Here is a 72,089-nt window from a genome sequence, read left to right as displayed (position 1 = left end):
TAATATACAAAATATTATTAATACTAATTTCTAGTTATTACAAAGCAGCCTCTTTACATGTATATCATTGCCTTTTGCATCCCATACATGACTTTAATTAAGATCTAACTTATTCATGACTATAATTCAAATCTAAGTGCTAGTCAAGTGAAATCAGTGTAATTAGTCCCAGGGGGAATTTATATGAGAACACGAGTTTCTTTTCATGTTTATGTTTAGGCAAACAGAAAAAGACTTTGGGACTTTAAAAACCTTTGTGAAGCTGCCAGAATAAAAACTTTGTAATGTCGTAAAAGTCCATTTAGTTCCACTTCTTTATTGTGGCATACGACATAAAGCAAAACTGAAAAATGACAAATCACCATAACAGTTTTTTGTAGTTTGTTTTTCGATGAAAAGGAAATTAGAATTTATAAGTTTAACTAGCATTTTATTGGATTTAACATTTTAATTTTTAGAAGACTTCGAAAGATGATAGTCTAAAATCATATTTCATTATTTCCAAACTCTATATGAGGATAGTCATTGCTGTTATCTATATTTAATAAGAAACAACAACAGAAAAGAACACAGTTACCAAGAGGTGCAATAAGATATCAAATTTATATGGAACTCTCCCAATTGTCCTAGTAAAGTGCTTTCTGGTCAGTGTCAGACCTGGAAGCCATCTTTTACATCGGGCCTTCAAGCTTGCCACATTTTCTACTGTGGGAAAATGGGAGAGGGGATTATATGGAATATGGGTAATATATAGTCAAAATAACATTCTTTTCTCAGAGTGTCAAGGACACTTTGCCCTGCAGCTGCGATGGTGTCACTGGGAGGCACCTCCAGTTTTGGATGGTACCTGACTGGATCATGTAATGAACATGTGGGTGCTGGGCAGGGACTTTAACTTTCATTTGGATGGAGAAAACCTGGAAACTTTCAGATTCGTGTTTTCCCAGATGTGCCAATATGATATCTCTAATAAAATGGAACTTTGAGAAAACTGAAGTCTGAACTCGGAGTCTTCTTTCATTGGAGGGTGTTACTTGGAACCCGGATAGTCAGCAAATCATGGATGGAACAGATTATGAAAAGGCCATTATCTGAGAGATTTTGAGGAATGGATTGTACATTTGTACAGAACTAGAAGTAACTCAAAACGATACAATAAATTTATCTTTTGTGCCTACTTCCTATATAGAAATATTGAAAGATTTTGAAGACTGCTGACCTACCTAGCTCAGTATTGTCAAATGTTTCTAACACTTCAAAGTTTTCAACCAAGAATCTTTTATTATCTTTCCTGGCTATATCAGAGATTGTCTATGCATTTGAATTCAAAAATTAGATTTAGTATATCTTTAAAAGGAAGTTTTCAATGGCTGTAGTATCAAGAAGAAATGAGAATATAATAAAAGTTCGTACAAGCTTTCATTCATGATATTTTAGCTGATTAAATATAAAAACAAGAAGCCAATAAATGTGGACTGTATGTTTTTTATGGGGGATTGTTTACCATTTCTTCAATAGTGACTTGTAGTGTCTTCAGTGAAGTGAATTATAGAATTATAGAATCATGGGCCTGGGTGGCACCTTAGACATATTTTAGTCCAACTCCCTGCCTATGGCAGGAGTCTTCATAGAATCTAAGACAAATGGTTGTCCAATTTTTCTTGAAAACCTCCAGCAATGGAGCATGCACCATTCTTCAAAGCAAGTTATTCCATAGTTTCATAATTCTCATTGCTATAAGGCCTATACTAATTTTATTTGGGGAAAGAGTACAACAATTAAAGCAACAAACAATATATCCATTGATCTATTCTAAAGCAAATAAAAATAAAATTGATTTAATTTAAAATAAAACTTTGTCAATTTAAAAAAAAGTTCACTGTATTAAATTGTCCTTACCTTGACACATAACTGTTCTAAATTTCATAAATAAGAAAGTATTTAAAAATAGAAAAGTATCTTCATTTTCTGTGAACTTAACATAAAAGTTGCCAGGTAACAGTATATCTATTAAAAAGAATATTGCCTTATATTTTCATGTTGATTTCTTTCACTTAACTGTATATTTAACTTATCTATTATTTATTTCTATATATTAAATTGTATAGTTTGAGCCATTGATGTGATCTTAACTGTATTTTATAACTGAGTCATGAATATTATTTCTATCAAAAATCTGAAATGTATTGCTTTAGAATCTTACACTTGATGTCTTCTACTTGCTTTTGACAGGAGATCCCAGCATCTTGGTCAAGCAATCTTGGTCAAGCAATCTAGAACATTTGAATCATATTAGGAAGGGGAGAGCTGTTTACATACATTATTTTTTATCAGTTGGTTTTATTTATTATTAAATTTCTGTGCCGCCCATCTCCCCTACAAGGTGATTTGGGACTTAATTCAGTTGTTCAACCCATCTTCCTCTGCCATTACAGTCTTTAATATCCAGCTAAATGTACAGCATATGCTTACTTCTAGTTGTTCATTGGATTTTAATTCAAAATCAAGCATAAAAACTGGAAGTCTATTCCAAAGGCCATTCATGTTTAGCTATTGTTACAAGCATCCATAATAACAGAAATAATAATAATAATAATAATAATAATAATAATAATAATAATAATAATAATAATAATATTTAATGCTTCTAGACCGCCCCCTCTCCCGCAAGGGACTTGGGGCGGTGTACAGTTCATACAAAATATAACAGTATACAATAAAATTAAATTAAATATGTACAGTTGACAATTGACATGGAGGAGGTTAAAATGTAGTTAAAAGAACTGTACAAAGCAGATATAAAATAAATTCAAACCCCTAAAAACAAATACAGTAAATTAAAAAGCCCCTAAAATAACCAGATATAATACATTTGCCAGGAGGGACAGTTGAATTATGCCAAGTGGTCATGATTTTTCTTCTCTAAAGAAAAGATCGAAGCAAATGGGAATTCTTGCTTCTATGTTGCAAGAGTCATAGAAGTAAGGCCACACTTGGAATACTGCATTCAGTTTTGGTCGCCACGATGTAGAAAAGATGTGGAGACTCTAGAAAGAGTGCAAAGAAGAGTAACAAAGATGATTAGGGGACTGGAGGCTAAAACATATGAGGAACGGTTGCAGGAACTGGGTATGTCTAGTTTAATGAAAAAAAGGACTAGGGGAGACACGATAGCAGTGTTCCAATATCTCAGGGGTTGCCACAAAGAAGAGGGAGTCAAACTATTCTCCAAGGCACCTGAGGGTAGAACAAGAAGCAATGGGTGGAAACTAATCAAGGAGAGAAGCAACTTAGAACTGAGGAGAAACTTCCTGACAGTTAGAACAATTAATCAGTGGAACAGCTTGCCTCCAGAAGTTGTGAATGCCCCAACACTGGAAGTCTTTAAGAAGATGTTGGATTTGTTAGATACTTGTATTAGCTGCAGTGGTTTCCACCAAGGTCAGAGGTTTAATCCTATTGGTCGAAGGGTCTGACAGCTCCCTATAAAAGGGCTGCTGTCAGACTCAACCTTCACTGGATTTTTCTCACTTGTTGTACTTAATAAAGAGCTGCTGTTACCGTTAGCCTGTGTGTGCCTCTCCATTACCCAATCTAACAATATTGATGAATAATTTGAAAAAAAATTGAAGCAAAACACAGGCATAACCAAGTGCTAAACATATAACAAAAAAACCTAAGAAATAGTCATATTTACTTAGATCTGGAAGCATAAAAAAGAGAAAGCGAAAATCAGAATTTTATTAAATCTGTTAGAAGGTAATAAACAAGACAGATTATTGTCTTAATAACTGAGACTAGGAGAAAAGAGCTATTAATTTAATCTGGATAGCAAGAGATATATCTCAGCTGCAGATGAGAAATAAACTTGTTAAATAAGACTCTGAAGGAAATATTCATAATTCCAATTAATTCAGGTAAAATAGTGTCATACATTAACTTCATCATGGCAAGCAACTTTTATATCTGATTTATAAAGAAGGGAGTGATCCAAGTGTCTAGAATTATAGAGACCTATTTATTTACTGGAAGACTGAATAGGATTAAATAGTACTCTACTAGGAATAATAAACTCTGAACCAAATGATATTTGTCCAAGAGAGATCTATGAAGGATAATGTATGATACATCTTGAATGCTTTTGATGGTACCACTCAAAAAATCAGACAAAGCAGAGACTATTTCCTTAATGGAGTAAAAGAGCCTTTGGACTGGCTCTTTTATTCTGTCATCATTAAAGAAGATGAACTCTTATCCAACTCTTTTATCATTGATTGGAAATAATTTGACCTTTTCATCCGTTCAAATCTGCTGTATCACAAAATGAATAAAATAAGGGCGCCCTCTTTTTTTTCTCCTTGTTCCTGGCTCTAGAGCTATTTGCAAGAAAGTTTCAGCAGAATAGTAAATTTCCAGAATTAAATGGCAAATAAGAATAAAAGTTAACATTTATACTAATGATATTGTACTTAACAGTTCTCTAAAGGATTATCTACATTTGCTAATGGAATATAAATAGCAACATATTATGGACATTCACATTATCAACAGCACATTCAGTAAGAATAAAACACTTACTTATTTAGAAAATTTATATGGTTGCCCACTCACTCTAATGACTCTGAGAGGCTTACAAAAATATGATTAAATGAAATTTATCCAAAGATGAACAATATTTCACATAAATAACAGGGTTTAACATTAGAATTAAACCAATTATATCCTTGGGAATTAATTAACTAGAAATAATAAGCATTTATTTGAAAAAAAATATTTGCAGACTTGGAAGAGCCAGGCAGGCATATTCAAATGGAAAATAATAAGCTTACTTTAGCTAGAAAGAATAACAATAAAAAAGATGGGGGTGGGGCCCAAGTCGCGACGGCACGATGTGCAATCTCAATGCTCTGAGATTGCAGTCTACACTTTTGCCACTGGGAGGGTCCAAATGGATCTAAACTGTCCCAAAGAGACAGTGAACAGGAAGAATACATCTTGCTGATTTCGGGGATATCGCAAAATCCCCGAAAGAAGCAAAAGAAATTTCTTCAAGCAAAAAATCCAGCCAAGGCTGATGAAATTGGGGCATCCCCAAAACGGAAGGAATGGAAAATGAAAGTGTTTCCAGCTGGTGAAGAATCCTTATTGTTTTAAAAGAGAGACTGCCTATAAATACTTAAAAATTGATTTAAATTGACAAATAGAAGAATCAAGTGGCGAAATTAAACCTGCAATGGTTCTGGACAGTGGCTATCCAATTTCTTTATATGCTATCTTCATGGATGGAATCTTTACAAGCTTTTTAAAATGGATGGATCAAGTCTTCTTTTTCTACCCTTTTTTTCTGTGACTCTCTGTTATTTATAGACTAAAGCTTTCCTCTTTCATCGCTGTGAGTATTTTTTTTTAATTCATTTAAAGACTGGAGCTTTTTTTCTAATTTAAAATACAAAATAGATTTAAAAAAATTAGCTTAAAAGCGCTACATGCTGGGAGGTTTTGTTGATTGGATCTTTGTGTATTCAAGCGGAACTTTTCCCTTTCTTCACAGTTTGTTTTGATGGCTCATTACAGAGCGATAGGGGTAAGCCAAAGTGTGTTTTCAACCAGAGAAGAGGGGGGGGAATGGCTTTTGTGAATCCATGTTTTAACTTTAAAAAATCTTCCAAGCAAGAGCACTTTTGTTTAAGATGGCAGAATGTCAAGAAAATATAGAGATTGTAAGCTTGCAGACAATATTTTCAGAATTACTAAAACTAATAAATACAAATGAGAGAATTGAACAAAAACTGGAATATTTGGAATAGCTAACAGAAAAATATGATAAAAATGTTGATGATGTTCACCAATGCAAAATGAAGGGATTAAAATTGAAAGAATTGAAGTGGGAAATGAATATAAAGCGATTAAACTTGCTGATATTTATGGCAATTGGTTTGTTTTTGAAAATGCAAAGAATGGAATATTGAAAGAGGAAATAAATGGAGAGGAAATCTATTTCAAAGGGCAAGACATAGAAGAAGAAGAAAAAAGTGAAGAATTTATGGACTATGAAACTTTATCAGCAAAAATATGGATAACACTGCTGACAATTAAAGACAAGTGGAATAAAGAAACAGAAAGAGGGCATCAGAATAATATAAGAGATCTTACAAGCAAGGAGTTGCTAGGAGCAGTCCATACAAAGCTGACCAAGAAGAAGCTCAGAAGATTGATACCACAAATGGCAGAGGACATAAGATTGTTTTGTTATTGGAAAGATACAGGTTGATAGATGGAAGAGTATAATTTAAAATTACTAGCTAAACCTAGTGAAATTTATTGATAATAGATATAGTTAAATTAAAAAATTGATAATGATAATACTGTATGCAATGTGTATGATAAGCAATAATTGGATATGAATATTGAATGATACCCGTGAAGGGAAGGCTAGAAATCCTTTTGGATTATATATAAAAGTCAATAATAATAATAATAATAATAATAATAATAATAATAATAATAACAACAACAACAACAACAACAACAACAACAATAAAAAAGAACTAAATTAGATACAGTTAAGTTTTGATCATTGGGGGGAAAATGTTACGATATATGACATAGCCAAATAAAGAAAGGATAATGACTATATATATATATATATATATATATATATATATATATATATATATATATATATATATATATATATATATATATATATATATATATATATATATATATATATATATATATATGTATATATATATGTTGTAATTGTACTGATAAATAAATAAAGGGAGACTAGGATAGATCTATTTCGAGCTAATTAGCTCTCATCAGCTAGCCATACCCTTACTGGGATTAGAACCTGGGCTGTATATATCTTAGGCAGCAGTCTTAACCACTAAGCCATGGGTTCTCTTCCTTATCAGTTGAGCCAGGGAAATAGGTATGTATTTGTGTTACAACCCCTGGTATGACTAAATATGGGAGGAAGGTCACTACTCCCTCTTTCTGTCCTTCGGCTTATCACAAAGACCATGCAGGCAGAAAACCATATTTTTATTTTTACTGTTGCCTTTTTATATTTGTGTTGTAATTGTACTGATAAATAAATAAAGGGAGACTAGGATAGATCTATTTCGAGCTAATTAGCTCTCATCAGCTAGCAATACCCTTACTGATAAATAACACAAATATATATATATATATATATATATATATATATATATATATATATATATATATATATATATATATATATATATATATATATATATATATATATATATATATATATATATATATATATATATATATATATATATATATATATATATATAATTTACATTCAGTTTCCTTATATTATACAAATACATGTATGTATGTATGTATGTATGTGTATAATATAAGGAAACTGGATGTAAATTGTAAACAGTGATTTGGAAAGGAGGATTAGAAAACTTTGTTATTAAATATTATGGATGTTTAGCTGGAATAGGATATAAGAATTTAATGTGAATGGAAGATTTTATAAATAAGTAAATGAAATGCCAGTATGTGGTTATGTACTAAATTTTGCTATATTTTATGATGAAGGATGTTTAAGCAATTATAGTCAAATAAAAGTGGAGGTATGACGATGGTAATATGTATAAACATTTGAGTTAAGATACTAGAGTTAATATGAATTATACTTGATGACGGTAGAAGAGATGCACAAAAACCTTTTGTAACCAACTGATACACTTTCTACAGTATGTAAAGAAGGAGGATTTTTATGTTTGTTTTGAAAATTAAAAATAAAAAAAAAATTTTGGAAAATAAAAATGATTATTTAATGTTAATTTCCTATTACAAATAATCTGATAAAAATTACTGAAAAGTTTAGTAATGAACAGTAAAAACAAGCAATTAAATCTAATTAAATAAACAACCAGGAATTAAATATAAGATTTTACAATAAGGTAAGATAAACTATACTAAATCTGAAGTTATACTATGAAGCTGGTTATTTGAACTGGATTAACAGCTGGATTATACCACAACATGATTGTGTCATTCAGAGAAGAAGGATTTAGAGAAGGCCTACATAAATATCTAGGAAAAGAATAAATAAGTAGGAAAATAATAACTACCATTATTTTTTTAAAAAAACCTCCACAGTATTAAAAGTGGTTTATTAAATGCACACAAACATACGTGTGCAAATACACAAATATAAATCCAGATAGGTTTATTTCTTTTCTATAAGAATTTATATGCAAATTGGTACTAATATGCAATTCAGAAGCTGAACAAGTTTGATGGATATAGCTTAAATAAGACAGTTCATTTGTTTGAGAATAAATGGAAATAAATATCAAATTCATGACGAATTTTAGTGAATTTTCATAAACAGAAATCTGAATAAAATGATCTTCTTCTAGTATATTATCCCTATGATAGATAATATTCTTCTTCTTCTTGTGCCATATCCGTCATTGGATGTTGGCGATCATGTTGGTAATCCTATTTTTGTCAACAGAAAGAGTACTACTGAGTTTTGTCCAAACCAGTCCCTTAGGTTTTGAAGTCATAATGTTCTTCTTCTTCCTGGACCTTGTTTGCCTTCAATCTTTCACTGGATTAAGTGAAGGATGCCAAGAGTTAAAATACATTCAGAAAATTATTTAAAATGTAAAAATATTTGTTTTACTATACATACGTTCACAAGAGGCTATCTTTAGAATCAATAATTTTAAATTTCCATTTTAAGAAAAGTTGTTGAGAAGGTCACTGGACTGCAGCTGCAGGGAGCCCTGGAGGAAATTATCCAAATCCATTTTAGTCAGGTTTTGGGTCACAATTTAGTATGGAAATAAGCTTGGTCATAAACAAAATGACATGGAAGAGCTGGGGTAAAGGTGTCTATCCAACCTTGGCCCCTTGACCGTATTATCTTCTGAACTTGGTACACTGGTTGGGAAATGGGGAGAGACAGTTTTATAGTAGTTTTTCCTTTTGGGGGGCTGGTTTCAGATAAAATGGTTGGGCATTGGTTAGAAGAAACAAGTATCAATATTTTTTTTAAAAAAAGATCAATTTTTCCAGTGCAACAAAGCATCTAAATAGCAAATAGATAGCTTGCAGAGCAGATGTATGGAAAAGGGCCAATTGGTGCGTACAGTATAATTCTATACTTTGTTTAGTAATTCAATGGCTTATTTTTGTTAATTAATTGTAAAAAGGATACAATTTCATGAGGCATAGGCTACCTCAAGTGATGAAGAAAAATAAGTACTTCACTAGAACTGCACTTGCAGTAATATTTAAGGTTGCAAGCTAAAATCTTTTGCTAACATCTAGGGAAAAAAATCTCTGAAATATTCCTTTCTGTTTGATTAAAGCAGGCTGCTGTCTAAAATATGTTAACAAGCAAATTACAGTCATGTTAATAGAATTTATTTGTTGTTATCTTTCCTTTATTTTCCCTTAAAACAGAGAAAAAGAGAGAGTGGGGGCTTCTATTTTTCTCAGATAATGCTGTTTTGAAGAAGAAACCATTATGATATACTTTATCGGGCAATTATGAGAAATAGGTCAGAAAAGCTGAGACTATTCAAATATCATTCTCAAGTTCCAAAAATCAATCACCAGCATCGCTCAAAAAATAAAAAGAAACTTTCCAGACCCAGGGGACAGGAGAATGAAGAGGAGCTCTTTCTAGAAAACTTCAATGGCTTTTCATGAAAGCAATATTGACTCTCAATTACCCAGTGATAAGACTATTGTTAAAAGGAACAAAGAACTATCACCTGGAGAATATCTTTCTCTAAATAGCACTTTTTATTTCCTTACATGCTATCTGATATTGTGATCTAGGTGGTTGATTTAATCTAAACTTCAAAAACATACACATCAATAATTCCAGGGATGGGGGGAAAGCTGCTAGAAAAGAAGCGTTTTGCGATTTTTAGTATACAAAATCTATGATGTAATCATGCAGATCTATGTTCATTCGCCAACAATTGATATAAGCCAAGCATACTTATAAAACTTTAAAAATTGGCCTAGCTTCATTATTGAATTATGTACAGCACCATAGAAAGAACTACATAGTTGTAAAAGCTAACACCCAAAATGCTCCATTATGAATGGAGAAAGGATAGGAACAGAATTGTGGAATACATGCAAATAATTGAAATCTAGGAGAGCAACTAAAAAAAAAAAGAAATAGTTTAGTGTCAATATATTTATTTTTTCTGAGCAATATGTAGTTATGACTCTAAAACATAAGTAAAACATGAGCAAAATGCACTTTGTAGTGTTTGTGTTCGATTCTTTCACATTCTGTCTTGGCTTTGGTAGCTGTTTTTGGTTTTTGGTTTTTGTTTTTTTGTAGTTAGCCAGCCTTGCTTCATTATTTTATGGCTCCTTCCCAAAAGTCATGTTCAATCCTGGCAAGATGCCAGGCAGTTGGCTGCTTTCCTTTCTGTTTCATCCATCAAAAACAATGTGTTCCTGCAGCTCTTTAAGCACAAATTAGATTTCTGAGTAGGATGTTGAAAATTAGGATTGCTATGAGCAGTTTTCCCCAAAATACTATTCCATTTTTGCTAAATGGGACAGTTAAACAAGTTAAGCTGAACAGAGATTAAACAAACTGTGTTATAATATCCTGCCTTGCATCTGTTTTTTTAATAAACATCGATCATTTCCATTTCTAGAACAGATGCTGTTTTTAGAGAAAGGTTGTTATTTCACATTTGAATTTTGTAACAAGCTTTAAATGGATACTCACTGTCTAGTCCTAGCAATGAGTTTATTTTTTAGTTTCTCAAATTAAAAAAAAAACAGCTTTGTTCATATTTATTTATCTCAATTCTTCCGATTCTTTAATTCATTGAGTTTCTCTGCAGATCTCTTATCTTTTGGCTTATTTTTAATGTCTATTGATTAATAAACTAATCACTGTCCCAAAGGTGCTTTTAAAAAGGCAACTGGACTTTATTTGTTTTTCCTTGAAGATGTTTTACTTTTCATCCAAGAAGCTTCTTTAGTTCTTCAAACTTCTCAGAGGAGAGGCAAAATGCCTTCAAAGAAAACCAAAGAAATTCCAGTTGCCTTTTAAAAAGCACCTTTGGGACAACTATGACCTGGATGACTGAGAATCTCCATAGACATCAAACCAATTCTTGCCTTGGTCAATGTTGGCTTTGACTTTAGACAGATTTAGATATACATTTAGATATGGTGGCAATGTGGCTGAGACATTGTCATCTCATTGATCGCCAGGGTTGATATGGTTGATCTGGCTGGTTAGATGCATGTCCCCTTCTTCCCTTACCATTCCATGTGTATCTCTCCCAAAGCTGCATGTTTGGTGGAAGAAGACAACCATCCCACCTAGAAGTGTACTGATCTTCAGTCAACTGTGTACGATAGCTGTGCTCCACTGCTAGAACCTCTAAAGAAAGTCCATTTATTTTTCTAATTATTTTCTGCAGCAAAATCTATTTAATACTTCTTTTACTATCTGCTTATTTATATACATACTCCATGCCTGTATTGCTTGGTTATCCTCATCTTGACAAGACTTCCCTTTCTTGAAGTGAACCTTTGAATCTATTATACCTTCTCTATTATTTCTCTATCACTACACACTATTCATATCAGCCTCTTGAATTTAATGGAACTTTTCTTGATCAGAATTAAATGTCACAGCTATATTTTTACTTTATTTTTATGGTTTTCAATAATTTCTCAGTTAAACTTGCCTTTTACCTTCCTTTTTTTCAATTCTTTCATGTTAAAAAAGTGTACTCTTTTAAAAGACATCTTGACTTCCACTTCCTTGGAAATGTTCCACTTAACAATATGTTAAAGTTAATGGCACTTGGTCAGTGTATAAAGTCTACAGCTGTAGAAGCAGGAATCAATGATTCATGTTCTGTCCACTTCCTTTCACTATTAGTTGCACATCAAATAATTATTGCCTCTATTACTTCATCTTTGGTCACCATTCTGGATATAAAAATTATTTTTTATCTATGTCTGATTTTTCACCATTTTTCTATAATTCCATTTTCCTAAAAACCCTAAAAATCTAATTTAGTCTTTAATGCATTAATTTAAAGATCTTTGCTCATTAATGCATCATATAATCTATTTAACATTCCCTTCAAATGATTTAGGATCTTTGCCAACAAGCCAATATTTTCTAAGTATTAGAATGCATAATAATTTATGTTCCCAATCAGCAAAACACTGATTTCACAAAAAACATTTTATAGAGTTTCCATAATTGTAGTAAAAACAAACAGTCATTCTTTCCAAGTATACCATGTCAAGAAAAAGATATCATGAACCTCTCTGTAAGCCAACATTGAAGCATACAGCACAAAGCAGCACAGAGGACAGGCACTAAGCTCTAGATCCATAGAATTAGGGGTCTACTAGATAGAACCCAAGGGGCAGACCATGCAAAGGTGCCCCAGAAACTATCCAATACATAGTGGCAGGGTGTAAGATTGCACGCAGGAACAACATACACTGAGCAGCACAACCAAATAGCTGGCCTTGGGTATAGCAGCATCTGCACTGTGGATGGACGATAGGTGTTCCCAAGTTCAAATGGGAGATTCCACAGAGGTTCCTGGTGAATAACAGGGTATGATTTCTAGATCCATTCAGGTACTGGTCAATCAACTAGATATCATAGTAGTAGATAAGGACCAGAAGATAGCAGTGGTGATAGATCAGGGGTGAATTCCTGCCAGTTCTAACCTCTTCTATAGAAGAGGTTCCACAAATCTACAGTGCTGTTTAGAACTGGTTCCAGCTCCCTCCCCCTGCCCGTTCGCACATCATCAAGATGAAGAACGAGAGGAGGAATTCTGGCAGTTGAAGTCCATAAGTCTTAAAACTGTCAGGTTTGAAAACCCTGGTTTTTTTTTTCTAAAGGGTTAGGGGTGCAAGGGTCTTGTAACTTGACAGCTTTAAGACTTGCACACTTCAATGCCAGAGTTCTGAGCCAACATGACTGGAGAAGGAATTCTGGGAGTTGAAGTCCACAAGTCTTAAAGTTGTCAAGTTTGAACACCCCTGGGTTTTTTTTTCTAAAGGGTTAGGGGAGCGAGGGTCTTGTAACTTGACAGCTTTAAGACTTGCATGCTTCAAATGCCAGAGTTTCTGAACCAACCTTTTAGTTGCTAAGCAAGAGCGTTGTTAAGTGAGTTTCACCACATTTTACAAGTTGGCCACGCCACCCAGTCACATGGCTGCCAAGCCACTCCCAAGCCATTTTTGAAACCCACCACTGTGATAGATATAGTGGTATCAAGTGACAACAATATCAGGAAGAACAAGTATGAGAAACTGTAGAAGGGCCCAAAGAATGAATTAGAAAGCTTGCATAAAGTAAAAGCCAAAATGGTCCCAGTGAAATAGGAGCATTCAGAAGTGTGACGTCTAAGCTAGGAGAGTAGTTGCAACACATCGCTGGAACATGATGCTTTCTGTTCATTAAAAAAAATATTACAGTGCAGGATTTTCAAATTCCCAGGCCTTTGATAGTGGACCTGAGATAGGACCTATTGGGGTGAGAAGAGATTACACACATAAACGCACATGTATGTGTATGTACAATGTATATACAAGGTATATCGCTTATAATAATTTAAAGAAAGATACAAAAGATATGATACTCTTTCCTACTGTATGAATTTACAGCACTACTTTTCTTAATAATCTGCTGCTACTCTTATTTATTTGCTTATACATTTTAATTAAAGTTAAATTATAGCGAATTTTAATTATTTTTATTCAGATGTTTTATCTGTGATTTTAATGCTTAATTGTAAGCCATCTGAGAAAACTTGCTTTTGAAGAATGGTTCTCCCATTTTAAAAATGCATGCATATAAATGAATAAAACATGATGTGTATACTGATAATGAGCCTTAATGAAGATCACTCTAAACGTAAAAATGCTAAGTTCACACTGTCTATCTTGCATTATTTATTTGTTTGTATAATATTATCTTCTATCAAAGGCCTCAAAACAGAACACCCAATTCTCCCCTCTCCTATTCTCAGTAATCTATGAAGCATACAAGAAATGGCAACTGGTCCAGATCTATTCAGGAAATTTAATAACTGGATATTCAGTCTTGATCTCTCCAGTTCTAAGTCAACCTGTTATTTTCACTCTTATGAAATTCTCTTTGAAATACACATGCTTTGGCTTACAAGTTTAGAATGAGTAATAAGGCTTATATAATTCATCTTCCTATTAAAATGCAATTAATCATCCCAGGACTTAATTCTCTGCATGTCCTGAATGTTGTATCCCCAGAGAGTTCCAAAATTATTATCAATTTGCCATTTTTAATATGACAGAAGAAGAAAAATTAAATACATTAACTGTATTGTATTAAAATGAAAATAAGTATTTGTGTTGGCCACTATTTTTTGAAGAATACAATTTCTAACATAGGTGGTCCTCAACTTGCAACCATTTGTTTAACAATTATTTGAAGTTACATTAGTGCTGAAAAGATGACTTAGCGACTAGTTCTCACACTTACAACTGTCGCAGCCTCCCCGTGATTGTGTAATCCTGAGTTAGGCATTTGGTAACCAGCATGTATTTAGAAGGGTCATAGTATCCCATGATCATGTGATCAAAATTTATGACCTTCCCAGCTGGCTTCTGAAAAGTATGGCCAATTGGGAAAGCAAGTTTTGCTTAATGACCATATGATTCACATATCAACAATAACTTAACAGCCATAACTAAAGGTCATAAGTATTGATCATGATCACTTAACTGATGAAAATTCTGGTCCCAATTGTGGTCATAAGTTGAGGACTAGCATGCATTTCAAAGGCCAGATGAAAGACTTGACTAAGAAGTTATGGACTTTTCTTCAGTTTTATTATTTTATTATTTTATTTTATGGATTATGTTCTTCAAAGTTCCATTTGTTCATGGATTTAAGTTTTTAGTTGATTTTGTTTTTGTTTGAATTTTTTTAAATATAAAATACAGTATTAAAGAGAACGGAAGTAATTATGGTAATAAGAGGAAGACAAAAAGGTAGAGGAAGGAACAATGATTTTAGAAATGTTATGCAGTCTATAATTTTCAGGTTAAAAATAGATATATAGATAGAATAGAGATAGAGACAAAGATAGAGGTAGAGGTAGAGGTAGATGTAGAGGTAGAGATACAGATAGAGATACAGGTAGAGGTAGAGGTAGTAACAAGGTTAAGTGAATTTGGCTTCCCCGTTGATTTTGCCTGTCAGAAGGTCACAAAAGATTATCATACGACTCTGGGTCACTACAACCATCATAAAATATGAGTCAGTTGCCAAGCATCTAAAAATTGATCAGGTGACCCACATAAGTGTGAAAAACTGTCATAAGTCAACTTTGTGTAACTTTGAACAGTCACTAAATGAACTGCTGTAAGTTGAGAACAAACTGTATAAAAGTTCCTGGCACTTGTTTTGTATTTTTAATGCTGGTTTCTAAAGTTGTTATGGTTCTTTCCTAAAGCTGAATGTTAAGCGTGACAACTGCCAAAAGTAATATTGTGTCAAGCACAAGTGTAATCAGAGCTGTCATAAACAGTTCAATACAATACAAATTAGTTATGCTAATTTGAAGCAGCTTATGAACATACTTCCACGCTGCTGATATGGTGACATTCAATATTCTAACTTTAACGATTCCTGTAATATGGCGGCTTGGTAAATTTACTACCTTTATGCTTACAGTAGTGTCGACAAAGCATTCCTGCATGTAGATTTATAATGATTTGAAAACGTGCTGCTACAAGAACAAAATGGTACTGTTATTAAGAAACCAAGAGCAGCTTTATATAAATTACAAAGATTTATTTCTTTAATGATATTATATATTACTTTCTCTGTTTGCCACTTAACAATATAAATCTGTTATTACTTCTCCTAATCTGTCAGAATCATCTGTCCATCTGGAAGGACCAAGAAACAGCACTGCTGCACTTGGGAAATATAACAATTCCTATTATAAGACATTAACTTAAAAAAAAAAATCTCCTTACATACTTTTTTTTAAATGTCCATTAATTGCATGTTAGAGAACACTGGTGCAACAGCAGAATGAATGAAAGCAAATTATGATACTAAGGAAGGAAGTTTGAAAATGTATCTTGTCATATTTTCTCAGTCACTCAAACTGTATACAATGCAGAGAAATAACTTAGATATTAAACAGATTTCTTGATTTTAAGAAGTCAAATTTTAATCCAGAAACAGCATCATGATCCAAAAATTGCTTGGTTTCAGTTACAGGTAGACCTTGCCTTATGACTACAATCGAGCCCAGCATTTCTGTTGCTAAATGAGACATTTGCTAAGTGACTTTTGCCCCCATTTTATGACTTTTCTTGCCACAATTATTAAGCAAATCACTGCAGTTCTTAAGTTATAAAGAAGGTTGTTAAATGAATGTGGATTCCCCATTGTCTTTGCTTGTCAAAAGATTGCAAAAGTGATCACATGACCCTGGGACACTGCAACCATCATAAATATGAGCCAGTTACATATACATCATTTTTTTCTTCTGGATGTTTATTGGAAAGGCCTGAATGTCCACGAATGTTTGATCCTTTTGCCTGGCAAGAAACATACACTCAAAATAATACACAATTAAACTAATTACAAGTACTAGCATTAATATTTAATTGTGTGGGTGGGTGGGTGGAAGCTTTTAAAACTCAGAGGAATTCCTATGCTGACAAAGAAACAGGGTGCACCATTTCCTCAAACTGCTCCTGATACATGGCTGGAATCTTAAAGAACCTGCGGGAAGCTCCATGTAAATTGAAAAGCAAAAGGGATTATCTTTTTAAAGAATCTTTTATATCTGTAAAGATATATAAAGGTCTAGTTCTTTGGGTCAATACTTATTCTTTTTGTTATGTAAGTCTAATACTCTTTATTTTTCTGTTCAAGATCAGTAATTGTGTATCCTTTGGAATTTTATGATTGTCTACAAAAATATACTTTCTTAATTTCAAATTTTTTGTGTTGTACAATATTAAAAACCCAACTCACTGTCCCATGTTTGTTATGATGACTTTGGACTTGTAAACAAGTGAATTGTACACTAAACAGCATATGGAAAATTCATTTGAATTAATCTGAGTGGTGATGAAAATGCATAATGACCAGCTAGAGTCTAGACATTTGAAGAGGAGTGTGACTCTCAGGAAATTATAATTTTAATAAGACAAAAAAAAGGATGAACTGATGGAGTGTAACTATATTTATTTTATGGTTTATTTTCATTTTTAAAAATCCACATCAAACTCATCTCTTTTGACCTAATGATAAATCCACATAGTTTTCTCGGCAAAAATGTGGAAGTGGTTTCCATTGCTGCTTTCAAAGTGAGATGAATTCCTGATGATTCGTCCCATACAGTATTCTTTGCTATCTCATAGAAAAAGTTTGCCTGTCTGAAATAGCCTTTGAGGTTTCCTTGAGTAATCAACAGCCTATAATTTCAGGGTAATTTCCCCATTCAAATACTAATCAGGGCCAACCCTGCTCAATTTCTTCCACAAAGATGCTGCCAGATATTTAGGAGAATATATATATATAAAGATGTCATTGACTTCTGCTTAACTCTGGTGACTTCATGCAGTTTTAGAGCACAGTTGGGAAGCAATGTACCACTCCATACTTCCAAGGTATTCATTCATTTACTTACTTACTTACTTACTTACTTACTTACTTACTTACTTACTGTCAAGTCTACAGTTCTGAAATCACCCGTTGGTCTTATCTAAATATTAAAAGAGCCTGTCCCTATTTAGTATACAAGCACAGATATCTGAAATTCAATTCATTTTAAATTAGATTAAATCATTTTAGTTTTTGGTTCAGCATCAGTCCTTTTTGTGTGTATTCTTTTGTACCCTTCTTTAATTACCTTCAAAGTTTAAGTTCTCAGGCAAAAATGTTATTTACTCTTGACTTAAAGACAAATCATATTACTTGACTCCTATTCAAAATGCAAGAGTTGTATCATATGATAAGTCTAGACCCAAATCTTCCAAGATTGAAAAAGGAGAATTGTTATTTAAAGATCACAGAATTTTCAAATTTAGTATCCTGTGCCTCATAATTCATATATTCCACATATTAAATTATCACAAGACTTATGGTGTATAAATTACAATTGTGGACTAAATATACAAAACAGACAAGAAAACAAACACATAACTCCACTGAATAAACCAACCCAGTATTCTCACTCAAGGCACAAATGACCAGGTTCAAAAGTTCCTACTTAGGAGAAAGTTATTGGGTTCTGAAATTCTGTTGCTAAACAATGATGTTGTAATATATGGTGTCACATGACCACACCAACTTACAACAGCAGTTCCAGAAGTCCAAGTTCACATTGTTAAATAAATCCCATGCCATTGAAATGTCCCACAGTAGCATGATTGCCATTTCTACCTTCTGCCAGGTCATATTGACTTTGCTTGTTGGAAGCCACAATGAACTTCACAAATGGCAATTATATGATTGAAAGTACCACTGTGACATCATAATTGATCAGCTGCCAAGTGCATGAATTGCAAACACATGACTACAGAGACACTGTGACCCCCTCAGGTATCCATCATAAGTGGTTTTTTAGTGCATTGTAACTTTGAACAGTTACATTATGAGTGGACATTAAATGAGAATATATATATATATATATATATATATATATATATATATATATATATATATATATATATATATATATATATATATATGTGTGTGTGTGTGTGTGTGTGTGTGTGTGTGTGTGTGTGTGTGTGTGTGTGTGTGTGTGTGAAGACCTAGCTCTTTGGAAAAGATTTAATTCTGGGGAAAGTATAAAGAAAGAGAAGAAAAGAATAACCAACAGCAAAATGGCTGTGCCATTGGAAGGCCTGAAGGCCTGGGTTAGCAATAGGCCATCAGACAGAAAATCTGTCTTTATGATTGCTAAGAATCAACGCCAACTTGATGGTACACAGTCAATCAATCAATATACAAAAATCCTCATTTATACTCTTCAAATCTTATGATAATAGTTACAGTCTCTGTATATTGCTAGAGTGTCATGTGATCACCAAACTGGAAGATATTTGCCTATGGCTTTTGAAGAAAAACAAAACACCAGCATTTTCTGATATTATTTTCCAAATGACTTTATTAATCATATTTTACATGTGATCGGACCTATACCCTGAATTGCAAGTACATGTTTCTGAGGTATTAAGATTGGAGAAAACCATGCACAAGTTTCATGTAAAAAAAAAATACAGTTTAGCAGGTAGGTATTGGATGGGTATTTGGAACTCAGAATTAAGGGACATGACAGGTTTTTTTTAATATCATGATATTCAAATAACCCTGACATTTTCTGTACATTCACACACCCACACACAACGTTGTTTAGAGCAGTATGTACAGTACAGTTATATAGTTTGCCCATTGTTATGTTGAGCACAGCTCCAAGTTGTTAGCATAAAATTGACATTCAAATTACATCCTATATGCTATGATGCATTCTGAATTATGTAGCCTATGACTGGAAAAGACTGTCGCATATTTTGGTTTACAGTACAAACTATCTCTAAATTTCCATTCTTTGATGCCTGATATTAAAAACTAAACCATTGGCTAATAAAGCATCAAAACTCTAGAGGTTTTGAGACTCTAACTTTAATTGGTTGAGAATTCTTGAAGTTGTAGTCCTAAGACATTTGAAAACTACCAGGTTCAGAAAGACATGCCTAAAGTGTATCAGAGTAGTTTATAGGTGTAAAGTAAAAATAGTAATGATATTTGGCTTTGGCCTATTGTTTTCAAATTCTTTTTCTTCAATTAGTGCTTTGCTCATAGTAAAAAGCATATTTTTACATGAAAGAATAGAATGTGAAAGAATTTATTCATGAGACACAATCCACTTCAGATACTTTAGAACAGTGTTTTCCAAACTTAGCAACTTAAAAGATATGTGGACTTCTACTTCTAGAATTTTTCAGACAGCATGCTGAGTTGAAATTGACACACCTTTAAGTTGCCAACTTTGAAAAACACTGCTTTAGAACAAAAAGAGTCCTATAGGTTGGGCAATTAAAATCACATATTTCAGATCATAATTCAGAAATAACCTCTAGACTTCAATTTCTAGGAATGGTGTTAGAAACAGAAACTGATAATAGGTAGCATGTCAGAGTCCAACAGCCCTGAGACCTACAGTGTGCTACTACTGCTACACTACAAGCCACTATGCAAAAATATTCACAATACAGCAAATTGCAGTAATGTTTTGCTAGATTTTCAACAGCATTGTGGGGATTTTAAATGGGCGATAGTTTGCTGTTGCTAGCATCAGTTGCCCACGAATGGGAAAAGATACCAATTCCACTGAAATTTACCACTGATCCAGGAAATAGAAACAGAACACCTTCCAATTCTGTTTTGATTGATATAACCTACATTTACAACTGATTTTTTAAATCAAAGATGCAAAGTAGAGCTGGATGATAACATACCAGTACCTCAATTTTGTTTCAGCTATAACGTTAAAGGTAAATAAGCTTCTGTCGGTCAATTTAATGATGATATTAGGATTATAAATTAATAGTTCTATAACAAGTATTTCTGTGAAAGTTCACTAAACTTCAATTTTTCTATAATCTTAGTATATTAATGTAGGGAGCTAAATTAAAGCCAGCCACTCCATTAATGCAGTGTGCAGGCGACTTTCTTTAAGCTTAATTTGCTGAACATGTGGAGGCTTATCCAAACGTTTCCTTTATAAATATATGCAGGCCATTCCTTCACAATTTGCAAGCAAAAGAATTTTGAAAACATATTAAAGGTTTTGTAGAGCAATAAGCTGTGCTATAAACCAATTTGACGAGCTGTAACCCAAAGCCTCATATCTAACCAAGAATACATCCTGTGTACAAAAGTTTAAATTACCTTACTGTAAATCAAAATGAGAATCATAAATCTTGCAGGCCCTTTGCTTTCCTTCCTTAAGTAGTAGTAGCAAGTTTGGACAGACTTTGGTATAGATTGTTCCATTAATAATCAGGAAAATATTGAGCCTAAGTGAAAATCTATTTTCACCATCCTAGAGATAGGATGTAGAAGAGAGCAAGAGAACATGAAACTAAGTAATGTTCATTAAATAAGAAGTGAAATACCACTTTCTTGTCCAAAAGCATTCTCTTAGCTATTTTATGTTTCACATTACCCTGCACTTGGAACATCTCCAGGAAAGTCCCTCAAGGATTAATTAATTTTGAGTGGAATAAATGATATAAGCAATTTCCATGAATGGAAAAATAAAGAACCTCCATGCTTCATTAGCCTACTGTATGACAGGTTCCATTAACAGGAAAGAAGAGGATGGGAAGAGGGAGAGGGGATGGAGAGGGATGGCAATACACTATTTCTACTGGTTTCCTGCAGTTGACTATTTAGTTTAATTGTATGTAGCTGATTACAGTAAAACAGAAAAGAAGAAACCAGTTTTAAAAATAGGGAAACAATTTTCAAAGAATTCTAAAGGGAAAAAAAAGAATAAGAGAGGGATGTTGATGCCCTGTCCTGCCTGCACATATTCAAAACAATGAAGAGTTTCAATCCATATTATTGAGTTTTGAACTTGCAATATAAAGTATTTAGTTTAGGCAAAGTACAGTCAAAATATTCATTGTTCTATAATAAACGCTATGCTGAAACAAAGCAAAATATCTCATTACAACATTCAGTCTTATTTCCCAAGCTATTATAAACATAATCACTTTTTATTTTGGGTGTTCTGAAGTGTTTTGTGTTGCCTGATATGAATTCAAAATTGTATGTCTATAAATATATAAAAACCAAAAATATACGCCTCTAGAGATATGCATAAGAAGTTTTAACCATGTAGAAAGTAAGTACAAAAATTATCTTTTCAGAAAAGGATGATTTAACTATCCTTATCCTTTAAGGATAATTTACCTATCCTTTAAGTTTCATAGCATGCTGGTTTATATAGATGTATAGATTTAGACAAGGATTTGCTTTATTTAACCTTTATGATTCCGTTTTTATTATCAATTATCCCACTGGCAAAACTATTCTTTCACATACACGGTACATCAATGACAGAAAACAACTTCAGTGCTAATTCTATTACTTATTATCTATATAATAGCATAACACTACTAGAAATAACTGGAATCTGTTAACAATGAAGTGATACCTTGGTGACACTTTAAGGCAAATATATTTTATGGCAATTGGAGAATGTTCAAATTATTTGTTCCTTCTAATTGAAAACTGGATTTCTTACACCACTCAAAATAAGGCTACTGCTGTGCCCCTTTCTGTAGAAAAGGAGAAGGGATAATACACAAGAAATGGTGCTGATAATTCCTAGAATTACTATTCCTGAAATCAATGCACTGGTGACTGAATTCAGCTGGAAAGAGAATCCATTTGGACTTCCTACAAAGGAAAGGAATAGAGCAGAAAGAGTTAAAAATATTTTGCAAGGCCTGAGAACAATCCAGATACATATATTTGACTTTTCAGTATTCATAATTAACCCTAGGCAGGAACGGTTATAGAGATTTCAGAAGAAAAGAGTCCGAATCAAAATAAAATGCATGTTGTTTTGTTGATCACAAAACAAACCTATCCCAAAACCAAAGGTGCCTGTTTGAACAGCACAATACCATGAATTCTAGGCCCAAAGGAACTGTGACCTCAAAGTATGTTCCCAAAGAAGTCATAAATCTCATTGCCTCTCTAGAATTGACAGACTTTATTCCCTTCCATGGTTTTCAGTGTAATAGAGTTTTTAAAAGATTCTGGAGGTAAGTCAGTGAAAAAGTGGCTCTGCTTTATTGATTTCATCTTGGCGTCGTCTTTCTTAATATTTGGGCATATCCACATTTCCACATCATTTTTTTTCTCACCATTTCCCATGGAATGAAATCAGAGATATCTGATCATGATATATTATGTCTGATCACTGTAATATCAACAGAACTATGATTGTCTTTTTAAATGTCACATGCTTTTTTAAAAGATGGGATCTAATAAGCTTTTAAAAGCTATCCCAAAAAATTTAATTTGGATGTTTAACATTTTCTGTCATTTAAATTAGGAGAAAATGTTGCACTATATCAGCCTACAGTAAATACCAAGTATTTGACTAGTAATTAGGATAAAATTCAAATATTTCTTTTAAAATTACGGGAAATGTATTGCTTACCGAGCTGTGAATTGTTGGTTGGGATTTCCTCTGTATGAAATACAAAAGTAGATTCATTTTAATTTGAAGGTATTCATTTTCTTTGTGTTTGGACACAATCATTGACACTTTAAACAGGAATAACTATCCGTCACCTCAAATCTAAATTTATATTTACAAAGATATTCATCAAAACAAAAATTTCTACCAGGTTTTCAACCAGAAAACTTTTTATCTATAAGGTAAAAGATATAGCCATTGTGCTAGTGTAGTATTCAAAGGACAGCACGCTATAAAATGCACTGGGATGAATTAGGAAAATAAAAATATGGGCTTTTTAGTTGCTTTATTGCACCCACATAAATCTTAAGTTAATGACTTTAGAGATGTTGAATAACTGCAATGAAGATCCAGTTATATTTATGTGGATTCTCTGCAGGATTCTGATCTCTGCATAATCTGTTTTTTTTAATCTATGAGAACTATGCAGGCAGTTCCACGTTGAGAACATCCAATTTACAGACAACTCATACTTTGAATTGGCTGCCTATTATTTAAAATGTTGGACAGTGTTCCATTCCTCTTTTCTCAAACCAACGAATCTGTGAACCTGCACAATTTAAATCTATTCGTCAAAGCAAAATGAAGTCCTTGCTTCTAGAAGCAAAGAACCCACATTGCTTTACATCTCTTCATTCCTCTAGTGGTTTTAGAGGCTTCTACTCAAGTTATGCGTGAGTCTCGCAAAACCTTCTTATAATTATGACAATTGTCAAACAAGGCTAAATAAAGAAATTTGTTCCCAAGAAAAAAACCATCAGTCTTCTCCTTCATGAGGAGCATGTGAGTCAAAACTGCCTTACGTATGACTTAATCATATGAGAATTAAACAATCAAATACAAGTGTTGAGTCTATTCTTGAACAAAAAAATATATATTCTTGAACAGGAAACTTTCCACTTTATATTTTAGAAATCATGTAGGATGATTGTCCTTACCAGTTCTTGTAATTATCGGGCCAGCAGAGATTACGGCACTTCCAGAAATGCTCTGAGGTGTCCAAGTGGTTCGCTTCACCACATCTCTTTTTTTTCTATTACTGCAGGCCTAGAAGTTTCAATCAAAGTAATTATGATTCAGAACAGATAGAAATAATATTTCTCTTTGGTGTTCTATTTTAATTTTGTATATAAACTGGATCTTTAAAAAAAAAAACTAAAAGCAAAACCCTTCTGCTTAGAAGAAGCTTGCTTGCACTGAAACATTGGAAACCACTGAATATACCGTCATTCATTCTTGGTTGTTTTTCTTAACATATCCAGAACTTATTTTATTGTATAATAGTTATATATTGCATTGTCTTCCCCTATTATGCTTGAGGAATCTCATCAGGGGTGGGTTCTGGATCCCATTGCAACCATAAACTGAAATACTGAATTCAAATTGACACACTATTTTATCAACAGCAGGTTTGTTATTTGATTCACTATGGAGACATTCTACCCACATTTAAATAGAACAGTTTAATTTAAACAGAACAGTTTCAATCTGGGGAAAAGTAGAAATAATAATACTAGGAGGGATGTTGCCTACCTTTCTAAATGAACATATATTTCCTAGAGCACAAGAGGAAAGAGGAGTAATTTTTCCCATCCAACTTTGGGCAACTCAAACACTCCTTGTATTCTGAACACTGCTCAGTATCATTGATTATACCTAATTTTTCAGCAATTCAGGAATTTATATAAAGTATCTCCCTACATTAAGTTGATTTTATTTTGGATTCAGTTTTTCTTACCATAAGCTTATTGGAAGATGAATCTAGATTTTTTAGGTAATCATATTACATATTGACTTTCACATCACTCTTTCATAGTTTATAATTAATAATTTTCCAAGCCCTACCTTTCTGTTAAATAAATAATGTGTCTCAGAGTGGAAGGAATCAGCCAGGAACAACAAGATTCACCAAAGCTAACAGAACTCAGTTTGATTATTTCATCTTAGTGTAACTTCCACATTGGAGATTCATCTATCATTGAGAGTATGGATTTTATTACACACTAGTCAACTACTTTTTAAAAAGATCATCTATTATCACCCACTAATGTTAAGCCCTTCAAGTTGCACCATTACACAAATACTCTAAAACGTACTGGAACAAGAAAGGGGCAGTCATCAGCTCTGCACAACTTTGTGATACAATGTAGAAAAACCGCAGACATTTTCTGATTCTTATGTTTCACAAAGCGGAACACCTCAAAAGAAAATCGGCCCATTTGACTTTTCCCATTTTCAATTATAGTTGTCTGAGGGTCTTTGTCACAACTGAAAAAAGAAATAAATGAAATGAGTAACTTTCATTGCTTGACAAATAAAGTAACAATACTACATTTTAGAAATTCTTGGCATTTCTTTTCACACATCTTCTGCCTCTAAAAAAAAGCCTGAATTGGATATTACCTAGAGTTTTCACATAAGGAACACTGATTTCCATGACAAAGTATATATTATACATTTAAATAAATGAATAAACTTCATTTTGAACATACCCTATTTGTATTACCCTATTGACTATTTCAACATCAAACATCTTTCAGATATAAATTGCTTGTACCATATGGGACAACTTGTATTTCTACAGCAACTCATCCTTAGGCCAAATATAAATTCAGAATATGAACAAAATTAATTAGCTTCATAATTTAAATATGAATTGACATAATTCATAGTTATAGGACTTATATATATATACAGTAAATAAGAATACTCACCATTTTTCACATTTCCCTACATCTTACCATCAAAATTTCCACTTAAAATGTGTACATATATTAAAGAAATGTTTGTCCCAAAATGCCTACATTCCTTCTAATCAAGAAAATGATGGCAAAATCACACATACATTTTCAATACAGTCCTCCAATATCTAAATAATATTTTTTAACATCTTCATGTTGAGTATTTTTAAAAAAAAAAAAAGTTGGGAAAACTTTTCAGAAAGCAAGAAAGGTAGATTAAGCAATTCATGAAAGACACTTGTTCAGTTTCTCACAGCTGTTTGGTAATTCTTGTGGATAACAAGAAACATTTCCATGATACATATCAATTCTTGTTGAACATAACAACTGTTTCATCTGTAGTAATGCATGTCAAAAATTATGGCCAGATTTACTGACAAATCAGAACAGACCAGGAGATAGAATGTTTGTAAGGAAATTGTGTGCAAGGAATGCTTATCACAGAATGCTATTCAAATATCCACTTAACTCTGAAGCAAAAATAACACTATTTATTTTCATTTATAAATTTTATCTGCATGGCCATAGGTATGTGGGTTTTTGATTGAACATGTTCATTCAATAATGTGTAAGAATTATTCTGAATGTTTTTAACCACATCAATCTGTGAGAACTGTTGTAAAGAATAGTGGTAAATCATGCATACATCAATATGAGATATAAATACTATTTTAAAATACAAAATGAAACAAATTATGTTCCAAGAATTGTTACTGCAGAAAGTCTTTCTTCAAATATTTCTTTTTTCTTCACTGTGTGGTATTATGCATTAAGAGAGGTCTGATTGTGGACAGAGTTGATTATAGTATTTGATGCTAAGCATTTAACATATGTGTAAATAGTCCTAAAGTATAGTAAGACCATCTTAAAACAGACCAAAGTATTCTCTTTGTACAAATAATGGCCTAACAGCTGCAAGGGGATTGTAAACAGATATAAGTACATTCTTGCTTATGTTCTATCATGGAATTGAAATATACACTTCCTCCAGTACTGGAAGAAATATATACTCAGTGTGACTTGTATCCACTTATCATACTATTCCCCATATTTTTTTCCTTTCAATGCAATGCAAATTGGAAGCCATCAATTGAGAATATTTGCTTAGAATATATGTATTGATGAAGGCAAATAGAATAGGTTAGACTTAGCAGATAGCCATTATTTATATGCATATTTCTGCACTGATTCCAAAGATTCAACTCTTCTATATGCATTACTTATTATATTAGCTGACATTTTAACAGTGTAAATAATTATTAAACTAATGTTGTATCTAAGCAATTAAAACTTTTGAGTTGACTTTTAAAACAATATATTTTATGTAATCCACCACAATCTTGTAAAATCTAAACATGATAGTTAAAAATGTCTACCTAAAAAAGAGATCATATCGCAAATTGTCATTTGGATTTCCAGATGGAGTAGTGTAGCAGTAATCCATCAAAACATTCCATCTGCCAAAGAAAAAGAATTAACAATTAAAGAAACTATTTCTCATTCATTACAATCTTTCGTGTTATTTACTGTCTTTTTAGTACCTTACAACATGCGTAACTTTTTGGGGTAAAACCTTACAAATGGATTTCCAAAACATGTTAACTTAGGTAGGTTTTTTTCGTTTTTATTTATTGTTTATTTACTGTCTGTGACTTAGCAAGTTCCAGACCAATTGGTTAGGTTATGGTTCAATGTGTTGTATGAGCCCACAAAATGAGTAATCATGTTAAATAATCATGTTCCAATATCTAAGGAGATGCCACAAAGCAGAAGAAGCTAGCCTGTTCTCCAAACCAATTGAAGGACAAGAAGCAAGGGAGGGAAACTAATCAAGGAGAGAATTAACCAATAACATTTCCTGACAGTGGGAACAATTAATCATGGACAGTGCCTACAGAAGTTGTGGGTGCTTGATCACTGGGGGTTGTTAAAGGAGATTGGACAGCCATTTGCCTGAAATAGTATAGGGCTGCCTGCTTGAGTAGGGGGTTGGATTAGAACACCTTCAGTGTCCCTTCCAACTCTATTATTCTGTTATGTGTTTTAAGTGAATGTGCCCACTAAAATCCTCTGCCTTCTGAACAAGATTTTTTTTAAAAAAACTTCAGACTAGAAATGGCAGGTATCAAATAGAAGTATTCTGCTAAAAATCCTATCTACTACTCAGAAAGGAATCTATCTGCCTAAAGATTAATAGATATGTGCATCATACAATTCTACAATTTAGCTATACAGTTTGTATTTTTATTCCCTATCATCTACTGAGGTAGATTCTGCTTTTGAACATACAAGAAAATAACTGGAAAAACATCTGTAGATTGTTTGGTTCATAAATCCTACTGTCATAATATGGGTCTGGATTTGATACAATGTGAATTAACTAGCCATTCTATAGACAAATCATTGTTTAGGATCCATACGGATTGCATTGGCAACCGGACGCTGGAGGGAATCATGAGGCGACTGGGGTGTTTGGGAGATGATTTGAAGGGTACATGTGACTAACCCACCTCAGACTCCCTCACCCATTCTGTTACCTCAAGAGCCTAATAACATTGGATTTCCACTGGTTCTGAACACACTCAAGGGGCCAGGAGACTAGCAGGTCCTCTTCGTGTTGTTGTGATTGTCTTGACAGCAGGGCTGACCTGGATCCTTGTCAGCATCTTGTTGGGGACCCAAAGCAGTTTCTCTTGCCTGCAGCAGTTCCTCCTCAACAGTCCAGAGAACACTCCCGCTACAGAACCAAGGCCAAAGAAATACAAGTGTGGCCTCCCTCAGCCCTGTCCAGAGCATGACAAGCGGTGCAGCCAATGTTATTGGGCCCAAGATCTGCCTTGAAGATAAAATGCTAATGAGCAGCATGAAGGATAATGTAGGGAGATGTCTGAACGTTGCCCTGGTGAATGGTGTGAATGGTAGACTTGATTGATGCTAAGTCTTTTGACATGTGGGCAGGAGATGTGAACGAGCTGCTAAAATTCATCCGGTCATTGCATGAAGGGACATTGGTATTTGTTGCGTCTTACGATGATCCTGCCACAAAAATGAATGAGGAGGCCCGTAAAATCTTCACAGAATTGGGCAGCAAATTTGCTCGGGAACTGGCCTTTTGAGACAGCTGGGTGTTTGTTGGAGCCAAAGGAGTGCAAGACAAGAGTCCCTTTGAGCAGCATATGAAAAACAGCAGAAGCTCCAACAAGTATGAGGGCTAGCCCGAAGCCCTTGAGATGGAGGGATGCATTCCGCAACGAACCACCGAAGTCCTGTGAGGCTCCATTTTCTTCAAACCTTCAAGTGAATTTTCTCATGGGGATAGGAGAAGAAGTCTCCAGTCTTCCACTTACTGTTGTCTGCCCTTATAGTGGCAGCTGCCTTTTTTTCCTTTTTTCCAGTGGCCTGTTTGGTGGTGCCTTAATAAGGCCAACCAGTTGTCCTTTTCAGAAAAGTTTTCTCTGGACTTTGGGAAGAGAGAACGTGTAAACAACTCCTTATTGCTGGATTAGTTCTCACTTCCCTTCTCTAGTGCCTTACATTTTTCCCAGGTGAAGGGGCTAATCCTCCTTTGCCCTCTTACTCACTATCAATTTGCAGAGCCAATTGATTTCCTCTACTGACAAAAGAAATCATTGTTTATAGATTAGGTTAATATGTAAGCCCAGACAATGATCAATATCCAAAACTTTAAAACAATGTAAACTATGAACCAATTCATAGTGACTGAGTACAGATTTTTGACAAGCCCAAAGAAAAGCTCCATTCTGAATGTCATATGCCTAAACTATGTGCTCAAGTTCTTTATACATTTGCAGTAGTTAAAGCTGTCAATTCTTATTTAAAGAATTGAAGAGCATATAATGGAAAATAAATTTTGCCTGATACCCTGATAAGTTAGAGTTAATTATACTGGGTGAACTAAGCCAGTGATCAGCTTTTATTCAGTGATTATGCTTTTATTCAAACAGCATTCAACTAAAGACCAACCAGATGCTTTGAACTTCCTAATGATCTTGAATATTCTTAACCTTGCTTAGATTTCTTCGTTGCTTGTTTTGGAGAGTTCTTGGGAGTTAGTTTGTTTGTTTAATGGTTGATTGGTTGGTTGGTTTGTGTTTTGTAGCTTAGCAGTTTGATGAACCTAGACCATCTAGGTTCTCTTTACATAACTCAATCCAGGACCAATCATAATAGCAAAGTACAACAAATATGGTAAATAAAATAAAAAACATTGGCTCATTAGCAGCAATGCTGGATCAACTTAGAAAACAAGTTAATCAATAATCAGGCTGTTTAGACATAATTTGTGAATTCAACCCATGTGAACAACTTCATAAGTTCACAACTCATTATATTCCAATGAGCTTGGACAGAGATGTGTCTAGGAGTATATTAAATGCAAAGCCAACTTATTATTATAATTGGCAGTACCTTCCATCCAGGTTTGTTGCTCTCACAGCTGCAAAAACCTTTGTTTTTAAAGGTAGTCCTGTGTTAGGTATAATCAGCTGTTGGCTGTAGGTAGAGTCCTACGGAGAAGATAATAAATGCAAATATTGTAGCAATGTCATAACATAGAAGTCACAGTGAAATTACAGAAATCTAAAATGTAATATTTTCTAATAGAAAATAAATGATATCACTGGAAGCCCGAGGAATTTCTCTCCTCCTAGGAAGGGGAAATAGTGTTGAACCAAGTGTAATTTATAATTTGTTTATACAGTTTTCTTCAAAATTGCTCCCCCAATACCTTTTTATCCACTTAAAAGCAAACATAATCACTAACAAAATGACTGTAAAGGGACTATTGAGAACAATACTAAAAGAAGTCTAGACTGATCTTATATTTCTTTCTTTTAACAGTTGTTCTGCATGCATTTTTCAAGGGAAAAGTTGTAGCCCAGATTGGTAGGTCCATGTTTGTAATAAAAAAAAATTAATCTGACCCACCATGTAAGACACAGATCCATGATGTTTTTCTCATTTGTTACAATCATTTTAAAATAAATTGAACTTGTGCAAACAAATAGCTTTTAGCTTCAACTGACTTACATTGTGTGTTGGGCACCACATAAAACTGAAACAGTGCACTGACATAATTCAATATGACCAAATGCACTTGCATGAATGCACTTAATATTGTAGTTTATAGGGACCATATGTCAGGATTTTTAAAGATAAGTTCTTCAGAAAATTTTGTGGCAAGTACAAATGGTATCAGACAGTATGTAAAGGAACTAAATCAAATATTAATCATGCTATGTGAATGGTTAAAAAGTGTCACATTGAATCTATATATCAGGCTGTAAAATGCATTAACATACAAATAATCTGTCTCTTCAGTTTAGCAGTTGTTGTTTTTTAATTATCTAGAGTTTTCCTTAATATCAAAAAGATATAGAGACAGTAAAAACAGCTTTACTTTTATAATCCCTACTTTTTGCTAATATACAACCATATATTCTGTTGAAACTATTGTATTGAAACTCATTGGCATTCAAGACAAAGCAAATTTATATTTTTACATCTTATCAACTACATATTTAATACTTGGTTTTTATAATTTGAAATGTAATACTAGAAGGTAAATTGAATACTAGATGTTGAATTAAAATAAGTTTGGGTAGTATCTCATTTTTAAAAAAAGTAAATAAGCAATCATACATATAATGCAGTTTGACCTTATACAAAACAAAGGCATATTAAATTTAATAGGTTCTTACCAGATAAGCGTGCATAAAATTGCAACGATATATATTCCCAAATACATAGTTCTGTTATATTGATCTAAAACATCTCTATGACCTTTATTTTGATGTAATCATTTCTAAAAATCCTTAACTAGTAGATACAAAGTTACCCCATTCTGATTCAAATCAAAGATGGCTTAGTTAGATAGTCTTCTAGGATTCCTTTAAATATATAAACGTGGTACAAATACTTAAATCAATTGCTTTGATTTACAGTTTGAGAGGTCTTCTCATATTCATTCTATCACAGAATTTTAAATAAATGTAGAACTGTGAATTAATTTCTTCTGCAGGGATATCTTGCTTTGATTACATGCATTACAATTCTTTCATAAAAGTTATGCTTATCCTTCTAGATACTGTCTTTAGTTACTAACTGGAATAATACATTTCAGAATTATTCTGCCTCAATTTAAGAGTTATATCTGACTCCATTTAAACTTTGTATTAGATAGTATTTTAGTGGGATTACCGAATATGTCAAGACATACTATAGATGAAAAATACTGGAACACAGATATAATTTTGATACATTGCCCATGAAATGCTTATATTATAGCAACATCACAGATAAGAATAACATCAAAATCTGTATTTGGGAGTAAACTGAGGTTATCATACAGATACATTATTAAGGACAAGCTCAGTTCTGAAGTAATTTTTAAAAAAATATTTGCAGTATTAACCAATTAATTTGATATAGATATTATCTCTTAGTTGTCCCGCTTAAAAAACTGTTATTCTGTATATTTGAATCGGATGCTTTTTTTTTTTTTTTGCTTTTGAAGTTCTATAGTCATTAAAAATTCTGCAGTAAAAAACTGTAACTAAATTTAGTAATATGTTCTTTACAATTTACAAAGTTCTAAAAAGTTTTGCCGTCATAAAACAATGTACTTTGGTAAATGCTTTAAGTAATGTGAAACTAATTAATTAAAATATGGTTTGATTATATAGTTGCTTTATATCATTTTTAATAGGAATTGATTATAACTTGTTCTGTTATCACATTGTGGTAAAATCAGTAAGATTATTAATATATGGTTGGAACAACCATTGCTTGTTACAGAGACATTTTTGACAATATTCTGAATATCAGGCCTTTAATCTATCAAAATTAAAAACAGTGGATTTTAGGGTTAGGCTTTGGGTTTTCTCCTGTGAAACAGGAAGGAAAGATGTCTGCCTGCTTGCCATAATGCAGTAATGGTGAACCTTTTCGGCACTGAGTTCCTGAAAGGGAGAGAGCACATGCGTGCGTGCTCGTTGGGCCCGCAACCCAGAACAGGACCTGCCCAGGGGGCATGCGCGAGCCAAAAAGTGAACTTCCTGTTTCCAGCATGTGCATATGTGCCAGCCAGCTAGTCTTCCGGTTTCTGGTGCACATGCACGTGCTGGCTGACATGCATGCTCACGCTGGAAAACGAAGACCAGTTCTTCCAGTTTCCAGCATTGCTGCACGCATTAAGGCCAACTGATCATCACGCGTGCATGCATGCCAGAAACCCGGAAGAGGAGCAAGCAATGCCCCTCATGCCACGTGACATGGCTCCGCGTGCCACTTCAGGCATGTGTGCCATAGGTTGGCCATCACGCCGATAATGGATTGCTGAAAGCCAATAGTTGCTACAGAGTTTTCTCCCAGCAAAGGAATAAAAGAAGAGGAATATGATTTTTAAAAATATATATGGTTATAGCATAATTTGCTAGTGGGTCATCCGTTTTTCTTTTCTTCCTTGTTAAGTATTATTGTAATGATAAACATTGTAGTTTTATTATTCCATGAACTCTATTGCATGAGGGTATATTTTAGTTTAATTAGTTTAAAATTCCTAAAAATAAAAATGCCTTTAGATAGTACAAGGCTAACAAAATCAGTAGATGCCAAGTTTTAATATCCAATTAAATGGTGAAAACATATGTTACAAATCTGGAGTTCCTGCTTTGAATGAAATCCCTTCTCGCTTAGTCGGGCATCAAAACCAGGTATCTTTATTTTACAACTGGAAAAATGTCAAGGTTATATATGAGTGCTGTGCTGATAAAAAAAATATATGAATGTACACGAGGAAGAGCAGCAGCCTGTAGAGCACTTGGACTGAATTACCTATAAATTTACTAAGCCATATTTTTATGACATTGATATAAAAGATATGGATCAAATTATATTTAAGTCATGTGCTTTCCCAAAGCAGATTGTTCTTCTGAATTCTGACATGAATTCAAATTGCCGACTTTTTAGCCCCATTACTAGCATTACTATGATCTCCTTGTAATAATGTCTCTTCCAGTGCTTCCAACTGTTTCATTTCCTATGTCCCCTTTTATATATTTTTTGTTGTTAAATTGTCATGTTTGAAAATGTCTAAGTACGTGTAAAGGAGTATTTGCATTTATTACATGATACCATAGTAAAAAAACAAAAAACAAAGTAGGGATAATGAAGTGAATATTCCAATAGCTTTTAGTTTTATTAATCTGAGAATGAACGCTACCTTAGCAGTATTTAAGTCACTCAGAGGCAATAGTGGATAATTGCACCTTAATTCATTAAGCAAACATAGCACAGCACTAGAGTATATTACATTTTAATATATGGAAATTAGTATCCTTTGTATTCATGCTTAATTAATTATGCTCCTCATAGAGTAATATCTTGACCCCCAACACAATCATTTCTCAAAAGCATCCCTTGTTCACCAAGTAATCCTAATAAATCCAATAGTAGATTTATACATATGTATGAATTCATTAGGAGCGCCAACACCACAAAAGGAATTAATCCAACGTTGCCGCCTTCTACTTAAGCAGAATGTGAATTTTGTTTTGCAAATATAATCCACAAATTGAATGTCAAGTATCAGCTTTGACAAATTTCAGGTACTTTTAACATGCTATCAGCATTTATTTCCTTTAGGAAAAGAAAGAGAAGTTGTCCTCCCAAATCTGGCTCTTCATTCCTAACCTTTCAATATGAAACAAGGCAGATCTGCAAGAAACTGTAACCACGTTTTTGCAGTGGGGTGCACTCCATAATGCAATGTAATGATCTTTACTTTCCTTACAGACGTTTCATTCTAGTACGTGAAAGTTGAGGATAAAAGAGTGTCCCGAAGTGCTACACATTCTTTTTCAGAGTGCTTCAGATAGATTATTGCTTATGGAGCTACATTATAGTTACTATATCTCTGATCATCAGCGAGCTTGGGATAATGAATAAACGAACACGCCCACCAGGGCGAATTGGTCTGAATCTACTCTGCTCCAGTTTGTGTCCTTCCAAAGATCATATCACTGTCATGGTCTATTTATTAGGGATGTCCCAAAGATGACAATACAAAGAAGTGTGCTCAAAATGGAATGACACTTTGCTGAAGAAAGCAAATGAGTAGAGAATGGATATTGTATTCAGTGAACAATGCATCTGTACTGAGCCTTGCAATAAGACAGCTACTGGTAACCCTCCTTCCCCCATTCACTACAACTTGGAGAGTGGAAAAATATGACAAGTGAAGAAAGACCTTTATACTACTGTTTCCTTAACAAGTTTCCTGTCACCTTGATTTCTAGCAGTAAATGGTTCCAAAATGGATTTATCTGGGCTAGCATTTCTACTGCAGTCCTATAACAATTATTTCCAAAACATTCATGAATACACAGACTAATTTCTTATCAACATCCTTTCATTTTATTTAAAATCTCTCAACTATCTATTTAAAATTTGGCACAACTCATTCCTACCACAGACTTTTAAATCAACTGCATGAATTATACTCTAGGTCCGTGATGAGATGAATAATAATCTTGAAAATGTAATTGTAATTTAGTAAAATGCCAGCTGAGCAATGGAAATATGATTTTTTAAAAATTATATATTTGAATGGATAAAGAAAAAATCTAATCATCGCAAAATAAGATTTGGAAGATTATGTTGGCCTTATAAATAATCAGTTAAATTCTTCACATTTTCTATTCCATGACCCTATTTATTCAATACAAAAATTTTCAATTACATATATTCAAATTTAATTATCATGCTAATAAATAGAAAGCATTATCCGTCATCGAGAACAATGTAAAATATTAACTATCTTAATGCCCTGCCACAAAAACAAGTAAAGAGAATAAAATTAACATTGATTTATATTAGGGGTAAAAATCCAAGGCACCTGAGGGTCGAACAAGAAGGAATGGGTGGAAACTAATCAAGGAGAGAAGCAACTTAGAACTGAGTAGAAACTTCCTGACAGTTAGAACAATTAATCAGTGGAACAGCTTGCCTCCAGAAGTTGTGAATGCCCCAACCCTGGAAGTCTTTAAGAAGATGTTGGATAGCCATTTGTCTGAAATGGTATAGGGTTTCCTGCCTAGGCAGGGGGTTGGACTAGAAGAGCTCCAAGGTCCCTTCCAACTCTGCTATTGTATTGTATTGTATTGTTTTTTTTGAAATTCCTGATGATGAAGAAATACAAATCCCAGAATCCCTCACTACTAATAAGAGTTAAAGTTCTGAAATGACACAAGTTTCTTTCCCAAGTTTAAAAAAACTGTAATTATATTTGCTGTATCAGTACTTATGACTATTTTTTTTAAAAAACAGGCCATTAGTCTAAGCATGGTTAGGATATCAGATAAATGCCTTCTTTTACAATGGATGTATGATTTCTGAAGCAGCTAGTAGAACCCTTGTGGAATCTACATCCAGGCTGAATAACTGAATCAGTTGAACTACTGTTGCCCGGTGCCAGATGTGCCAATCCTACTGCTGATTAATCAGAACACTTCCATTGTAAACTGAAAACAAAATTGGAATGATGATGATGATGATTGTTGTTGTCGTTCAACAACATTATCCAGATTATAATCCTCACCTATGTTTTCAATATGTTTCTTTCTATCCATGTGACTGTTTTGTCATCTTGGGCTTTTTTAAGTTAAAATTTGAACAGAACATAGACACAATACTATGATTCCATATTGTAATTATAATTAATGAATAAAGTATATCATCATTATCATCATTTTGTTTATTCACTGACAAAAAAAATTGGGTCAAGAATTCATAGCCCAAAGTTTCCTTCCTACATCTATCTTTCTATCTTTTTTTGCAAGCATTAATGGAAAGCGGGTAGGAAAATTTCACAGCATACATGATGATGTTATTATGTAGGTTTCATCAATTTGGTGTCATTCCTATTTTTTTGTAGAAACAGTAGTCATGCCACTTTTTATTTTAAAAATCTATCCAGAAATTGTTTTAGAAATAATTAGGATTAATGAAAAATATTAAAAACACAAATTCAAGCCTAGTATAAAGCTTCTAACGTCTACTTACAGGTATCTACTCGCAAGCAACTCCTATAAGAGCAATCCATTTAAAACCAATTTATCCTGTTGATTTCAGTGGAATCTGGTCTGGAATTGAAATTAAGAAAGAATCCACTTCTTTCCAAGATGGAAAGAAAGCCAGATCATTTTTAAAAAGTGTAAACACGAAGCCCATAATTGTAGAAAACATGTTAAGCAAGTTAGAGCTTAGAATAAGCTGATGATAGCAGATGCTAAGGTCTGAATAAGGGCTTCCTTATACTGTATATGTTTAGAATAAAAGGAAATAACAAGAAAATAGAGGCTGAATGAAGAATTGCAAAGTGCTAAGGGGCAATGAGAGATCAGGAGAACAAACAATTCATCTCTTGTTCTTTATAATCTTCTTCATCAAGAATATATGTGTTAAATGGTGAACTCGTGAAGAGCAAAGGGCATGCCTTGAAGACTGAGCCTGATAGACATGGACATAGAATTTCTGTATACCTTGAATGAATTTCATCTGAGGACACTCCAATTGCATTCCAGGACACAGAAGAAACTAGAATTTTCAAATGTATTTTAAAGAAATTGCAGAGAATGCAGAAGTAGATCATAAAGTGGTAAATCGGTAAGCATTTCAAAAAGAAGGTGGCAATCATTGATGTGCTAACAATGTGCAATTGTCTAACTTTTATTGCCAGACTGACTTTCTTTCCATTTTTTTCATATAACAGATTTCCTTAATAAAGTGTAGTAATAAAATATTTTTACTTTACGAGCATTTGACAAAGTGTGCTATGACATCCTGATTAAGAAACTAATTAAATGTGGATTGGATGGCATGATTTTGGATACATACTTGGCTTGAAAATCACAAAGAGTTTTTATATTAAATTGGATTGAGTTCAATGCCAGAAAGTACAAACTTAGGCTCTGTACTGGTCCAAAAGTTTATTAATGACTTGGTTAAATTTATAAAGAAAATTTCAGATCTATCAAATTTTGACAGCATAACTAATTTACAAAATGACAGAAATAAAACTCAAAATAATCTTGCTTGAGATATGTTTGAGATATTTTTCTACTTCGAATGAAATTTATCAGAGACAGATCCAAAACTGGCCCCTTATCAGATAAAACTCAGATTTTCCAGTGTAGGATAACACTTTGGTTGGTAGCAGTACTTGTGCAAAAGAACATGGGGTATTCATTGGTTATAAACAGTATAATACTCAGTGTGACACAAGAGGCAGAAGCAATTTTATCGTTTCATTTTCAAATTATGATGATGAGTGAGTTTCATTTTATTATAATTTGATCAAAGTGAAATTCTAGCAGCTATACTAATTTAAATAATTAGTTTCGTTTAAAAATGTCCAAAAGCAATGATTAACTGCTAGGAAATAATTGTATGAAAAAAGCTTAAAAGGTGGTTTGGCCAGTTTTACTTTGGAAAAAGAAGAAGAATATGACAGCACTTTTTAATTCTGAAAAGAGATAATGAAAACCTATTCTCTAAATTTGGACTTCCAGGGAAGCAACAGTGTACCGAAGATGGCTCGGCAGAATCCAGAGCCAAGAATCACAACAGAAATACAAGTCATTGAACAGATCAGCTCTTAGGGATTCTTTTCTAGAGCAAGAAAGAACCCAGGATTGTCCCAAAGAGCCCCACCTAGATGTTTCCCATGAGGACATCAAAAGACACTGGTCTCTTGCAGGCTTCAGAGCTTGGCAAACTGAGGGAAAGTCATCTTGTCTAAGTCAAGGTCTGGCATCTTCAAATGTACACTCGGTTTTGATACTTCCTCTCTTAACCACCTTAGAAAATAGTTTGTAAATGGCTTTCGGATGTTAAGGACATTCAGGTTTCATTAAACAAGATATGTTTCCTTTTATCCCTGATGAAAGAAGTTTCACGCAAGTTTAAAGACTTTTTAAAATAAACAAATAAATAGCAAAAAGATGTCTAGAACATTTGTATAACAGAACAAATATATTTAGGCCATTTATTTCTACTTACATTGTAAAGGAGCAAATTCAAAGTGCTTATAAATGTACCATTGTTCTCTCTTACAGAAATTGCAGCTGATGACCTATGAATAGATTAGAAAGCAAAACTGTTTAATAGATCACATATTTAATGCTCTTTCTTATTAAAAAAAAGACATATACACTAATTTTTATTTTATTTATCAAATTTTGTAACTGCTTATTTTCCTCACAGACGGAGCAATGCCTTCATAGCAAATAATTAGGGAATGAATACCAAATAGCCATCCAGTAATTTATAGGGTAGCATTTATTTCTGAGCCATATATTAAAATTTTGTTGTGTGAAAACTAATTGTAACCGAAGTAAATCAGTTCAACAACTGTTTTCAGTTCAGTTATTTGCAGCAAAGCATCTAAATATCTACTTTGTGATTAATAAATATTTTGGAAGCAAATTTTATTGTGAAAGAGTAGAGCTAGCTCAAATCAAATGGTAAACTAAATCCTGAGAATCACATTCTTTTAGTATTGTTTTTCTCCTTGTCTTCTTTCTTTTTTCCCTTGTCTAGATTCTCATGAGTGATAACAATTTTATGTATAGAAAGGACCAACATTCATACATCTGTCTTGTGCTGGGAATGTAATATGCTTACAGAACACAACCAATTTCCCTTCTCTAAAACCTGAACAGTTTCATAATAAAAATGGAGCAAGCATAGTAACTTTTGATTACAAAACAGTAGTCATTTCTTTAAAAATAAATCTAATATTCATACTTACGAAGCAAGTTGTGTATTGTTGACTAGGTATTCCAAAGGATAGCTACAGCTAAATTTATACAGCAGTCCTGGTAAATAGCTGATAATTGTTGGTGGATCTGGGGTATCTATATATCCTGAAATATTACCTATTTGGACTGTGGATGCATTGCCATATACATTGATACCTGGAACTGAGGTTACCTATTAGGATAAAGCAAGAACATTGAAATTACAGAGAGGTAAAACTTATAGTAGAGAAGAATCTATAAAATAATACAGATGGGATGTTTGTACTTAAAACCATCTTTATTTTCTCATCTGAATGACTGAGTCAACAGTGCAGTACCCCTTCAATAGTTTTTGGGTGACTAATCCAACCAACCCAATTGCTTTTCTTTACAATCATTAGGGAAAGAAATGGAGCTACAGGTAATCACTTCAGACAAACTTCAGACATAACAAAGAATGTTATGTTTTGATACAGAATCTTGGATCAATCAAAGTCTGTTGATCGCAAACATTTTTGTGAAGTTCCCCTTTAAAACATTGGGACATATTTGGCCTTTTGGTAGAAGGTAAGCAACATCAGAAATGTTTGAATATAATAGTTGGTGATGCCTCCCTTTAATCAACAGCCCAAATGAGGCAATTGTCTTTTATTTTTATCTCTTCAGATTTGCCTGTTGGAATTGTATTACCATATAAGTATAAGATGCACTTTTCCCCCCTAAAAGAGGCTGAAAATTTGGGTGCATCTAAATAATCCGAATATAGCTTTTTTGAAGCTTTTTTTTTTTTGAGCCCTAATAAGGTGCTAACGAGTGAAGCGATCTTCTGTGGTTTACCTGGTTTTCTCATTGCTGCTTCCTCCAACATTAGTGCCTCACTAGGGCTGAAAAAAAGCTTCTAAAGCACAGCTGATTGTCGGAGGGAGCAGCAATGAGAAAAGCAGACAAAGCATGGAAGATCGGAAGATCACTTCATTCGTTAGCCCTTCATTAGGGCTGGAAAAAAAGCTTCAAATATTTTTACTGCAGCATACTCACCCCTTTGGATACCAGTATATCTAAGTGACGCTTGGAGGAGTAGAGACAAACACAATGGAGTCTCTGCTTCAAAAACAATTTCTCAAGGAATGGAAAATCTACTTCTCTCCAATGCAACACATTCTTTTGCAAATTGTGGCTATCTTCTTTGAATTTTCTCATTTGAGTATGCCCTTCAACTTTTCTGTGGAGCAGATAATTTGCTGGTATTACTGCTCCAAGTTTCCAGAATAGAAATAGCATCAATCATGCTGGTTGATGATCTCAGATAGCGTTTGAGATAGGAAAATGTACTCCTTTTTGGTCCAAATAGACTTCTCACTTGCCCTCAATAATGATTGTTTACAAAGATTGTAAGTAATTGTTGATTCAGTGTAGCCTTACTTGGAATACATAGTCCAGAAGATAAAAAGTGTGCATGCTCAAAACAAGCAAATTTATATGCTGAAGCTGACCAGACTAAGGATGGTAGCCAGATGGATACCTGGTAGCCAGATTTTTTTTTCCTATTTTCCTCTCCAAAAACTAAGGTGCACCTTATACTCAAAAAAATATGCTACAACTGAGATTTTTACTGTAACTTGCAAGTTCAAAACTGACAAGAGTGCTAAGCAATTAAACTTGCAATGTTTGTATTTGGAGGAAGAGGGAAAAGAGAGAATAGTATGGCCATGTTGGAAGACAATAGCATTTCCAAATTCATACATTTGGTCCAACTCACAACAATTAAGAATATTTCAGGTAAGCCTACCTTGAATTAAAATCCTCTTTCATTCTGTAAGAATTATTTGTGCCTACTATCCTACTTCACCCATCCCATGCCAATTGAAATAGTAAAGAGAGACTTTATCATTGCCAGTCAATTTTATCATAGTCATTCTTTACCACTATGGGTGGTTAATCTATTTCTGAAAGTACAACAGACAAGCTATGTATGTTTGGATTAATTTTGAGTTTGCTAGGGGATAAGATTATCATTATGATTTCTTTATCTGTGGCTAAACCTCCTCTTATTTTACCAGCTTCAAGAAAAAAAGCATCTCAAGCAAAGTCTATTTCTTTATTTCCCCAACAACAGCTGTGAATGGTAAATCACGACACAAGTAATGTGTCCCACTTTTTCCTGCAGCATTTTTGCGTAAAAAAATATATTCCGAAGTCATTAATTGTCCTCACAAGAACATTTTCATTTTGAAAAACAATTTAGAGTGATGTCAAGCCTTGCCTGGGGATGTGGAGGAAGGAGATAAGGGAAAGAAATTTCTATAAGCCCTCCTATGTAAATTAATGGCAACCAAGTAGAACATAGGATTTACCAAAAATCCATTTTAATTATATACAAAACACTCTGGATATTACTTACTATTTATTTCAATCTTAATTTCCTATAGTTAGACTTGCTTTTAATCTTGAATCTCTCTCTCTCTCTACTGGTCAATGACTCAACCCAAACAGTAAGTTTTTCATCTCTTTTTTTCCCCTGATTAACATCTAACACTTTTTATTTTTGCCTGGTTGGTTGTGATCAAAGAAAGCTTAACTCTGAGGCATTTATTATTTTAGACTCTCTTTCCTCTCTTTTCCTAAATTAATCTGAGGGTGGTTACTATTCAATCATTTATCTCTTCCTGCTAAAGCAATACTTGTCTTCTTTCTTAGTATTCACCATTCTTCCAATAGCATCTGTCAGAATTCTCTGGGTGAATGCAGGAATTTCTTCTCCACTAACTTCTTGTATCAGCCACTTCTGTACCATACAGCTGTGTTGCAACTCAGTTCTGTGTTGCATTTTTCAGTTCTGGTAAATCATCCTGCTGATTTTGCATAACATGGGAGTTGTTCCACTTCCACTCCTCTTCTGGTCAGATTTACCTCCAAAGTTCTAGTGCATTTCCAATTCAATTTCTCCACTCATTTCTCATCTACATACTTCTAATAACAATAGCAATCACTGTGAATGCCATCTCACACTTCCAAATTATGTTGACTAGTATATTATTAGGCACGACTGACAAAATATATCATGATAGGACAGGGATGAATATATAGTTTATTATTACATACAGGTAAAAGATTCATTGCAATGATCTTACATGTCATAATGAAAAGGGAAGGAAGGAAGGAAGGAAGGAAGGAAGGAAGGAAGGAAGGAAGGAAGGAAGGAAGGAAGGAAGGAAGGAGGGGTGGGGGAGAGGGAGAGGGAGAGAGAAAGAGTCTTCTTGGAAGAGTCTAAACATTTAAATCTAAATCATAGGTCTTACTTGTGTACTCCTTATTATGGAATTGAGAACATTAATTGCCCAGAAAATTTCTTCCTTACTAGCAGACTAGAAGTGTAGGAATCTAAATTTAATATACAAATCAAATATAAACTGTTTTTTAAATTGTTTAATGGTATGGTTTTGAAGGCAACAGAGCGATTAATAGATGACATTTTCCATTTTCCATGCTTCCATTCCAATAAGAGTTGTCTATTATTGTTGTTTTGTTTCATAAATTGAAATTGGAAAAATCATGATTACATTTCATAATATTAGAACCAAGGGCACAAAAGAATAAACACTTCTTTGAAATGAATGAGGCAATCTATCACCAATCAGAACATTATTGATCTTTAAATTAAAAGCATTCATATTTGTATGCCGTGCCCTCATTTCACACAATTTTAGGTGCCTAATAGCACCTAACAATTGTATTGAGCTTCCGAAGATTCTTGTCTTACCATTAAAGAACTTCCACAAGATTCCAAAGTGCTGAGATTGATTATGAAAATTACCACTGCTGGAAATGTGTTGTTGTTTATAAATCCCCTGCAGTGAGAGTCCCCGTGTTTCCCATTTAGTGCTAAATCAGTTTCAGAGTAACCAGAAAACAGGACAGTGCAAAAATTAATCTTCATAGTAATTGCCTGAACTCCACAGTAGACGTTGATATCTTGTTCTGCTACAATAAAAAAAGAGAACTATTCAGATTATATTAAATTATATTTTTGAATGTTACATTAGGAAATAAGCCTAATTTCTAATCAATTTTAAAACACAGACAACATAAGAAGCAAACTAAAAATAATAGCAATAATATAACAAACGGAGCTCTCTTACCAATGAATTCCAAAGGATTGTGCCATAACTGAGAATACTACACTTAATAACATGACTTTAATGTGATTTACCTTCATGCACTTACTTGAATGTTGGGAATAAGCAGAGTCTTCTCTTCGTTGTACATCCTATTAGTTTTCCCTCAGCATACTTAGGAAACAAGCCCCAAATATCCCCAAAAGTTTCAACAGAACACTATATTGGTATCATTTGTATTTTGCAGATAATACTCCATTAAATAGCCATGCCAAATAGCAATCATTTAATGTAATCAGAGACAGACATAAATTAGTAATAAATAATTAGAATAAAATACCAGATCTCAGTTTTAAACAGCACCAAACAGCACCAAAACATGTGTATACACAAAAATGATCTGAAAGCAATAATTGATAAAACAGCTTTATAACATACAGTCAGATGAATAATGATTCATAGTTCTACTTTATTTATTTTTGGTAAATAGTAGTTATAAAAAAAATTACAGGTTGCAATTTTAGTAAACACAATCAAGGAGGCTGAGATAGCAGAACGTTTTCTAATAACATTTTAGCACAATAACAAATATATCTGCTGTATTATAAAACATTAGATGACTTAGATGAGGGAATAGAAGGGGAACTCATCAAATCTGCAGATAACCCTAAACTAGCAGGAATAGCCAATACCACAGAAGACAAGCTCAGGATTCAAAAAATATATTGAACAATAGGCCCTATCCAACAACATGAATTTAATGTGGAGAAAAGCAAGATTTTACACTTAGGCATGAAAAAGCAAAGGTACCAGTACAGATTAGGTGAAACTTGGCTCAAAAACAGTAACTGTGAAAGGGACCTTGGAATCCTAGTGGACGATCACTTAAATATGAGCAAGAAGTCTGTGGCAGCAGCCAAAATAGCTAATACAATCCTTGGTTACATAGAGGTGTAGAACCAGCAGAGGTATAGCATATAAATCACATAAAGTATTAGTAATGCTTTATAAATATTCTTACTAAGACTACACCTGGAATACTGCATCCAGATGTTGATACTTTGGAAAAAGTGCAGAGAAGAACAACTAGGATGATTAAAGGCCTGGAGACTAAAACATACTAAGAATAGTTGCAGGAACTGGGTATGGGTAGTCTAGAGAAAAGAAGAACTAGGGGTGACATGATTGCAGTATTCCAGTATTTGCCACAAAGAAGAGGGAGTCAATTTATTTTCCAAAGCATCAGAACTCAAGAAACAATGGATGGAAACTAATCAAGGAGAGAAGCAATATGGAATTAAGAAGAAACTTGAATGGTTCTAACTGGAGGTTTTTAAGAAAAGACAGGACACTCAGTTGTCTGAAATGATATAGGTGTCCTGCTTAAGCAGGGAATTGGACTAGAAGACCTCTAAGGTCCCTTCCAACTCTATTCTAATTGAATGATTATAAAATCTAATCAAAACAAATGAGCGTCATCAGCTTATTTCATACATATTGCAACTCCATATTTTATTCTTTATCATAGCCATATTTATTTAGGACATCTATTTTAATAGTTAGTTGCAGGTGAGCATATAGGTATGTATGCATACATAAATGCATACAACATATCCAGTGTTGGGCAATAAACATAGAAACAAGCAGTTTCTATGTACTAGATTGTGTAAAATGTTTAGAATTCAAAATATTTCAATTTTGAAACAGTTTCTCATTTTGAGCAGGTTTGTGTAGCTTTTCTGGAAGTGTTTGAATTTGAAATACAGTCGTTTAATAGATAGAATAGTTGTAATGTTCTGTATGAAACTTTTTCACAATCTTACTAAATGCTGTACATGTCTCCAGGATTTCTTCCACATACAGAGAGCAATTGGCTGGCTACAAGTGGATCAAGCAGGGTTTTTCTCTCATTTATCATATATTGCCAATAAATATATCTATGACATGATGTATTTTGTTTTCCTTCTCTGTTTACAGTGAATAATAAAAATTTGAGTTACTCAAAAAAAGTGATACATTAGACCTATGAGAATCAGAGCTGATTTATTCAAATGGTTTTGGGGATTATGTGATTTAAGTTCATAATGGGAAGTAGGAGGCTAAATTGGTTCAATTCAATTGTTTCAGGACTCATTCATAGCTTATATTGCAGAAGATCAAAACAGCTGCACCTGCTTTGTTTTGTTGAGATGAAAATTACATGGGTAATAAAATCGTTAGAAAATCGTTAGAAAATGGCTATTTTACTTGGCTATCTTTAGTGAATGTACACCATAAACTGTTGTTCTTCATTTCTTACTTAGAGACAGAAAAGAGTTGAAAACAATAGCTAAACAGCCTCTAAATCATCCAGCCAAGTCACAAATATTAGTGAGTGGTGCTAATGGTTGATACTGGTTGCTGCCAGTGTCCTAAGTATCAACCAAGTATCTTCTTAAAATATAAGATGTTCCTAGCAGCGCAGTTTTTTGCAGTTCCATTGGTGTTATTGAAGGAAGTTGCAATTTCTTTATTTGTTTTGTAAAATTCTTGGACATGGTACCAAGTGCCCAATGACAATGGGTATCACTATTACATGTTTCATCCATAGCCATGTAGTTTCGATGGCCAGGTCGCAATATTTTGTGATTTTTTTCTAGTTTTTTTTCTTCGACTCTGGCATCTCCTGATACAATGATATCAATAAACTTCTGCCCTCTACAACTGTGATGTCTGACGTGTTGTGTTCCAAATGACGATCCAACTGTATTCAAAAGTCCCACAAGATCTTCACCTTCTCATTTTTGGTAACTTTTTCCACTTTGTGCTCCCATGACTTTTGGGATGCAGGTAAGTCGTATTTTTTTACATAATGACCAAGTGGATTAATTTAGCAACTCGATCATGTCTAGCTTTGTACTCAATTTGTGCAATTTTGCTGCAGTCACATATTAAATGTGAAACAGTTTCGACTTTGTTGTTGCAAAGTCAACAATTTGGATTGTCAGTGGATTTTTGTATCTTTGCTTACATGGCATTAGTTTGTAGTGCTTGTTCTTGAGCAGCCAGTATTAAACCTTCCATTTCTTTCTTGATAGTTGCCATCTTAAGCCATGTCCATGCCAAGTTGTCATCACATTTTCCTTCAATGTTTTTCAAGTGCTGTCCAGGTAAAGCTTTGGTTTTCCATCTATTTAATCTGTCATCCAGCTGTTTTTCCTTATATTCTGCCTTTGTTTCTATTGTTTTTATACTATTCTCCATTTTCACAGCCTACAGCAATTTTTCTATACTTTGGTTCACATAATCATGCAAACTTCATTTTTCTTCTTTTACAGTTTGATGGATTTGCAATAGCTCTCTTCCCCCTCTTTTTCTTGGCAGGTATAATCTGTCGTTGTCACTTTGTGGATGTAAAAGGTGGTACATATTCAAAAGTTTGTGCGTTTTCCACTCCAAATTATCCAATTCAGCTGAAGTCCAGTTGATGATTCCAGCTGAGTAGTGCATCTCTGGAACTGCCCATGTATTAATTGCTTTAATTATGTTTCCAGCATTGAGCTTTGATTTTAATATTTTACAGACCCTCCTGATGTATTCCTTTTGCATTGACTCTTTGACTTTTCCATTCAAGATGTTATCTGCTTCCAATATACCTAGGTATTTCTAATGGTCATCCTTTGCTAATGCTTTCACTATGTTTCCATTTCCCAGTTCTATTCCTTCTATTTTTTCCATTTTTCCGTGATACATGGATAATATAGCATATTTTTCAAGTCCAAATTTCATTTTATGTCACTGCCGAACAGTTGAACTGTGTTGAGTATTGATTTAAGTTCAGTGGGCCTTTTTACATACATTTTAAGTCATGTATAGTAGATGGTTTATCTTGCCATGTTGGTTTGAGATTTGGTATCCGAGTTTTGTGTTTTGTAGAATTATTGTCAGTGGAATTAACGTGATGTTGAACAGTAGTGGTGAAAGTGAGTTCCTTGTCTGATGTTGACTTCACCAATATTCTCCCCATTTGCTATTAGAACTGTTTTCCATTTTTGCATATTTGCTTTAAAAAATGTACAGATATTTTTGCTGATTCCAAAGTTTTCCAGACAGGTGTTAATCCAGTTGTGGCGTAATGAGTCAAAAGCCTTCTTGTAATCAATCCATGTAATATTTAAATTTGTTTTTCTTCATTTTGCATCTTTTAGTACTATTTTGTCAATGAGCAGCTGATCTTTTGTTCCTCTGATTTTTTGTACTTTCCTTTTTGATCTACTGGATGCAAACTGTTTTCCATCAGATGATTGAATGTTGAATTTGCCAGTATCCTTTTTAAAAATCCGAGCATTGTTGGCAGAAAAGTAATTGGGTGACAGTTGCTTGGTTCTGTGCCCTTTTCTGGATCTTTCATTATCAAATATGTTTGAGAAGCTGTTAACCATTCTTTGCTTGTTGCACTTTGAAGCATTTGATCAAATTGAGTGGCCATGCGATGATGGAGGCTGGTCAGGTGTTTTAGCCAGTATACCTGCAGTTCATCCAGGCCAGGTGCACTCCAGTTCTTGACCTTCTTTGCTTGTTTCGCCACCGTATCAGTTTTTATTACAATATCTTCCACTTTGTTTTGTGTTTTTTGTTGTTGAATATCTTTGATCCAGGAGGCAGTTTTGTTGTGTTCCACTGGGTTTTCCCACAGTTCTTTCCAAAAGTTTGAAGTTTTTTCTTTACATGGGTGAACATTAGTTTGGACTCAATTTTCATCAAGGGACTGGTAGAAGAGGTGTCGGTTTCTTCTGAACTGGACATTTTGACAATATTGTTTTATTCATCCTTCGTATCTTTCAGTTTTCTTTGCTGTTGCTGTTACATGTTGTTTTAGTTCTTCCATGATTTCCATTATTGTTTTTTCCTCCAGGTTGTATTTTTTGTGTAAACTATTTTTCAGCTTTTTGGTCTTTATTTTTCCTTCTTTCAAGTACTGAACCTCAGATTGCTAACATCCCCTTTTAGGTTTTTTTTTTTTTTTTCAAAGTTTTACATTGGCGTTCCAGTGGGTTTCTTTTTTGGCATTTTATAACCCAGTTTTGTAGTTATAATGGTGGTTGGTTTCATATAGTGTGGTGGATGGGATGGAAATTAAAATGTTTTTCACGGCAGTTAACAGATCTTTCACTCATTTGCTATGCACTTCTCAAATGTTGGTTGTCTTTTTCTTTCTACATTTTCTTTAATGTGGTTTTCAATTTTTTCTTTCAGCATTTTTGCTAGATCACTTAGCTCTACACTTTCAAGTTGTTGTACAGGAGGATCTTCATTCTGTATGTTGGTTTCTTCCACTGGCTGGTCAGTTTGTTCAGGTATTGGAGCAGTTTCTTCAGCTTCTTCATCATCACTTGTTGTTTTCTTTTTAGCCAATATTTCTAGATGTTGCATTGCCACATCTATGAAAACTTAATTACGGATGATGAAGCATCTTTGATCCATTAATATTTGTTTGGTTATGTCACTTTCCAGGTGTTGTTCCTTCCACAGTTGCATCTTTCTTTTTTGAAATCGCCTGGTTGTTGGTTCTGCCTGGTAGAATATTTGAGGATATCTCAATTTCCGTCGGTTGTCCAAGTTTTTGCGCTTTGGTTCCAGTCGCTTTGCAGTTGCATATCCTGGTTTCCTGCCAGTAACAACTGAGCCCTGTGGCCCCTTTTTTGACAGATGTCCAGGAGCCATAGCATCTAATGCAGTCCTTGTTGACCCAGGCGATGACCAGCCCAATGTGGAATTTGTTGGTTTCTTCTCATCATTCGTGATGGTATGTGCTGGGTTGGTTCTCAGTGGCTAAGCCACTACTGATCCAAAGATGATAATCCCATAACCGTAGGAATCACACCAGATAGCTGTCCAGGCCCAGCCACAGCAGGAAAGTGGTCTACATTCCTGTTGGTGGTAGGAAGGCAGGATATACAAAGGCAGTTTCAATTTTTGTGTTTTGTTTTTCTTTCATCTGAAGAGTCTGCAGAGTAAACTTTGACATACATACATACAACACACACACATATATATATGTGTGTGTGTGTGTGTGTGTGTGTTATATTTGTACTGATAAATAACACAAATTTCCCTAACACAAATACATATATATATATATATATATATATATATATATATATATATATATATATATATATATATATATATATATATATATATATATATATACATACATACATACATACACACACACACACACATACATACATACTGTATGTTTCTATGATATTTCTAAACTAAATTTTTTGGAACATAATAAAATGCAGATTTTTCCAAGATACTTTCATAATTTCTTTTCTTTCCAAGAATAGTCACCTGCCATTAAAATTATCAAGTACTACATGAACACGCATGCAAGGAAAATTGCTATTTTACATTCAGGCTCTTGTTCCTTTTTTGTCCATCAAAATCTTTTTTGCCTGCCAGTGAGTTTTATTTTCTCCTGCTTTTATTCTGTCTCATTAAGAATAAAATCCTCATGCTGTATCGTGCTATTATTCCTGCCATTAGGATTATCAATCAATGGTTGACAGTTACCTCTATCCATTTATGTACCCTTGCAAGAACAAGGATATTAAACCAATCAATTTTCTTCCATAGTGGAGAAAAAAAATTGAACATGAGATTTTAGCACTAGTAGAAGGTGAAAAAATAAAAGATCCTTTGTTTATCAAAATTCAAACTTTTCTCCAGTCTTCAGCAAGATTCTGTTTGTTGTTTTTTCATCTTCTTTTTTGCATTTCACTCTTGTTACATTTCACTTTTTTTCTGTGACTGAAACAACTCCTCTTGTTTTTGATTTCATTACCAAGTGTTAATAGCTCACAATAGCCTCTATAGTAAGGTTAACTGCTGCTTTGCAAAACCTATTTTAGCTGGTTGTCTTGCATTTAAGGGAAGATTTGATTTGAAACCAAATCAAAGATATATCTTGTTTCCCAATAAATGCAGTGCTCTTTGTAATGTTCCCTGTTAGCCTAAATAACTTTTAAGGGACATCTGCTTACAGAAGTGAACCTGACCAGAGAGAGGACCCTAGAAGCCAAAAATCATGAATATCTGCAGAAACTGACAGGTACATAAGAATTCTCCTTACATCTGGGATTTATGGGAGCATTGTATCAAAGTCTATAAACTTTATCCTTTGTCTTTGGTATCTCATGCTATGCTGTCAGATGACAACACACAGCAGCTTCATGGAGAAGTTAAGCAAGAGCTTAGAAAGTACCAAAATCTGTGAAATACCATAAAGCAAGGACTGAGTATCTCCCACAATCAACAGTAACAGGAATTAGCCCCAGAAGAAGAAGAACCAACATAGTGCCACCTAATCCCAAAGTTTGAAATCAATCCAAAAGTAAACAATGACTGATGGCTCTGAGCCACTGAGACATCAAGGTAGGGATATACTGCCCCTATCTTGCTCCACTAGAGATTAACCAAAAGGGCAACCAGTACTATTAAATTTACTTTCTTGGCTGAAAGATATCCAAATAATCTGCTTCTTCCTGGATTCTCTAAACCTGTTGTGCAACCACCTTCTCTACAATCTTCCCTAGGAAGGAAATTTTGGAAATTGGACAAAGGTTTATCCAGTATAGCTGGATCTAGCAATGACTTTTTGGAAAAGGTGTCAACCTCTACATATTTAAAAGATGCTGAGTGTCATGTATTAAAGACAATTGTGTTAAGCTCTGTTAAAGTGAAACTAACCTTTAGATGACCCTATCTGTTAACTCCAACTGTTTTTGAGGGAAACATATTTGGGCGGGCTCTTTCAAGTATTATGATTGGTTAAGGCCCTGTGGACCCAGAATATAAATTACAAGGATTTGCCAGTGTTCCACAGTTCCAGTTTGAACCAATAAATGTTGTTGTATCTATGCTGGTCTGTTCTTGCCTACTGCAGCCCACTACACAATACTGAGAAAACACCTTCTCTCAGAATTCACTGCTGTCAACACCAAGTCACACATAACCTTCCTCGAGACTTTGGCCTTAGCCACTCAAATTTTTCAGATTTTTAAAATACTGCCTTACACCGAAGGACTGGAGATTATTAAAAAGATAAGCTTGTACTTGCTTACTCAATACTCAGTAATATATGTTTTCCTGCAATATATCTTTTAAACATTATAATTTACATTTGCATGCAATAAAAGGGAAAGTCTGGGTGCTTATCATACATATTTGCATCAATTAACCTGTGATGTGCTTTTACAGATATAAACCATGAAATAAAAGTGAAAATAATAAATGAATAGCCTTTTTCCTAAGATAAAAAGGTACAGTTTATGCTGACCTCAGTTACCACTCACCAAGATTCTACATACAGCTCTATCCAGTAAAATATCCCAAGAGACTTGGTACAATATCCAATAGAGGTACATTACTCTGGCAATGGTAGTACTACTTGCAATACCTATGAGAAGTTAAATTGCTCATCCCTAGTCACTTCACATGTTTTCCACCATGTCAAGAGCTAATAAACTTACTGTAATAACCCAGGGCTGGGCATGGAAGCAACATAGCCTGAACAAAGGTTTAACCCCCCTCTATTACTCCAATTTTCCCCCAAAAGTCCTCCAAAGCTCTAAAAATGCACCTCCATCGACAGTTCCTGGCTGTTATTAGTCCAGCACAGTTCTGAGAGCAGACCTATGTCACTGTGAACTTGCAGATAGTCAGGCCAGGCAAGCAGGATAAGACAAACAGGGCAAGGCAAGCAGGGCAAGGCAAGCAAAGTATCCAGACATCAGTAACAGCACATGAAAAAGGCAACACTTGTTCCCGACAAGCGCCCCTCTTTAAATCTCATTCTCCAGGTGAGCCTTGTAAAGAGATGAGGAATGCCCTCCTCCCAGGTTGTCAAATCACCCTGCACTGATTCCACCTTCTCTCCATTCTCCGTGCTTGGTAATCAGAGAGGAGGTAATTGTTCATTGCCGGAGCTCCATCGCTCCTCTGCTCTGCTGCCTGAGCTCTCCTCCCCCTCGCTTGGTCATCCTGCACCTTCTCTCCTTCGTTGGCAATCCCTTCTAGGCCTGAGGGACCCAGGACTGCCTCATCCTGCTCCTCCAGTCATTCCTCCAAGTTCAGAGAGGCCACACCATCTTCCTCCATTGTCCCTAGGTCCATCCTGTCCTCAGACCCAGGCTCCAACAGGGCTATGACACAAACAGTACTTCAGATGAAATGTTCAGATGATATTGTGTCATCTATTGTCTGAGTTTCCTTTTGCAACATTCCCCAATTCATAATTGTTTACTATGGCATCATATTTGGAAAAAGAGGTTCAAAATAAACACAATGCTTGACTCTGACATAGCAGCAACTATATGTCAGAGTGAAATCATGCCTCTTCACAAATCACCACTGTATCAATAACAACAACTATATCATATGAAAGTAACATACTTTTAACCTATTCCTTAGAATATTCCAGAGTATTTTCACATTTCAGGATAAAGTTGTCACTTGATATTGAAAAAGAATGCAACCATTCACCCAACTAGTTTGCCACAAAGACATATTCCATTTTGTCTCTGACAATTTGTGAAAAGAGAATCATGATGTTTTGAAGATCATAACAATGATCAAGTAGCTTACTCTATTATATTGGTATTTTCAATAATAGTCACCTACACCAAAACAATCAGGTAAACTTTGAATCTGATGCATATAAGATTTCTCAACAGAGATATCAAGTGTAACAGGTACATTACTCTTATAGTGGATGACATCATTCCTGATCCATATGCTGCTAAATTCTTCTCCAAATCTGCTCTTAATGCTTGTTACATTATTATAAAACTGGATATACATGCGATTTATAATTGTGTTATATACCTATTATTATTTTTTTGCTGCACCTCAGTATTGAAATGTCTGTCATCTGCTGAAATATTACAAAAAGTAATTATTGTGTTACTTACTGAATTAAAAGATATGTTTAACATTAGTGGTGACACATGAGTGTATGGTACCACTTCATGTGAGCATAGTTTTCATAGTTTTGACTACTTGCATTATGTCAATCTGATCTTATTTGGAACAAACATGAATTTAACAATTTAACAATTAAAATTCTTTGGCTATGTTCTTGGCAAATCTCCACAAGGTAAAGATAAAAATTGCAATGCCAACTGGTTCCACTTACATATGCAGTCTGCCGGGATTCCTGATCTTCCAATCTTATCTCAGATTGTCAGAAATCTTAGAAGAAAAGATTACACATGGGAATACCGGAGACCTACCACTTGCCTCTGATGTTTTCGTGTGATATTTTGATCTAAGAAAGCAAATGGAAATCAGGGTGGATGACAGCCATCCCACAAATATTGTCAGAAGGCAAAGTCTACAGTGTTATGTATGCCAACAGAACTTACAGAACTATGGAACCAAAATATGTTCTAATATAAAAAGAATCTCGTACTGCTGTTTTGATATGCTCTAACTTTGTTGTATGCTTGTATGATTCTTTTTTCACTATCATAACTGATTAAAACGTTTTTGAACCAATATGCAACAATCCATCTTTTCAGCCTTTCTGCTTACTAAGCACTTTTGCTCAAATTTCAAGAGTATAACTGCGAAGTCCTTTATCTCTTAGGAAAAATTTATAAAGCTGATTATTTCTCAAAAAAACTGGTACTTGACCAATTTCAGTGAAACTTTGAACTTTGTTCAAATGCATATCATATCTCTCCTATGCTTTTGAAAAAAGTTATCACTTTCACAGATAGAGACTATTATATGATGGAATGGAAAACTTTTGGAACAGTAGAAAATGCACTATAATTGATGCATGTGGGAATTATCCATATGACCTAAAGCACATGTAATACAATATGTTAATATTTATCATTATTCCAAGCTGTAGATTCACATGCTAAATGTCTCCATATTTTTACTTCTATCATCATTATTGGGAACTGAAATCAGTGAAGATTTTTGTTGTTATTAATAGCCAGTATCTTGCAGTGAAATTGATCACAATCAGATCTGCCAAATAATATTTCCAAAGCTAGATAACTTTTTTTAGTATTTTTGCCATACTACCTATTCTTAAAACTGACAAGAAATCATCTTTTCATGCAAATTGTTCTCATTTTTCTAATTATTTAGGTTTTACATTTCAATAAATCATGCCCTAGGTTAATGGAGAGTTCAGACACTCCAAAAAGTTTTCCAAACTTCCACAGTAGAAGGTGTTCTCTAACAACAGTAACTGTTCAAATTTATTAGGAGTTATACTGTTTAGACCCATTGTTAACTCTGAAACAGATCATGACACTCATAATATACAGGATTTGCAACAGCTATATCCACCTTTGGCAGATTAATCACAACTAAACTGTCCAGCTTCCCAGAAAAACCTTATTTTAAAGCAATGGGTACCTGGGGAAAGTGTGTAATGAAATGAAATGCAGATAAATTCAGACAAACATTCAAACTTGGAGAAATGTAGAATCTATACAACCTTAAAACAATCAAGAGATACACTGCATTATGATCCTGGCAGCCCTCAAGTCAGTAGAATTACCGTATTCCACAACTCTAGCCATTCCATAATACACTTCTAAATAATGATGATGGCGACCTTATCAGAAAAAGACTTGTCTGTCATTTTACACTCATTGGTGTCTATTACACCATCACAAGTTAGTTAGTTATTCTATCCTATCTCTAGAACACCATTTATTAGACTCCAGGCTACCCGAAGGACTACGTTACAGAATATCTATAGTGAGTGCTTAGTTTTCATATCATAGAATTTGTGGAAAGGGTAATATTTCTATCATGACATTAGTATTGAACTATTGTTTACTTTTTATCATAATTAAAAGAAAAGACAATGATGTGGCATTCTGTTTAACTTGCTCTATGATCCAACACAGGTTCCAAGGGACACTTGTTTAGAGAAAATAAACCATTCCAGATTTTAGAGCCGATCAGAGAGAAGGCTTGGGGCCAGTATTTTAAAATGTATAAGACAAAGAAGAAATTGTTTAATATCTTTTAGTATTAAAGAAGTTCGTTGCAATGTCTCTTTCATTTCCACCTTTTGCAGGTACCTTCAAGAGGTGTAGCAGTAAGGAAGAAGAATTTGAGATGGAATGTATTGGGAAGGGGAGGGGGCTAAGACAGAATTATTCTGGGAAGCAGCAACGGTTAGAGATGATTTCACCTCCTATTTTCTTTGCAATAATCCCCCACCTCCCACTTCATCAAACCTTTCAAACATACTGGCATACTCTGCCATGCTAGAGAGAAAAATGGAAAGTTGGAAAGAGAAGAGTAACAGCAATAACTATTCTGACTGGAGTGAAGAGACAGTTCTAAACAGATATTATAGGAAAATCCTTTCTGCTGAACGATAAAAAATAGATATCTTCTTCCTCACCCACTCCCATTAATTATTTCCACAGTAAGAATTACTGTGGAAAAGATGACTGGACAAACTTATTGAAAATCTGAAGAATTGTTTATGGTTTCTTTTATAACCTAAATTTGTATTAAGAACCAGTTTTAGCAATGCTAGAACAATCTTTATCTTTTACATGTTACGATAAATATTGCCAAACAAGAAACATTTAATCTTCTCCATACTATAATTATTTTTCATGCTATACCACTATATGAATCATTAATTTAAACAGGGAATTTATTAGATCATCATTATGATTTAGTATTTTTTTAAAGTCAAAGGATTACGTATTGACATTAATCAGTATGTCAGAATGAATAATAGCACTATGTTTTCAATTACCTGAAGATACTGGAATGTTGAACACAAATATACCATGTTCTAATTATGGCGAAAAGTGACAGTGTCTCTAGATCAATTTAATAGTGGATTTAATTTAATACAGGAACAGAAAAGATTTTTATCAATCCAGGACTCTATTATTAAAATAAGTGAAGGGGAATGGCAGTTACTTAGTACAAGAATTTTCTTTTCCTGCATAAGATTTCAATCAGCATTCCAAATGCAAAGGAACAGGATTTGAAAAAAACTGTGTATGAATTTTAAAAGAAACACTTCCCCCATAACTGACTTTAACAAAATATGTCAGCTTGTGTATTTTTAATATTGTTGCTTCCCAAGTGTGAAATATAATGAACATTTAACTAAAATATGAAATAAGATCATGTCTGAGATATAATTCTGTTCATCATTTTTGTATGAAATAGGCTTTATGGTTAGTTTATATGTATGTTTGGGTGCATTCCCGGAAGCCATGATACAGATAGACAGAAGCTCCAACAATATAAATTGGCATGGTCTCAATTTCTCACTACATTTTGCTATCCATAAACTGTGAATATATGTACAGGACTCTTCATTTCATGTTATAATAAATGTATTATAGCATGTGCAGTTGGCAATACTGGTATTACTATTATCATAATACAATAATATCATAATAACTTGCTTTGCTAACAAAAGGACTAGAATGAAGGAAAAACCTAAAAGGTAGGTAGGTACAGATGTAAGTAGGCAGATAGGTAGGTGTGTGGAGGGAGGGAGAGAGGGAAGGAGGGAGGCAGGGAAGAAAGGAAGAAAGGAAGAAAGGAAGGAAGGAAGGAAGGAAGGAAGGAAGGAAGGAAGGAAGGAAGGAAGGAAGGAAGGAGCCAACCTTTATTAATAAAATTGTTTCAAATAGACAATCACCACCCACTAGTGTTTGTGTTTGTAGTGTTGTATTTATAATTTGAGAGGTTGTTATGAAAGAAAATAGCAAATGTCTAGTCCATAGTAAGATGTTGGAAATATAAGAGTGGAAAGAATGCTTGCCTATCCATCATCAAAGAAAAAAGTCTGAATACCAGAAATTAAATCAAAATAAACAGCCTAAACTTTAATTTCACATTTTTGCTATATATAAATAATTCTGCTATCATTATTTTGTTTTTTGAACAATATAATTTAAAAGTTATAAGAAGTTCATAAATATTTGGGAATACCAAGTTACCCAGTAATAATCATTATTTTCAAAAGTTATTACCAGTATTATTATACTTTTTATTCTATCAGTAACATTTTAGAGGTACCACTTAACTTCATTTTTTGTTGTATTAAAATATCAGGAGAAGAACTTTTTGAAGCAAATGTTTAGTTTTGTTTTTCTCATAGTCTTTTCTGCATAACATATAAAAGCCAAATAACTTCTGTGACTGGTAATTAACATATTTTCATTCATTCATTTCAATTATAGTACTGGAACAATCTATAGACATAGATTTATCAAAACATACAAGAATAAAATGAAATGTAAAGTCATAAACATAGCACAGAGAAATAGTTATATATTTCTGGAAACATAATGAAAATAAGTCATAGGATTGTAGATTTAAGTGAAAAATATGACTTATTGAACAATGCTTTTTACAATGTTCTATATTTAATCATAGATCTGGTTGAAAAGTATATAAACTCTGTGACTCAAAAAAAAAAGATTATAAATCAATGCCAAAACAAACAGTACTACTATTAAGATATTTACTTACATCACAAAGAGCTATGAAAAACTTCCCATGTATTCCTACTTTAGTTATATATGCATGGGTAAATAATTTTGTGAAATGACATGTATGTAAAGCATGAAAGTAGATATTGTCATTCCAATGGGGTCTATGTATTGGGAAGACTTATAATTGATTTTCAAACATGGTTTGAAAAGATTGAATCTATTCTGTTTCATAATTAACATACACATACTTTTTTACAACTATTTATAGTAAATAAGTACCCATGCCTATAAAAGTCTATACTAGCTTTCAAATCTGTGGGTTAAATTAAATTAATGCATATGTATGCTCTATGCTCAATGTGTATAATATTAATTCTACAGAAGCATGGAAAGTCAGCCTTGAACTATTTATTGTGGTATGCTTATTTTTATTTAAAAACCCAATGGAACTATTAATAACAATAATTTTCTGTATAAAGACGTAGCCTTAATTTCCATGGCTTTTTTTTCTACATTCATCTTAAACATAGAACTATTTCTTGTATGTAAATCTAGAAATGATGAGGTGTTGCCTTCCTTTGTTTCAAAGAGGAGAAATCAGCAAAGATTGAGGAAGGTGCCCTAGGACATCAGCATAATGCATATATACACAACCTAATTATTCTAAAAGCAAGGGGAAAGGCAACTGCTTCAACTCATTGACACAATGAAAAGAATTAACTATCTGATAAAAGCTCTGTAGAAACTGACAAAATAAAATATTTTAAAAGTTTTTTAGTACTGAAATTGCTTGGAAGGCTATTTTGAATCTTAGGAATGAATGCAAAGGAGAATTTCAAGCAGGAGAAACTTCATTGTGAGTATAGTAACACAGCTATACAAAGTCCTAGAAAGAGCTGCTTCACAATGGGCAGGTGCACATATAAAGAATCATTAGTTTCATCTTTACAAGCTTCATACACTGCTTTGAAAGTTGTCCAGGGCTGTCTCAGCATGAACAAAGGGATGCTTTGCACAGCCTTAGAAGCTCCAAAATAACTGTACAAGAGGGAGGTCACATTTACAATTTGTTCTTACTCCATTGTTGCTTCTCCACAGTCAAAGACCAAGACTCGTCATTTAATTTGTTTTACTGTTTTAAAAAAGCATCCAAACATCTGTCCCCCAGAATTATTCTTTTTATACATATCTGTGCTTTTTTAAGATACATAAAAATGAAAGACTAAAAAGGAAAAGAAAAACAAAGCAAACCAAAGAAATAAAACGGAAATATAGTGAAAGTCACTTGATACAAATTTTAAGCAGATCATTAAACCTTGATAATACACTATATTGATCAGAATTTCCATTACACTGATAGGCAGCTAGTTTATAGATGGAAAGTGAATACAGATTGTAATCATGGGGCTGTACTCTCTTCCTAGCATTGAAGAGTAATATTTTTATTAAATTATTATCAACCATTTATAAACTTAAGTGTGCAGGTTAGATTATCAGTGGTAATAATATCTAATTTATGGCCTCGAATTTCTATTAATATTGGGCATCAATATTGGGAGGAAAAGATTTTGTTTCAAAAAACATCATTTTGGCAATAGCACTTAGACTTATATATTGTTTCATAGTGATTTACAGCATCTCTAAGTGGTTTACAGACTCAGCATATTGCCTTCAACAATGTGAGTTCTCATTTCACCAACCTCAAAAGGATGGAAAACAGTAAACCTTGAGTCAGTCAGGACTGAACTCTTGGCAGTCAACAGAATAAGCTTGCAATACTGCATTCTAAGCTCTGTGCCACCACAGCTCTTTATAAAAGTATGATATCACTGGACCAAAAACATTAATGTATATTGTCTATGGAGATTCTCAGTCAATCAGATCCTGGTTGTCCCAAAGATACTTTTTCAAAAGGCAACTGGACTTTCTTTATTTTTCCTTCTCATCTACAAACTAAAGAGAACTGAAGAAGCTTCTTGGATGAGAAGGCAAATGTCTTCAAGTAAAAATAAAAAAAGTCCAGTTGCCTTTAAAAAAAAGCACCTTTGGGACATTAATGTATATTCTATAATGTGCATCCTATACCATTCCAGACCAATAGCTTTCCTGCTTTCATAGATTTAATGGTGTTCTTGTTTGAAGACATTAAGGTTCATATAAAATATGTGACTAGTTGTAATCTTTGAAAGACTTATTTGATGATTTCAAAATAATAATAATAATAATAATAATAATAATAATAATAATAATAATAATAATAATAATCAAAATATTGTTTAAGAAAGTCTAGATAACTAAAACCTTCGGCTAGTATTTCCTTACAAGGCATATTGAAAATGAAGTATTTGGTTTTGCCTTCTTCGACAGCCAATGTGGGCAGTCTTTCTCTAAGTGAGAAATTAAAACCATAATCATCAACCTCACTATCATTGTCATTATCATCAAAAGTTTCCCTTCCTCTAATTCAGTCATGTGGGCAATAAGCTTCTCCAAAGCATCTGGTGCAAATACTTCTTCACACAATAATCTACCTATAAAGAAAAAACTGGTAGAAAAAGAATTCAGTCTTTATTTTAATTGGAAGAAACGGAGGCTGAGGGGCTTTTTATCTAAATGTTTTTTATTGCTATTAAGGGGTTCCAGGGAGGGGGGGTGGTATAACCAGGCCGGGAGAGGAGCCAGTGCCAGCGCCAGATGAACAGGTGAGTCCGGGAAGGAAGTGAGCGGAGTGGGGGGGAGAAGGAACAAGTTATTCCAACAGAGGGTTGTTTGATTACAACGGTCGCGGGGAGGGGGGGATGCGAGGACAAGAGAAGATCACAAGGTCGGTTGGGAGACCGTGGCTGCTGGCTACGCCCGGTCGTTTGTACCAACCCCCGCAACCTAGGTGGCCAGGAACTACAGAGTCGGGGCCTGCGGCTGATGCTTTGCAATGCAAGGTCCGTAACCAACAAGGCCCCCCTCATTAATGAGTTGATCTCTGAGGGGGAGCTGGACCTTGCAGGGATAACGGAGACCTGGTTGGGCCACGAGGGTGGTTTACCCCTCGTGGAAATGTGCCCACCAGGTTTCCGTGCATTCCATCAGCCTCGGGCCCTGGGTAAGGGTGGTGGGGTGGCAGTAGTTATACGGGAAGGTCTAGAGCCGAGGGAGTTCACTGTTCCTCAGATATCCGGGTGTGAGTCCCTTGGTGTGAAATGGGGCCCAGGGAGGCAGTTGGGTTTGCTGATTGTATACTTGGCTCCTCGCTATACATCAGCGGCCCTGCCCGAGCTCCTCGAGCTGATCTCGGAGACGGCGGTTGAGTTCCCCAGGCTTGTGGTTATGGGGGATTTCAACCTGCCGTCAACGGGAGCGGCATCTGAGGTGGCTCGGGAGTTCATGGCTTCCATGACAGCCATGGGCCTGACCCAATTAATTCAGGGCCCCACACACAAAGGTGGCCACACACTGGACCTTGTTTTTGTATCTGAGCAGTGGACGAGTGATCTGGGTATAGGGGACTTAGTTGTTACACCCCTGTCATGGTCAGATCACTCATGTCTCCAGCTGGACTTCCCTGGCGCTACCCCCCACCGCGAGGAGGCGGGACCAGACGGTCCAAGCTGGTACCGCCCCAAGCACCTGATAGAGCCGGATAGGTTCCAGACGGAGCTTGGGCCATTACCTGTAGCTCTGACCCGCGCTCGGTCAGAGGACCTAGCGGCCGCCTGGAAAAGGACGGCGGCTGGGGCCTTGGACCAAGTTGCGCCTTTGCGACCTCTCCTGCGGCAGCGACCCACCCGGGCTCCTTGGTATACCGAGGAGCTGAGGGTGATGAAGCGCCATAGGAGACGTCTAGAGAGCAGGTGGAGGTCCTCACGCTTCGAATCTGATCGAACACAGGTAAGAGCCTATTTACGGACCTACCTTGTGGCATTAAGGGCGGCCAAACGTAGATATTGCGCCGCTCTTATTGCATCCGCGGATAACCACCCTGCCGCCCTGTTTAGGGTGACCCGCTCCCTCTTGTCACAGAGGACGCAGGGGGCACCCTTGCAGGGCAGAGCAGAGGAGTTTGGGGAATATCTGCAGGACAAAGTCGCTCAGATCCGGAGCGGATGGGCCCCCCTCAGTGGACCGGACGGGCCGCCAACAGCGAGTCTTGTGAGACCATCCTGGGAGGAGTTTGATTCTGTTGCCCCCGAGGATTTGGACAGGTTGCGTGGACGGCTGCGACCCACCACATGTTTAATGGACCCGTGTCCCTCCTGGTTGGTACTGGCATCTTGGGAGGTGACCCAAGGCTGGCTTCTGGGCCTGGTGAATGCCTCATTGGGTGAGGGATCCTTGCCAACCGCCTTGAAGGAGGCGGTGGTGAGGCCCTTACTTAAGAGGCCTTCACTTGACCCAACGGAGCTAGCTAATTACCGTCCAGTCTCCAACCTTCCCTTTCTAGCGAAGGTTGTTGAGAATGTGGTGGCGCAGCAGTTTCCACGACACCTTGACGAATCCGATTATCTAGACTCACGCCAGTCCGGCTTCCGACCCGGGCACAGCACGGAGACAGCCTTGGTCGCGTTGGTCGATGATCTCTGGAGGGCCAGCGATAGAGGTTGTTCCTCTATCCTGGTCCTATTAGACCTCTCGGCGGCTTTTGATACCATCGACCATGGTATCCTATTGCGCCGGTTGGAGGGGATGGGAGTCGGAGGTACCGTTCTGCGGTGGTTCGGCTCCTACCTCTCCGACCGGAAGCAATGTGTGTTGACAGGGGGACAGAGGTCGACCCCGAGGCCACTCACTTGTGGAGTGCCACAGGGGTCGGTCCTTTCGCCTCTCCTGTTCAACACATATGTGAAGCCGCTGGGTGAGATCATCCGTGGTTTTGGGGTTGAGTACCACCTGTACGCTGATGATACTCAGCTGTACATTTCAACCCCAAACCACCCCAACGAGGCTGTCGAAGTGATGTCCCGGTGTTTGGAAGCCATCGGGGTCTGGATGGGGGACAACAGACTTAAACTCAACCCCTCCAAGACTGAGTGGCTGTGGCTACCGGCACCTCGGTTCAGCCAGCTGATTCCTTCGCTGGCCATAGGGGGCGAACAATTGCCCCCTGTGGAACGGGCGCGCAATTTGGGCGTCCTCCTTGATGCCCGGCTGTCAATGGATGACCATGTGGCAGCCGTGGCAAGGGGGGCGTTCCACCAGGTTCACCTGGTGCGCCAATTGCACCCCCTACTGGACCGGGATGCCCTATGCACGATCACTCATGCTCTGGTGACGTCCCACCTGGATTACTGCAACGCTCTCTACATGGGGCTGCCCTTGGGACGTGCCCGGAGACTGCAGTTAGTTCAGAACGGAGCCGCGCGGGCTGTGATGGGGAGTACGAGGTACTCCCACGTAACACCTCTCCTGCGCGAGCTGCACTGGCTACCTGTGGTTTTTCGGGTGCGTTTTAAGGTGCTGATTACCATCTTTAAAGCACTCCATGGCAAGGGACCTAGTTACTTGCGGGATCGCATCCTCCCACATACATCCTGCGGCCAATTCGCTCACACAGAGAGGGACTTCTCCTGGTGCCGTCCACTAGGCAATGCGAACGGGCGACACCAAGGAGTAGGGCCTTCTCTGTGATGGGCCCAACCCTCTGGAATGACCTCCCCCCCGACATTAGAACCACTACTGACCTCCGCTCCTTCCGGCAAAAACTGAAGACTCACCTGTTCCGATTAGCAGGCCTGGCGTAATTACAACTGTCCCTCCTGGCAAATGTACTATTAACTGGTTATTTTAGGGGTATTGTTTTTAATTTATTGTCTGTGTTTTAGGGGTTTAAAAACTTATATTTATATATACTGGCTTTGTACAGTTCTTTTAATTCCATTTTAACCTCCTCCATTCCAACTGTACATATTCAACTTTTTATTGTATTTTGATATATTTTGCATGGACTGTACACTGCCCCGAGTCCCTTTTGGGAGAGGGGGCGGTCTAGAAGCACGGTAAAATAATAAATAAATAAATAAATAAATACTACTATTAGCTATGAGATGAGATTTCCTCAATAACTTTCATTCTGAACTGTAAGAGGTTGGGAGGAAAGCATCTGGGGGGAAAATCATTATCATTTTTGCCTTCTATTTGAGAGATCTCACTTGGCAAAATACAGAAATTTCACAAGAGCAGCACAGAAGGCTGGATCTAAGTGGAAGTGGAAACCAGCTTCAAAAATAACTTCCTTTCCAAGCATCCACTCAAGCAGCAATAAAAGCAAAGGGCATATTTTTTTCTCTGAATGCTGCTATAAACTTATCTTGCTCGTCATTATAAGAAATATTTAGAAATTAGAAATTATCTCAGTGATAATTGAATAAGTGGATTCATTTTGAATTTGTTTTCTTTCAAAGGCTTTTTCCATATCTGTTGCACAGCATTTATCACAATATTCAAGCAGAGTATTTCTTGTTTGATGTGAATTAATCTTCAGAATCTTCAGCTCCACCATGTTTTGCTCTAAAGCTCATTTGATCTAAAACTTGATCATCAAGTTCTAAATTTCAGATTCAAATTATGCACAGACTTTTATCTGCATGAATTCATTCATTCTAAAAGTTTATAAATAATGTGAAAAAGGCAATCGGAAGTTTCTGGTTTTTCTTTTGGAGGTTGGAACCAGCTCTAGCTGGAAGTGTTGATTTATCAGAAGTGCAAGTAGAAACTTTATTTTTTTTTGCCATGTCTATTTTGGATCAAAAATATATGGCCCATAAACAAGAAGTTTACATAGAAAAAAAATAGTCACAATTTCTGTTCCCCATTAAAGTATAAAGCAGTCTAGAAATAGATTACCATTTAATCCAGAATTCTAACTCCTAAAGTCAGCATCCACCATGTTAAAGAAAAACCATAAATCATTTTCAGTTATCCATTACTAACTGCTCAGATTCACTAAGTACTGTAGTTATTAAATTAGCATTTAATAAATTTTGAATTTCTTTTAAAGGTCAGTTATTTTTCTATTTTATTTTGTATTTATCTTTTTTATGAGATTAATTATAGACAATTATTTTTAATATGCTATGCTGTTAATTGTACAGCATATATAACGTATAAAGATAGGATTAACCAAACTATCCTGAAGGGATATTTCAATAGATCGGTTCTATAGCCTTTAGAATATGGTCGAGTTAACTTGTGAGCAGAAAGAACTTAACACTAACCGTTTATTGATTTTGACTCCCTTTGACTTAGCAGTCTCAAGATGGCAAAATAATGCAAATTTATGCCATTTAACTTCATGCCTCTAATTATTATGTACATAAGGCTCAAATAATCTATTCATATTCCTGACTTGGAACTTTGCAATACTTATTATGAAGGTCAATAAGATATTTTAATTGAGAATTACTGAAAGTTTTTAACATTTCATGATCAAAACGTTTAGGATAATATTCTTAAATAACAGTAATCACAGAACTAGCAACTGTACATGTGTTTTGAATTCAGTCCTAAACACAAAAATCATGAATTCTCTAATTATATATCTAAAATCTTCCAGTATTGCTTTAATGACAACATGAAACTTTTATTTTTATTTTCATTACTAGGGCCCATACCTGAATTAATCAGAGCTTATATTTTTATGTTTCTTCCATGGAATTCAGTCACAATGAATACTCTCCATATGCTTCTTTAACTAAAAAGGTTAGCATTTATTACAAGTAAGTATCCTTTCAAAGGAGAGGAATAAAAACTTTACATTTAAAATATAGTAGTAAATACTTACCAGGAAACCTGCTATGTAAGTTAGCATCACAGTTATATCCATTGAATTGTGCAGTCACTGACAGCAATTTTACAGACAGCAAAAGCAGGAGCCATATTCGTTCCATTGCAAAACCTAGGAAAATATTAGGCAGATCATATTTGAAATAGAAAGCTTCAGAAAAGGATGCTGTACTTGGTCTGATTTTAGAATAGAAGTCCACAGTAGTGGACTATAAGTAGTTCTTATAGAATGTGAATATCTGCTTGTCATTCTTTAACTAAGATAAATCTATTTTCATTTTTCTTGCATTCCATTCAAAATATGTTATTTTATAATTTCTTTTATTTCAAAATAAAAAAAATTCTTTTAAATTCCTTTCTTACTGTATATTTAATTCTATGTGGGACTGTGAACAAAATGTTTGGACAATTCTTTTTTCGTCAGGCTTATAACAAACGATGAGTGAATTATTGTCAGTAGTGGCACTTGATTTAATTGTTATCTGTTGTTTATCAATTTCACTGTTCAGGTCATTTACAGTAAATTAATAGTAACTAATATACAGGAAAGGCCACCAATAAAAAGCTAGAACTGTTATATGTTTTTTTTAATAAGGATAACTAGCAATATGTTTGTTAGGAAAATGCCTAAGCAAAATTAGGTAGACTATACAGAAGGTAGGATTTCTGCATTATCAGATAACCTGTTTCAGACAAAAAAGTACAACATATGAAAATACCCCATGTTTGTACGTCAATGATAAGCTTCTACCCTCATTTTTACCTGTTTTTGTCTAATCAAACAATGAAAGCCTATTTAGTATCACGGGTAAGGCGCCAAGCTAGAAGCCAGGAAACTAGTAGACTTAGTAGACTACTGATCATATAGATTTTACCTTCTAATGAGACAGTCCAAGCAATTCATTAAATAAAAAACTTGTATTTGGTATTAGGAAATTTCTCCTAATATCTGTTGGTTTTCATTTCACTGAAAAGAAATATCCAATTTATTCTATTGTATCAATGGATAATTAGAAAATATACTAGAACAATAACATTGTGTAATTTTATATTTATCTAAACTCTTGAAATGTATTGTATTCAAACATCCCAATCAAAAAACTAAATTACTGCTTATGTCTAAAATATATCTCAATCACCCTGAGTTTTTCTACTTTTAAGAAATGGGAAATCAGTTCATTTTTCCCCCAGAAATTGTCATGGGTCTTCTCTAAGCACATCTAAGTTTCAACCCAAGATTGAAATATTATTCATATGATGAAAATAAAAAAACTGTAAATAATAAATAGATTTTATATACATATTAATATTATATTAATTAACTTTATAATATATAGCATTTCAACATTAGATTTATATTTATTCAGCCTGAATGCTACAGCCATAAATAATCATTCCCAGTTGCAATCCTGAAGTTAATAATATTTCCATTTCCATAATATTGAAAAATATGCCTTAAATTTTTAATATTCTTAAATTTAGGCAAAGTGGGTTGAGACATGTTTTCTTGCCAATCCTTTCTAAGATCTATTTGTTTGTTTATTTATGTGTATCTGATCCCATTTGGTAGGAAACTTTTTGGTCAATATAAATAAAAAACATTGACTAAAAAGTTAGTAGTTAGTTAAAATAAGATATTTAACTCTTTCATATATATATATATTGTCTGGATTAAAAGTAGTATGTAATAAAATGAGAATTTATTATATAAGATATTATTCCTATTTATAAAAAAATTTATCACAGTAGTGTTTTAAAAAGTTTTAGAACAGTACTACCAAAATCGTGTAAGTGTCTTTCAAGTATTAACAAAAACACAAAACAACCACAAATGTTTGTTCAAACTGTTAAAATCATTCCATTATTCTGTTCAGAAACAATTTTTAAAATACTATTTATGAAACATTACATTATTTACATATATTTATTAAAATCACATCAGTACGGGAGCAATAGAAAATAATAACAATATACTGAATACTCATAATAAATCCAAATATATTCAGTTGGTGCTACTCCCACTCAGTTGTGTTTAGGATTTGCATTCTCTTTTCTTCATGGTTTTGCTTTAACCTTTTCCAAAGGTGTATATTTTGGGAATATTTGTGCAATTACTAATAAGCACATTTACTGGTACAGCTGCATGTGTGGACTCTGACAAAGAGCAAATGTCATTGTATTCACAGCTGCCATAATTAATTAACATTTTTAAATGCGCTGCATATTTCATACTAAACAAACCACTTCGCTAAATTGGAAGCAGTTTGAAGATTTTGGGTAGTTTCCTTTGGGGATGATCAATAGATCAACATCAAATGCATGCAAATGTCTTTCAGTCTTACTGATACAATTTTTGGGATTAGAGTATTGTGGAAGAAAAGTTGTTGCTGTTGTCTATCTGTCAAATGGTCAATACCAGACTAGAGAAATAAATACTATTCAGAGAACATGAAAAGATTCATATGGTCAACGTTCACTCATTGCAAATGTTTCTATAGATCAAAGTAATTGTCATGGTGCCTTTAATTATTCTGTATATTTTTGAGGAAGTAAAAATTACTTACATTAGCAGCTGAGAGTTTAGCAATAATAGCAATTATAATTCATTTTATTATTAAATTATGGATATTGTATTGTTGATATGCATTTGTATTTCTTCTTTGAGTTATAACAACTGAAATAACATAAAAGTAGTGAAGTTATTCTGCCTGGGTATGTAAAGGCGGTATCCCATTATCGCTTTGCAGGCAATGATGATCTCAGGATTGGGAATATAAAATCTTGCCTTCATTCATATAAAATCTAGCTGTAGCATTTCATAGCCAAATCTAATCCCCAAAAGCTATTTGTACCTTTGACATGAGTGTTTTCTGATATTTCATTAAGTAAGTGTATAAAAACATTTTTTACTTTTCATTACTAAAAAGCCAAGTTTTATAGTGATACTTTTTTTAAAAGTCTATTTTTATAGAATTTATTTATTTCAAATCTTGATCAGTATTTGTTTTGGATTTAAGAGATACTTTGATCCTGGAAGCAGTTGTTGAAATGTATTTTCCTTCTTCAAAAGAAGTGCTTAATTTAGCATCAAATGCTCTGTATAAATAATATGAATATGGTAAAATCTGTATGTACACTTTAGTTCTTGAGAAAAATGAAAATCTTCCCAGAATACAGTGAGGTTTATTTCAAATTCATCTTTTCTGTCACTTAAAATGTCCTTTAAAAATATCAGAAACTCAGTGATAATTGGTTTATCATTCTTCCAATTACTGAATTAATATCCATCAGCAATAGTAGAATCTTGATTAAAAATCTCACATTATAAGGTTTCTTCCTTCACACTTCTAATTTGGATACATGTTAAACTGATAACATAGTTGACATACAGACGTCTGTTCTCCCTGATTCACAGAGTTTTGTTTAGATCTTCATCATCATTTCAAAATGACTTCCACAATAAGGCCCTTCTCTGAACAAAAAAAGACCTGCTACCCAACTAGATTTCAGAAGCAACAACTGAAAAGAAAAACAAAAATTTCTGCCCATTGGAACTTTGACAGAAATTTATTTCACAATGCCCATTTATCACTTCCAACATTGAATATAAATTGCATGATAGTGGGGGGGAAAGTTCAGAAACAAGCTTTGATGTTTATTTTTTAAAAAATGAGGTAATAGTTTAAGTGGCTTCTATAAAAAGTCACTTACCCAAATCCTGTGTACCTGCTGGGTTAGCAATACTCCATGTATCCTGTTCTGCTACATGTAATCAAGTGTTAACATCACAGCTTAACAGAACTTTTGCAGAAAAATTCACCAGTTCCTCAGAAGAGAAAAGAGGTACCCATTATGATTTTTTTTTATTATTACTAATTATTTATTTATTATTTAGGTATGTCTGGATTTTAGATTGAAGGCTGTGTCAGGTCTGAAAAAAATTAAGTGTCTTCATGCTCTGACTGAAAGTTGAGTAGGTTCTTTATGATAGCTTTTTTTCTGCTTTGTATCCCACCCATCCCCCCCTTCTCTTTTCTGATGCTTTTGATCTCCAGCTTTCCAAGGTAGAAATATTTCAACAGGTCCGTGTGGGGTAAGCAATCAATCTGGAGATATTATTCTGTCATCAGCACATTGAAAGAAAGTCTTATCTGTAGGGGGAAAAAAGATAAAAAGAGGAAAGAAATGAGCAGAGAGATAATATTGGTCACTAGCTCGCAAGGTTATCACTATACTGTTGTGCTTTGTGAGAAATTTCTAACTTCTTTTCAGTGATGTTCATAGTCTAGAACAGAGTGGGAAGGAATGAAAATGCATTCAGTACTGAGATCAAATGAGATACGGGGCGGAATTTTTACTGTAAATGTCACTGAAGTAATATTTACAGTTTATTATAAACCAGGACAGATATAATATGATTTGTATTTGTAGGTAATTTGTATTTACAAAATAAATCAAGTTTAAGATATTATTGTCTTTTTGAGTACTTCCAAATTGTTATTGTTATTAATGTAGTGATCATATGCAAAAGATTGCTAAGATTTGTTTACAAAAAAAACCTTGTTTTATATGTACACAATTTTATGCAGATTTTTAATTCACTTTTATGAAATGGAAATGGGAAGGGGAAAATCTGTATTTGAAAATACAATAACATGATACAAAATTAAACTGGATTTTTCAATATACATTAGCAGAAGGGATGAAAGGAATTAACAGATAAAATACGTTCTTTCTGCCTTAGAGAAGTTTAAAGAAGGATTTCATCCCTGTTCATCCCTTGCTCTTTCAAATAATTCCTCATACCAAATAAAACCAAGGTGTTCCTCAATGGATATTACCCCCCCAATAGATATTATACAATATTAATGAAAGAAAATATATGATGAACAAATGTTTAATCTACAAAATAGACCTGTAGAAAAGGTCATTTTAATTAGGGGTACTTAAATATCCAGCCTAATCTGGTTTGTTAGTGCCGAAGGAATCATTTCCATTGCTTGGTTCTCAAGCAAAATTTGAAAGAATGAGATGTAGGAAGAGCAGAGAGTTATATAGCCTAGAATTTGAAAAATGCAAACAGCTGTTTTTGTTTTGCTAAAGTGAATTTCATTGAGTTTTTTGAAGTACAGTTGTTTAATACTGAAAGGTTGTTTTGAACAGATGCTATAAAACTCATTGTTCATGGACTTACGTTTTTCAGCTATTTTATCTTCTACTTTTAATGCACAAAGACTATGTTGTGTTATATATAATCTTTCTTTTCCCTTCTTTCTTTTCCTTATCCTGTTTATAATCTTTCTTTTCCTTCCTTGTCTTGCTTTGAACTGTTTCATTAGTTTTTATCAGATAGAAACTCTAATCAATTTGACTAAATTTGGAAAACCAAGTGGTGACTAACACACTAACACTTCATTAGTCTTCCAGTCAAACACTAACTAAGCCACCAAGAAAAATTAATTTTGTGGGCTGGACCAGTATAGTGGTAAGCGATATCTGTAAAATTGCTAAGAAAGCTACAGGGCATGCATTCACAGATACTGGGCTGAGATTCTGTACATTTTTATAGTGTTTTTATAGTGTTTATACTGTTTTCAATATTTTTATGGTCACTATTGAACAATTTTATTCTTTATCATCTTTTTAATTAAGTCTTAATTTTTACTCTAATTATTGCTGTTCACTTCTTGGCTCATTTCTTTAATGACATGTAAGTTTATAAACATTTTATTTTTAAAAGAAAAATTGCTACTTCTTGGCCAATAAAAATGTACAGAATTACTTATAAATGCCAATACTAAGG

General features: G+C 34.3%; 1 protein-coding gene and 1 pseudogene across 2 annotated transcripts; one reads left to right on the top strand and one right to left on the bottom strand.

Moving 5' to 3' along the window:
• Positions 1–22,343: 22,343 nt before the first annotated feature.
• Positions 22,344–66,393, bottom strand: ZPLD1 (zona pellucida like domain containing 1; the record flags this gene model as incomplete). Its single annotated transcript, XM_081952345.1, has 10 exons — positions 66,285–66,393; positions 43,655–43,875; positions 39,906–40,087; positions 39,155–39,227; positions 30,503–30,600; positions 27,451–27,531; positions 25,430–25,601; positions 24,272–24,380; positions 23,295–23,324; positions 22,344–22,522 (listed from the first exon to the last, which is right to left on the bottom strand). Exons 1-10 carry the CDS (start codon positions 66,388–66,390, stop codon positions 22,344–22,346), a joined length of 1,251 nt encoding a protein of 416 aa, XP_081808471.1. The 5' UTR covers positions 66,391–66,393.
• On the top strand, positions 28,631–29,688 carry LOC309391632 (protein FAM3A-like; annotated as a pseudogene). The gene has a single exon. The product of its transcript is annotated as a protein FAM3A-like (transcript).
• Positions 66,394–72,089: the final 5,696 nt, after the last annotated feature.

This window comes from Natrix helvetica (assembly GCF_964273705.1).
Source record: "Natrix helvetica genome assembly, chromosome: 4".
Lineage (NCBI taxonomy): Eukaryota > Metazoa > Chordata > Lepidosauria > Squamata > Natricidae > Natrix > Natrix helvetica.
The sequence above is the reverse complement of the archived record's forward strand: the minus strand, read 5'-3'. Positions and strand labels throughout refer to the sequence as shown.